The sequence below is a fragment of the Dipodomys spectabilis genome, unplaced genomic scaffold (assembly GCF_019054845.1).
Source record: "Dipodomys spectabilis isolate Male_0828 unplaced genomic scaffold, ASM1905484v1 ptg000391l, whole genome shotgun sequence".
Classification (NCBI taxonomy): domain Eukaryota; kingdom Metazoa; phylum Chordata; class Mammalia; order Rodentia; family Heteromyidae; genus Dipodomys; species Dipodomys spectabilis.
In genome coordinates, this window is record NW_024871068.1 from 369,407 (window position 1) to 441,495 (window position 72,089).

Below are 72,089 nucleotides of genomic sequence, written 5' to 3' on the forward strand. Positions count from 1 at the left end.
GCTGTCAGATGGTTCCCAGGTGTTGAGATTGAGCTCCAGGTTTGGCCAAAACAGCGATACATGGATAGGCAGAGGGTGGTATACAAATAAATATATATTGTTAAGGAGTTCCAGAGCCATCTATCTATGATTGAATGACATTTACTACGTTCCTACCAAATCTTAGTTATTTATTATATTGATTATTTAATATTCTTTTCATGCTTAATAAACTATTAATGAAGATCAGTCAGCATCCTAGGATTATTGCATCCAATTTTAGACTAGACAAATGCATGAACTACTCTTTCAATGGGTATTCTTATGCATAGGAATGAGTTTCTTGTGATCTCTTGCCATTGGTTGGTGTCAGGACCAGGATTTGAACCCAGGGCTTATGTTGATTTGTTGGCTTATGGCTTCCCTGATAGCCTGCCAGCCATCAGCACTGGCAGGCCAGGTCCACTTTGCAACCGTGTCATTCAGACCCAGGATGGACACTGTGCAAAGAAAAAATTGTAAAACCCCAAGCCCTCTACAGCTCCCCACTTTTTATTGTCCCACTTTTTTTGCTTCCTGCAAGCCCTCTGGGCCTAGGCCCAGGATCGGCTATGGGTCCCGAGACTGCACGCCAGCCTCGAGAGATCAAAGCTGAGGCAGAGTTGCCACGACCTGAGTTCAAGCCCCGTGGTTGCTTAATTAATTAATTAATGAACTAAATTTTTAAAAAGAAGATTCCCCTCCTCAAATAAAATAAAATAAAATTTAAAAAAAAAAAAAAGAAGATTCCCTGATTTGGAATTTCTGCCAGTTTTCTTTCCTAGCCTGGGATTAGAACTCAGGGTCTTGGTAAATCCTTAGCAATTGTGAGGGAAGGTACACAGTTGCCACTACTTGAGTTCAAACCCCATGCCAAACCAAAAACAAATAATCAAGTCACTGCTCGGCAGGGAAATGTAGTTGTGGAGATGGGAAGTAAGTTGTGGTAGGGGGAAAACAAAGGAGGAGGCAACAATGCTCCATAGCAAATGTACTCATTACTTTGCTAATGCAACTGTGAGCCCTCTGTACAACATTTTTACAATAAAAAACATACAAAAAATAATGTAGTGCTCAAGAAGCACTTTGGGGGTAAGGGAAGGATGTCTAATAGCTGCACAAAATTCTACATTGATATTTTTTTAATGTTCAATATGGAACTGAATAAACATAACTGCTTCCATTACAAATATTATTTCACTGTCTCAGAACTGGGACCAGTATTTCTGCCATTGATGGGATTTGAGTTCACCATCCTGGTAACTCTTTTACACCATTTGTGAAGTGGAAACTCACTGTCTTTGAGGAAAAGAAATTCAAGCTAGAGTTCCCAGGGCCTGAATTAAGGCCCTGCAATGGAAGAAAATATTTGTATACATGTGTAATATATGATATATAGGTACATATATATGCTTATTTCATATTATTATTATTATTGATTTTGTATTAATTTTATTTTTATTTTATTCATTTTATTGTTTATTGTATTTAGTACAATACACATACTATTTATTATGTTTTGTACATCTAATATAAAATTATACAAAATAATTTAGGACACTGACTCTTTTTTATTAATACTTATTAAGTGTTGAAACATGATACATAATTAAATGGAGGCATTTGTCATAGCCATCACATATTTGGAGTCTATCCCCAGTATGAACTTTATCTCATTTATCTTTGGACAACTTCCTATAGGGATTTCGTTAGATGATTTATACTCAGAAGCCTTTTTTTGAGGATAGGCAAGTGGAGGGATAAAATTGTAAGGTTGGGGCTGGGAATGTGTCTTAGTGGTAGTGAGCTTGCTCAGCATGCATGAAACCAGGTTTTGAATCCTCATTGCCACATACTCAGAAAAAGCCAGAAGCTGTGGAATGGCTCCAATGGTAGAGTACTAGGCTTGAGAAAAAAGAGCTCAGAGACAGTACCCAGCCCTAAGCCCCAGGTCTGGCAAAAGTAATAGGCCAGATTCCGGTGGCTCTCACCTAGAACCCTATCTTCTCAGGCTGAGATCTGAAGATCAGAGTTTGAAGCCAGCCTAGGGAAGGAAAGCCTGTTAGACTCTTAAATCCAATGAACCACCAAAAGATTCCATGTGGTGCTGAGGGTCAAGTGGTAGAATGTTCACCCTGAGCTGAAGGGCTCAGGCACTGAGCCCAGGCTTCAGTCTGAGACACGAAACTGGAAATAGAGTGAAGGATAATCAAAGTACTTTTCCTATTTGCTGATTATGAGAACATTTTCTGGAAAATGAAGGTTGATGTACACCAGAATTGGAGTCAGGGCTCAAGGTTCAAGTGTAGCAGATCCATATGCCCAGCCTCTCAGACTCTAGCATTATAAACTCGTGTCCTACAGGGTTCTGAAAGGTCCATTGTTGAAAGGCTTAATATGCTCCCCAAGCCCATTGTGATAAGCATTTGACTTGTATTGTCAATGTCATTACACTTCTGAAGCTAGCAGAGAACCAAGAGTTCATGCCCATCACCCTAGCTCAGGAGGCTGAGGTCTCAGGATCACAGGGTGAAATCAGCCAGGGTAGGAAAGTCTATGACACTCTGACTTTCACTTCTCAAAGTTCAGATGTTCAAGAGCTTCCTGTGTTTCCCTTGGTGATAAGAAGCTACTTTAACTGTAAATGTTGTTAGAGTTCTTGAGCTATAGAAGCAGGAAAGAAACATGTTTTTTCTTCCATGCATTTGTTTCTAACGCATTTATAAGATTATCTCTTTGTTGTTTTGTATGTCCCTCCCCCACAGTATAACCCCTGCTTTCACTGTATTTGATGTCAGTATAACTTGTGGAGGAGATGGGGAAAAACAAGTCGTTTAAGGATACAGGTGGACCTGTTGCAACAATGAGAAGTACAAGGTGTCATGTCGAAAATGAGCTTTACAAAGTTGGTGCGGGGGTGGGGGGGTGGGGGGAGGAGGATTGGGTGGGGGGGTTGGGGGAGGCTGGGAAGGGATGTGAAGGATAAACAAAGGAGGAGGCTGTGATGCTTGATAAGAAATTTACGCATCCTGCCCATGTTTTGTAACCCCTCTGTACAGTATGTTCACAAAAAAATAAAAATAAAAGAAACATTATTGACCCATCCGTGGTTCAAATTCAGTTCTCAGGATCCAAGCTCTAGCCCTGTTAGCAGAAAGAACTCCAGTGCAACACTGTATTTGAAGGAGAGAAAACAGTTGCAAAAGCCAGGCTAGGTTCAGAGACCTAGCACTGCAGGATTAGGAGGAAGAATGTACACACTGAACAGGGAAGTGAGCTGCAAAACCACTTCATTTATTCCAGGCATAGCCAGCAATGGGGGGCAAACCTGAAACATTTGTTAGAGGTACACCAGGGTCAGGCTTTTCTCAGACTCTTCAAACAATGACTAATTAACCTTCCTTCCTCAGGTAAAGGGAGCCTCAGGCTATCTTTGGTTACCAATAGAAAGCCAGTTTAATTGGGAGAGGAAAGGAACAGAGTAGAAAAACTCTGCTCTCTGGTCTTAGGGAGTGAGTTTTTGACTCTCCTCTGTCAGATTTGAAGGCCCTTCTATCTCTGCCAGTCCATTCTCCTGCTTTTATTTTCCACATCATTAATGCAAATTCCCAGTCCAAGAAAAGGCAGGGCCCTTTCTCTTCTGTCTCCAAGCACCTGAGTTAGAACCTGGCTCTGCCCTCTTGACTCCGAAGCTCTTGTCTGCCTGAGAAGTGGGACAGAGACACTCTTCCTGCTCTGTGTTTGGGTGAAGGTGATGTTGGTGTCCTGACACACTGCAGAAGGCCTCATGACTGGGAAGTGTTCCTTTCTTTCCTTCTGAGGTCAAAGACCAGATTCATCTATCAACTTTGTTTCTTTGTTTCTTTGTTTCTTGGCTTCTTTCTTTCTTCTTTCTTTCTTTCTTTCTTTCTTTCTTTCTTTCTTTCTTTCTTTCTTTCTTTCTTTCTTTCTTTCTTTCTTTCTTTCTTTCTTTCTTTCTTTCTTTCTTTCTCACTCTCTCTTCCTTCCTTCCTTCCTTCCTTCCTTCCTTCCTTCCTTCCGTCCTTCCTTCCTTCCTTCCTTCCTTCCCTCCTTCCTTCCTTCCGTCCTTCCTTCCTTTCTTTCTTTCCTTCTTCCCCCTCTCCCTCCCTCCCTCCCTCCCTCCCTCCCTTCTTTCTTACTTTCTTTTTTCTTTCTCTCTTTCTTTCTTTCTCTCTCTCTCTCTCTCTCTTTCTCTCTCTCTCTCTCTTTCTTTCTTTCTTTCTTTCTTTCTTTCTTTCTTTCTTTCTTTCTTTCTTTCTTTCTTTCTTTCTTTCTTTCTTTCTTTCTTGCCCTTTCGCTCTTTTGCTCTTTCTTTCCTTCTTTCTCTCTACCTACCTACCTACCTACCTACCTACCTAACTATCTCTTTGCCAGTTGTTGGGTTGAACTCAAGGCCTAGGCACTGCCTCTAGCACACTGCTTCTTGAGCCACAGCACCAATTCTGGCTTTGTCTGTGTACGTGTGCAATTCAAGAACCCAGGGTGTCTTGAATGCTAGGCAAGCACTCTCTCACTAATCCACATTCCCAGCCCCTTCATCTTTTTTAATGGTAGTTTTTACATGAGTATGCTACCATTTTATGTTCTCAAGTTTAATTTTCTGAATAGGAGTTACTTATACGAAACCTGATGTTCTATTCCCCTGCCTGATTATAGACTGTTCCTGCCTTAGCCTCATAATAAAATGTAAATAAAGGCTGCTGAGAGCTTCAGTGTGCATCATATAAGGACACAGGCCTGCAACCCTAGAAGAGAAAAGCTATGGGCCTGAAATGAAGAGAATGATTCAGTATGAGCAACTAGCGTATCTGAAAAATAAACCAGTAAATAAAAGCAGAAGCATTGCATAAGTCTGTTTGCACTCGGGGAGGTAATATAAATACACACATAAGTAGGTAGGGCACTGATACATAAACTTGGCCGTCTCTTTTTGAAATTTTTTGAAGCCATCCCAGGGATTAAACTCAGGGCCTGATGTGTTCCTGAGTTGTTTTGCACAAGGCTGAGGCTTTACCACCACCACAGCTCCACTTCCAGCTATCTGGTCATTAATTGGACATAAGCAACTCCCAGGATTTCCTGCCTGGTCTGGCTTGCATCTCCTGCTCTGCTTTCTCTCTCAAAGCTGGAGCTCTACCCTCTGGGCCACTGTTCCAATTCTGGTTCTCTGGTGGTTTATTGAAGATAAGAGTCTCACAGACTTTCTTGCTCGGCCAGCTTAAATGACGATCTCCTGAGGAGGCTTCAAGTGGCTTTCCTCAGGGATTCACCGAGGAGCCCTCTCCACACAAACCCCACGTATAAATCTCGAGAGGTACTAGAGAAAAAAGGAAACATGAAGATGCTACTAGTGTGTTCTAGATATTAAGGTTGGAGACTCAAAACACTCATAATTATTAGATCATTTTATAGGGAAAAGGAGCAATGCAGACAGTATGAGGATTGCTCCAGTTTTCAGTCCTCTCATCCTGAGACAGTAAATTCACAGCAGCTCAATGCTAAGTGACAGAACTGGCATGTCCTCTGGATATTTGCTCCCAAATCCTGTGACACTCATTTCTCAATTTTGGCCTCAAACCTGTGACCAGATGGTAAGATGAGGAAAGAAAATAAACATTGGGTACTTTACTTATAAATTCTAACCTTTGGAATGACCCTGTTAAGAAGTTAGATTGTCAAGAGTAAAAAATGAAGAAGAAAAGAAAGAAGGTACCAGTGGCTGCTGACTGTAATCCCAGCTCCTCAGGTGGCTAAGATGTAGAGAATCTTAGTTTGATTCCAGCCAATATAGGAAAGTCCATGGCACAGGTATTTCTAAGAGATCACAGAAAAACCCAAAAGTGAGGCTGTCAAGCTTAATGCACTACCCTTGAGCAAAAGGAGCTCAGGGACAACACCTAAGCTCATAGTTCAACATCAGGACCTGCCCCCTCAAAAAGAGCCTGTACTTCCATGTCTTTGTCTATGTATGGATATATTCCTATAGGTGAAGCTCCCGAGTAACTATGATGAATGGCACCAACCTAGGAAATTTGTATTCAATATAATGAGTTCATAACACAGAGACTTCCTTCAAGACAGTGCATGTTCTGGGGCTCATCTCACTGTTCCCATGTAGCCTGAGGGTTTCTCTGCATCCCAGGCCTGCTGGAAAAAGTCTCTCTCATTGTGTGGACAGGCAGACAAAAGGCTTCACTCTTGTACAGCTAGGTAACAAACAACTCCAACCGGACTAGTTAGTGAGAATGAGTGTAGGTGGGCTCTGAAGGCCAGGAGAAAAAGTCCTCTTTGTACCCCAAGCTATCCCTCTCACCAGTGCTCTGTTTTAACAAGAAGCCTTCATCTGTGCCACCTTCCATGGCAGGCCAAGTTCTGTGCACTTATCCTGCCTTTGTGGACTATATTCCGGTGTTCAGATACAGTGCTCAATATAATTCAGGAGTCCTTCAGGCAGAGAACTAGGGCACTGAACATAATGAAATGTTTCATTGCTGGCAATGATGGGCCTATGATGCCTCTCCTGGGTTTCTGGAAGCTTTGGAAATCCAAACACATGTCTGATATCACAAAGCTTCCTATCATCTAGGGCTGGTGAAGCTCAACAGGTTTTGCAACCTTTGACCTCTCCTAGTTGAAGGCTGGGTGGCTAGGTTTGGGGATTGAACCCAGGGCCTGGGTGCTGACCATGAGCTCAGTGCAGAAGCCCTGTGCTTTACCATTTTGTGTAACAACATCACTTCTGGTCTGTGAATGTGTGTGTATGTGTGTGCGCGCGCGTGTGAGTGCTGGTGTGTGTGTATTCATGCACACACATACATGAGTCCTGGAGCTTGGACTCAGGACCTGAGCACTGTACCTAATTTCTCTTGTAGAAAGATATCCCTTTCCCACTTGAGCCACAGAGCCACCTCAGACATTTTCTAGTGATGTGGTCCTAAGAAATCAAGGCCAGGATTTCATATATGTAAAGCACTCTACCCCTAAGGCACATTCCCAGCCCTCTAATTCAGTTTTGTTAGTTTATTTCTGTCTTTTTTATTGTTGTTGTTGTTGTCAGTTGTAAGAGTTGAAGTCTGGGCCTGGGTGTTGTCCCTGAGCTCTTCAGCTCAAGTCTTGCACTCTACCACTTGAGCAAGAGCGCCACTTCAGGTTTTCTGATGGTCCATTGGAGCTAAGTGTATCAAGGACTTTCCTGCCCAGGCTAGCTTTGAACCATTATCCTCAGATCTCATCCTCCTGAGTAGCTAGGATGACAGGCATGAGCAACAAGCACTCAGCTTCCACTTCAGGTGATTAGTGGTGAATTGGAGATAATAGTCTCATGGGACCTTTCATGTTTGGGATAGTTTAGAACCCAGATCCTCCGATCTCAGCTTCCTGAGAAGGCAGGATGATAGATTTCAGCTACCGACCCCTTGGCCACGACCTTTGCTGGAAGGGTGTCCATGGCTCCACGTTGTGGAGTGCTAGCCATGAGCCCAATAGGTAAAGGTCAGAGCCTAAACCCCACCTTCAAGGTTCATGACCAAGAAAAAACAAAATGAAACAATTGTCTGCAGGAGACAACTCATAGTCTTCAGTAATCCATAATTTTGTCCCTGCCATGGGGGCCTATTGGAGCCCTAATATTCTTGTCTGCATAATCATCGCAGTTGTGGAGCTCTTATAAGGACAAGATGTAAAAATGCACCCGGGGAAGGACACAACACATGGCACTCTTTGCACACAGCATCCTATGAAAGACTCAGCACCCAGCACCCAATGTCGGACTCAGCACACTGCATCTTCTGAAGGACTCAGCACATAGTACCCTGTGCAGGACTCAGAATGGAGTACCCTATGAAGGACTCAGCACATTGCTCTATTCCACAAGGTGTCATTAGAGTTAGGGTGCTTTCATCAGTATCACCATTCTTTCAGGAACATTTCACAAACCACACAATTTCATATCTAATGGTTTAGTAGGGTGTTTTTATTTGGGGAGGGAGGTTACCCCTGGGGGTTGAGCTCAAAGCATTGGGATACTGTTCTAATAACATTTGCTCAAGGCTAGAGCTCTACCACTTGGACCCACATTTTGCAGTGTCTCACAGACTTCTGTCAGGACTGGGTTTTAAAGCCCCCAAGTAGCTAGGATAATAGGCCTAAGCCACGATGCCATGGGTAACCCATGGAGCTGGATTACAGCAGTTTACATGTGGGTAAGTCATGTTAGGTGGCAGCTGTCAGCACCAGACTCCTAGCTTTCTCTATTATGAAATATTTGAAGTTCTGTCCTTCTATAATTACAGTTAGAACATCCTATTTTTTTTTGGCATCAGTCCTGGGGCTTGAGTTAGAGCTTAGACACACTCCCTAAGCGTTTGTGCTCAAAGCTAGCACTCAATTTATTCAAAGGCAACAGAACTCCTGGGTTTTCTGTTTATGTGGCACTGAGGAATCGAACCCAGGGCTTCATGCTTATTAGGTGAGCACTCAACCACTGAGCTCCAGGAGTGAACGAAGTATAAATATTGTTGTATATAAATAGTATATACACAAAAGAGATTGCTGCATATTATTATATTATAGATATTACTACCAATTATTAGGTATTAAATTATATCTCCATTTAATGATGTGTTCCAGTTAACAATTAATAAAGCATTAATTAATAATTACTCAATATCCTATTATTTTATCACATATGTACATATATCCATACATATTTCGTATTTCATAGAATGAGGATGATATATTATTAAATTCTGCATCATGTGCTACTACCAATTATTAGTTATTTAATTATGTCTCCATGTAATATTTGTTTTGTTAATGCTTAATAAAATATTAATTAAACTTAATGCACATCCTATACTTATTGTGTCTAATTTTTATTCTAGAATAATTCACTACTAATTCAATCTGTTTATCATTTATTGTAGAGACAATTCTTCCACCTATGACATTTTTTACCTTTATTACATCCTATTACATAGTATATAGATTTGCACCCAAATTATACATCCTACCTGACACCGAGCACTGTCACAGAAAAGGAAAATTTATGTGTCATGCTCGAGTCCTCCTTCCACGATTACATATTTGGCAATGCTGGGATCTAAACTCAGGGCCTAGAAGGCTCAATTTATGAATGGGTGACTGTCAGCGCTGCAGCCTCTAGCCAATTCAGCTGCCAGGCAGTGCCCAAGCCCTGAGATGGAGCCCCATATGTTGACTGCAAATTGTGCTTAGTGTAGTTAATCATTTTATTTTTTGTTTTATTCATTAACCATTTATTTTATTGACTGCTATAACACGTGGATTTTTTTTTACTATATTTATTACATAGATTATACATTTGTCTATGCATGAAACTTCACACCTGACACCCAGGACTTTCACAGAAAAGGAAACCATGTGTCACCATGGGCTTCTTACTGCATGATTCAATTTTTATAAGTGCTGGCATCGGAACTCACAGCCTACAAGGCCCAATTCATGAATGGGTGAGTGTCAGCATGCCAGCCTGGGGCATATGGAGCTGAAAAGCAATTCCCAGCACCTGAGATCCAGCCCCAAGGATAGACAAAATAACAGATTGACATGTAGGTGATAGTACACAAATACATGTAGATCTTTATAGAGTGTCAGATATTTCTATATATTACTCAGTTATATTGGCTACATTCCTACCAATTCTTGGGTATTTATTATGCCTCCATGTAATTAATATGATTGTTTTCATCCTTAATGAATTATTAATTAAATCAACCATTGTCCCGAAACTATTGTGTCCAGGTAATTAATAGAATTCTTTCAATGTGTCAAAAATGTTCATTAAATCCATTGGCCTCCTAAAATCACTCTCTAATTTTACCATTAGTATCATTCAGGAACAACTAAGTCAACCTTAACATTCATAACCTTCCATCGGTATTCCTATGAATATGAACTAGAATCTTAGGATCTCCCTCTATTGGTAGGGGTCAAGACCCAGCTTCAAACACAGGGCCTATGTTGCTGTGTTGGCCTATGGCTTCCCTGGAAGCCCATCAGTCTTCAGCACTACCAGGTTACTAACACTTTTCAGCCGTGTCATTCAGACCCAGTATGGTCACTTTGAAAAGAAAACAAATGTAAAATCAGCAGCCATCAGCAAGTTGCCGGATTTTTTTTCTGTGTCATTTTATTTATTTTTTCCTGTCAGCCTTTGAAGCCCAGATATCCAGGTTCAGCTGTGGGTCCAGTGGCTGCAACCCAGCCTAGAGTGATCAAAGCTGAGGCAGAGTTGCCATGCCCTGAATTCAAACCCTGTGCTTCACAAAATAAAATTACCTACCTACCTACCTACACATATATATATATATATATATATATATACATATATATATATATATACATACATACATACATACATACGTACATACATACATTAAAAATATTTAAAAAATTATGAGGCTCCTTGGCTTGGAATTCATGCCTTTTTTCTGCCGGGCCTGCGATTTGAACTCAGAGTATGGATAAATCTGCAGCACTGTGGGGGAAGGGAAAGCTCACAGTGCTGGAAAACAAAAAAGACAGGCCAGTTCCCAGGAGTTGAGTTCAAGCCCTAACACTCAACAAAATAATATTCGTATTCACTTTAAATACATGATTTCTATTTATATGCACATGTTTACTGCATTCATTTTATTTTGTGTTTTATTTAATTATTATATATTTTAGAGAGTATGATTACATGTATAAATTTTTTGATATCCTATTACATAGGACATAGATTTGCCTATGTATTATACATTATTCCTGAAACCCAGGGCTTTCACTTACAAGGAAAACAAGCGGGACAATTGGCTTCTTCCACCAGGATTAAGTTTTTGGCAGTTCTGTGATTTGAACTCCGGGCCTAGAAGGCCCACTTCATGAATGGGTTAATGTTAGTACACCAGTCTGATGCCAGTGGAGTTGTCGGGAAAATTTGAGGACCTGAGATCAAGCCCTAGGAGTGGCCAATATATAAACAGATAGATGTGTAGATTGCAGTGTGTGTGTATGTGTATTTACATATGTATATGCATCTATAAATAAATTTATAGATTATTCCTATAGATAGGAATGAGTAGGTGGCAGTCCCAGGATCGAACTCGGGGCCTAGGTTTCTGGTTTGGGCTCAGGCTTCACTGACAGCACACCATCCTTCTGCTCTGCAAGGTCACATACAATTTTCAAGCCGATTCATTGAGGCCCAGGATGGTCACAGTACAAAGGAAACAAAGTAAAACTGTTGTGTAAAACTTCCTGGTTTAGTTTTTCCTCCCCCGTCTTGGTTTTTTTTTTTTTTTTTTTTTTGCCAGAGCTGGAAGTTGAACTCAGGTCCTAGGATTCCCAGATAAAAGCTGCACCCCAGCCTAGGGTAACGAAGGCTGAGGCAGAGTTGTGACGACCTGAGTTCAAGCCCTGTGCCTACCCCCGCAAAATGTTAAAGTCCTTGCTAGGAATTTGGGCCATTTTATCAGCCATACCTGGGATTTTAACTCAGGGACTGGATAACTCTATTGTGCTCTGGGTGAAGTGGAAGCTAACCTCCTGGAAGAAAAAAAATTCAGGGTCAATTCCCAGGGCGTGAATTGCAGCCCCAGACCTGGCAAAAATAATATTCATATACATGTATATTATATATCATATATATGTATTTGTATAGATATTACACATTTTACCTAGGACACAATATTTCCACAGAAAGGAAAACAGGTCAACATTGGCTTCTTACTCTACCTATTGCTTTCGGCATTGCTGAGATTTGAACTCTGGGCCTGGAATGCCCAATTCATCAAGGGGTCAGTGTAAGCAAAGCAGCCTCAAACAAATTCACTGCCAGGCAGTTCCCAGGACCTTAATTCTAGCCCCAGGAGTGGCCAATATATAAATAGATAGGTGTGGAAATTGCTACAAATACATATACATCTATATATATATATGTATATTCCACTGTATATATAACTATTTACTTGCACTCTAAATGTTCTTAGAGTTCCTGAGCTATAGAAGAAGGAAAGAAACATCATTAACCCATCCTGGTTTCAAATGAAGTTCTCAGAATCCAAGCCCTAGCCCTGTTAGCAGGATGAACTCCAGTGTAACCCTGTATTTGAAGGACAGAAAACAGTTTCAAAAGCCAGGCTAGGTAAGGAGACCAAGGCCTGCAGGATTAGGAGGCAGAATGTACACACTCAACAGGGAAATGAGTTGCAAAACCACTTCATTCATTCCAGGCACAGTCAGCAATGAAGGGAAACCTGAAATATTTGTTAGAGTTACACCAGGGTCAGGCTTTTCTCAGCCTCTTCAAACAATGACTAATTAACCTTCCTTCCTCAGGTGAAGGGAACCTCAGGCTATCTTTAGGTTACCAATAGAGAGCCAGTATAGTGGGGGAGAGGGGAGGAACAGAATAGAAAATCCCTGATCTCTGGTCTTAGGGAGTAGTTTTTTGACTCTCCATCTGTCAGATATGAAGGCTCTTCTTTTAACTTTGCCAGTCCATTCTCCTTCCTTCATTCTCCACATCATTAATGCAAATCCCCAGTTCAAGGAGAGGCACGGTTATTTCTCTTCTGTCTCCAAGCAGCTGAATTAGAGCTTGGCTCTGCCCTCTTGTCTCTGGGGCCTTTGGCTACCTGAAAATTGAGAAAAAGACAGTTTTCCTCCTCTGTGGTTGTGTGAAGGCGATGCTGGTGGTCTGGCACATTGCAGAAGGCCTCGTTACTGGGAATTGGTCCCTTCTTTCCTGCTGATGTCCAAGACCAGATACATCTACCATTTTTCTATCTATCTATCTATCTATCTATCTATCTATCTATCTATCTATCTATCTATCTATCTATCTATCTATCTATCTATCTATCTATCTATCTATCTATCTATCTATCTATCTATCTATCTATCTATCTATCTATCTATCTGTCTATCTATCTGTCTATCTGTCTGTCTGTCTGTCTGTCTGTCTGTCTGTCTGTCTGTCTGTCTGTCTGTCTGTCTGTCTGTCTATCTATGTATCTATGTATCTATGTATGTATGTATCTATCTATCTATTTATCTATCTATCTATCTATCTATCTATCTATCTATCTATCTATCTATCTATCTATCTATCTATCTATCTATCTATCTATCTACCTATCTATCTATCTATCTATCTATCTATCTATCTATCTATCTATCTATCTATCTATCTATCTATCTATCTATCTGTATCTCTCTCTCTCTATCTATCTATGTATCTCTCTCTCTCTCTATCTATATATCTAAGCTATCTATGCATCTATGTATCTATGTATCTATGTATCTACATATCTATGTATCTAGGTATCTATGTATCTCTCTCTCTCTCTCTCTCTCTCTCTCTCTCTCTCTCTCTCTCTCTCTCTCTATCTATCTATCTATCTATCTATCTATCTATCTATCTATCTATCTATCTAATCTATCTATGTATCTATGTATCTATGTTTCTATGTATGTATGTATGTATGTATGTATGTATGTATGTATGTATGTATGTATGTATCTATCTATCTATCTATCTATCTATCTATCTATCTATCTATCTATCTATCTATCTATCTATCTATCTATCTATCTATCTACCTACCTACCTATCTATCTATCTGCCTATCTGCCTACCTACCTGCCTAAATAACTACCTACCTACCTACCTACCCACCTACCTACCAACCTACCTACCTACCACCTTAGCTATCTCTTTGACAATTCTTGGGCTGAACTCAAGGCCTGAGCACTGTCTCTAACACTCTACTACTTGAGCCACAGGACCAATTCTGGCTTTTATCTGTGTATGTGTTACTGAGGAATCGAACCCAGGGCTTCTTGCATGCTAGGCAAACACTCTCTCACTAATCCACATTCCCTGCCCCCTCATCTTTTTTCTTAAAGGTAGTTTTACATAAGTATGCTAGCATTTTGCATAACACAGGTTATTCCTATGAACCCTGATCTTCTCTTCCCCTGCCTGATTTGTGACGGTTCCTGCATTGGCCTCAATAAAATGTAAATAAAGGCTGCTGAGAGCTTTAGTATGCATCATATAAGGACACAGGCCTGGAATCTGGGAAGAGAAAAATGATGAGGTTGAAATGAACAGAATGATGCAGTACGCGCAATGAGTATATCTGAAAAATAAATCAGTAAATAAAAGCAGAAGCATTGCATACAGCCTGTTTGCACTCAGGGAGGTAGTATACACATGTAAGTAGGATATTAATACATAAACTTGGCCTTTGCTTTTTGAAATTTTTTTGGTGGTCATCCCATGGCTTAAACTCAGGGTGTGATACTTTCCTCAGCTATTTTGCTCAAGGCTGAGGCTCTACCACTGCCACAGCTCCATTGACAGCCATCAGGTCGTTCACTGAACAAAAGCGCCTCCCAGTCTTTCCTGACTGATCTGGCCTGTATCTCTTATTTGGCCTTCTCTTTCAAAGCTGGAGCTCTACCCTCTAGGCCACTGCTCCACTTCTGGTTTTCTGGTGGTTTATTGGAGACAAGAGTCTCACAGACTTTCCTGGTAGGGCTGGCTTTCAATCATGATCTCCTGAGGAGGCATCAAGTGGTTTTCCTCAGGGATTCACCTAGGAGCCACTCCACACAAATCTTTCATCTAAATCTCGAGAGGTACTAGAAAAAAACGGAAACAGGAAGATGCTTCTAGTGTGTTCTAGATACTTAAGTTTGGAGACACAAAACACTCATAATTATTAGATCACTTTCTAGGCAAAAGGAGCAATGCAGACAGTATGAGGATTGTTCCAGCTTTCGGTCCTCATACCCTGAGACAGTAAATTAAGTGCATCTCAATGCTAAGTGACAGAACTGGTATGTCTTGTGGACATTTTCTCATGAATCTTGTGACACTCAATTCTCACTTTTGGTTTCAAACCTGTGACCAGAGGGGATGATGAGTAGAGAAAATCCTTTTCAGAGAACGTAGCTATAAAGAACATTGGGTAGTTGACTTATAAGTCCAAACCATTGGAATGACCCTATTAAGAAGTCAGATTGTCCAGATTATAAAACAAAGAAGAAAAGAAAGAAGGTGCCAGTGTCTGCTGACTGTAATCCGTGCTCCTCAGGAGGCTAAGATGTAGAGATTCTGAGTTCGAATCCAGCCAGCATAAGAAAGTCCATGGCACTGTTATTTCAAAGAGATCACAGAAAAATCCAGAAGTGGGATTGTGACTCCACCTTAATGCACTACCCTTGAGCAAAAGGAGCTCAGAGACAAGGCCTAGGCTCATAGTTCAACCCTTGGACCTGTCCCCTCAAAAAGAACCTGCACACCTCCATGTCTTTGTGTATGTATAGATACATTCCTATAAGTGAAGCTCCCTGAGTAGCTATGATAAATGCCACCCAAGGTAGGAAATTTGTATTCAATACAATGAGTTCATAACACAGAGATTGCTTTTATGACATTACATGTTCCAGGTCTCCCCTCATTGCTCCCAGTGTAGCCTGAGGGTTTCTCTGCATCCCAGGCCAGCTGGGAGAAGTCTCTTTCATTGCCTGGACAGGCACACAAAAGGCCTCACTCCTGTAGAGCTGTGTATCAAACAACTCCATCTGGGCCAATTAGTGAGGAGGAGTGTGGGCGGGCTCTGAAGGTCAGGAGAAAAAGTCCTCTTTGTACAACAAGCTATCTCTCTACCCAGTGCTGTTTTTTGACAGGAAGCCTTCATTTGTGCCAACTCCCATGGCAGGCCAGGTTCTGTGCACTCATCTTGTCTTTGTGAGACTATATTCCAGGGCTCATATACAGTGCTCAATATAATTCAGGAGTATTTCTGGCAGACAACTAGGGCACTGAACCTAATGAAATGTTCCACGGAGGGCAATGATGGGTTTATGATGCCTTTTCTAGTTTTCTGGAAGCTTTGGAAATCCAAGCACATGTTGTATATCACAAAGCTTCCAGTCATCTATGGCTGGTGAAACTCATCTGATTTTGAAACCTTTGACCTCTCCTAGTTGGGCTCTGGATGACTAGGTTTTGGGGTTGAACACAGGGCCTGGGTGCTGGCAATGAGCTCAGAACAGAAGTCTAGTGCTTTACCATTTTGTGTCACAGCTTCACTTCTGCTTTCTCTGTGTGTGTGTGTGTGTGTGTGTGTGTGTGTGTGTGTGTGTGTTTGTGTGTGCATATTCTAGTCCTGGCGCTTGAACTCAGGACATGAGCACTGTACCTAGTTTCTCGTCTACAAGGATTGCCCTCTCCTACTTGAACCACAGAGGCACTTTAGGCTTTTTCCTAGTGATGTGGTCCTGAGAAATCATATATGCAAAGCACTCTACCCCTAAGGCACATTCCCAGCCCTCTACTTCAGTTTGTTAGTGTGTATATATATTTTTTTATTATTGTCGGTTGGAGGAGTGGAAAGCTGGGCCTGGGGGCTGTCTCTGAGCTCTTCAGCTCAAATCTTGTTGCTCTACCACTTGAGCCACAGAGCCACTCCTGGTTTTCTTGTGGTTCATTGGAGCTAAGTGTCTCAAGGGCTTTCCTACCCAGGCTAGCGTTGAGCCATGATCCTCAGATCTCATCCTCCTGAGTAGATAGGATGATCAGCATGAGCCATAAGCACCCAGCTATCACTTCATGTTTCTTAGTGGTGAATTGGATATAATAGTCTCATGGAACCTTTTGTGTCTGAGATAGTTTGGAACCCAGATCCTCAGATCTCAGCTTCCTGAGAAGGCAGGATGACAGACCTGTGCTATAGAACCCTAGGCCGTGACACTCTGTTGCAAGAGGTTCCTTGGCTCCACGTGAAGTGCTATCCATGAGCCCAAGAGGTAAGTGTCAGTGCTTAGGCCCTGAGTTCAAGGTTCATGACTGAGAAAAACAAAACAAAACAAAACAATTGTCTGCAGGAAACAACTCACTAGTCTTCAGTAATACATAATTTTGCCCCTCCCATGGGGACATATCTGAGTGTCAATATTCTTGTCTGCATAATCATCTCAGTTGTGGAGTTCTTACAAGGACAAGATGAAAGAATACACCCTTTGATGGACAAAACATATAACACTCTTTTTTATTCTGTCGTGAGGCTTGAATTTTTGGCCTGAGCTCTGTCCCTGAGCTCTTCAGCTCAAGGCTAGTGTTCTACCATTTGAGTTACAGCACCACTTCCGGTTTTCTTGTGGTTTATTGGAGATAAGGTTTTCACCGACTTTCCTGCCCGGGCTGGCTTTGAACTGCGATCCTCAGATCTCAGCCTCCTGAGTAGCTAGGATGACATGCATGAGCCACCGGTGCCTGCCTCCACATAACCCTCTTTACAGGGTTCAGCAAAGAGCATCTTGTGAAAGACTCATCATCCAGCACCCAATGCAGGACTCAACACACTGAACTCGGTGAAGGACTCAGCACATATCCTGTGCAGGATTCAGCACACAGCACCCTGTGAGGGACTCAGAACCCCAGGAAGGACTCATCACATAGCTGTATCCCACAAGCTGTCATTAGTATTAGAGTGCTTTCATCAGCATCACCATTCTTTCAGAAACACATCACAAACTGCACAAAGTTCACATCTAATCATTTAGAGGGGTATTTTTTTTGGGGGGGAGTCACCCACAGGGATTGCACTAAAATGTTGGGGGTAATATCCTAAGATCTTTTGCTCAAGGCTAGAGCTCTACCATTTTGAGCCACAGCTCAGATTTTCACAGACATCCTGCCAGGGCTGGGTTTTAAACACACCAGTGTCAGGTCTCAGCCCCCATGTATCTTGGATGACAGGGGTGAACAAGCCAGCAGAATCTGGTTCCATGGTGCTTGGTTGCAGTGGTATACATCTGGCTATTTAGATTAGATTGCAGTTGTCAGCATCAGACACCCAGCTTGCTCTGTGATGAGGTATTTGAAGTCCTATTCTTATAGAGTTGCAGTCACAACATTCAATCTTTTTTGGTGCCCGTCCTGGGTCTTGAGTAAGGCTCTAGACACAGTCCCTAAGATTTTATGCTCAAAGCTAGTGCTCGACTGCTTGAGCGACAGCACAACTTCCGGATTTTTATGTGCATGTGGTAGTGAGGAATCGAATCCAGGGCTTTGTATGTGCTAGCCATCACTATAGCACTGAGCCACAGGAGTGATGTGTATAAACAGATAAATGTGTAGATCGGCATATATATATGTCTACATATATATGTAGATGTATAAATATATATATATGTATAAAACAAGAGAAAGATAAGTGTATATTATTAAATTACATAAATTATATTATTGCCAATTATTGAAAAATTATTCCTTCCATTTTTAAGTATCATGGTTGAATACATAATAAAGTATTAATTGAAAATTAGTCAATGTAGTGTAGTTGTTGTGTATAATTTTATAGTATACTCATACACTAACTACTAATTTAATTGTTACTTTTATAACATTTGTATGGATGTATTTTGGAATGCGTTTCTTAGAATCTCCCGCCAATCATTAGTGGCAGTCCCAGGATTTGACCTCCAGGCTTAAGTTGAGGTTTCGGCTATGGCTATCATAATAGCCAGCCAAACATCAGCATGTAAGATCATGTACACATTCTGGGCCTTGTCATTTAGACCCAGGATGGTCACAATGCAAAGCAAAAAAATGTAAAACCACCTTCTTGAACTTCTCTGTTTTATCCTTCTCCTTTTTATTTTTTGCTAACGCTGAGATTTGAACTTGGGTCCTAGGATCCCAAGCTCAGCTGTGGCAGAGATGCCAAGACCTGAGTTCAAGCCCCATGTTTGGCCAAAAAACATAATAAAATAAAGCCCTGGATGGAATTTTTTTGGAATTTTTTGGAATTTTTCTGTCTGGCATGGGATTTGAACTCAGGGTCTGGATAACTCTGTGGCATTGTGGGTGAAGGGGAAGCTCTCGGTCCTTGAAGACAAGAAATTCAGACCAGTTCCCAGGCTCTGAATTGACGCCACAGCACTGGAAAAAATAATATTCATATATGATCACTATTTACATACATGGGTTTAGTAAGTATGACATATATTACCCTTATTTATTTATTATTATTACACATATAACATTTCATTTATTACATCCTATCACGAGTATATATTTGCATATGGATTATACATCATACTGAGACCCAGGATTTTTTTTTCAGGAAAAAAATGTGTCAAAAGAGGTTTCTTCCTACATGAATAAATTTTTGGCGATGTTGGGATTTCAACTCACGGCCTATAATGGCTAATCCATAAATGGGGTCACAGTCTCAGCACACCAGCCTCTGGCAATCTGAGCTGCCAGGAAGTTCTAAGGACCTATGATCAAGCCACAGTAGTGCACTATATATATATCGATAGATGTGTAGAAGGCTATGTATATATATATATATACATATACACACACATACACACACACATATATATATACAGAGAGAGAATGTGAGGATATCATTAAATTATATAAATATAGTCACCCATTATTAGTTATTAAATTATGTCTCCATTTAATGAAGTATCATGGTTGAATACTTATAAAAATTTTAATAAAAATTAGTCAATATCCTTCCATTAGGGGAATCATACCATGGTGCTAGAATGGAAGATATAAATCCAATAACTTTTGTGTGGCATTATAAAATAGAATCACGAATTAACTGCAAAATTAATTGTTATTACACATTCCATTAACATTCACATAAATAGGAACTAGTCTTTTAGGATCTCTCTCCATTTGTGGGTGGCAGTCTTGGCATTCGAACTCCAGGGTTAGGTAGTTTACTTCCAATGAAAACCATTGGAATAATACTGTGAAGGTTTCAGATGGTCACAATGAAAAAAAGAACAACAAGAAGAAAAGAAAGCCAGCTGTCAGTGGTTCCTGCCTGTAATACTAGCTCCTCAGGAGGCTGAGATGTATAGAATGCCAATTTGAATTCAGCAAAGGCAGGAAAGTCCACGACATTCTTATTTCTAAGAGATCACAGGAAAATATCCCCATGGGTTGGTTCTGTGGCTCAAGGGCAGAGGACTACTCTTGTGCAAGAGGAGATCAGACATAGGGCCTGGGCTCATATTTCAACCTCGGACCTGCCAAAGAAAAAAAAAGAAGGCAATAACTCCATGTCTCTGAGTATGGATGGATGATGTATGGATGTCACAAAGGATTTACAATATAATCATCAGTGTGATGTCACATTGTCATTATGACATCAGCTCATTGTGACATCACAAATATGTAATGATATCACACCACTATGATATCACATTGTCATTGTGACATCATATATACATTATGAATGCCAATTATTTGATTTCATTATATTTCAAATGTGGCATGTGGGTTCATATAAAAAACACATTTTGACTTCATAATCATGGTGACATCACAATCCCTTTGTGACATAACATTGCCACTGTGATATCTCTAAACATCTGTGCCAACTAAAACATGTCCTGTCCTCATGTTTTGTGACATGTTGCCACTGTGTTAGGCTCATTGAGAGCTCAATCTATTTTTGACATATTATTTCAGGTATGACATGAAATATTAGCAATATACTGTGACATCATGAACATTGTGACATCACACTACTAGATTTAATGACCATTGTGTCACATTGTCACATCACGAATCTGTTCTGACTTCATCACATTTGTGCCAAAAAATGCTTTGGAATCGTCACAAGCCCGTTCTAAATTTATATACTCATTGTGAGTTAATGACAATTGAGGTCTGGAATGCCATTGTCACATCACCAATCTACTGCGACATCACAAAACTAGTTTGAACTCATCTCTATTATGGCATCATCAAATAATTGTGACATAACAACACTATTATGACATTATAATTTGACATCATATTGCAATTGTGATATTACATACTTTCACAAACCTATTATGATCTCATCACATATAAGAAAATTCATGGCCTTTGGGATATCAAGCTCCTTCTGTGAATTGTATCATTGTGAACTTCTAGCAATTCAAATGTGAAATAAGATGTCACATTACAAACTAGTTTGGACATCATTAACTCATTTATTACAAACTAGTTTGGACATCATTAACTCATTTTTATATCAATAATTATATCATTTTTATATCATTAACACTTGAACAAACGAAACCTGTTAGCAACTTTAGCACTTGTAACAAAAAACATGGCCTTTGCATCATCATACTTCATTTGTGTATGTTGTGACTTCAATCTCATATCCTCACCATAAATTAGTGGCAATTAAGATCTGACATGCCATTGTGACATCACAAACCCTTTGTGACGTCATTACCAATGTGAAATCCGACTGTTGTTATGACACCATCAGCTCATTGTGACATCACCAAGCTACAGTGACATCATAGCATTATGACATCACATTGCCATTTTGCTGTCATAGACACATTGTGAATGTATATCCTGTGATTTCATTCTTTTTCAAATGTGGCATATCAGTTGATATCAGAAACACATTGTGACCTCATAACCATTGTAACATTACAAACTCTGTGTGACGTCATAACCAGCCATTTTGCTGTCATAGACACATTGTGAATGTATATCCTGTGATTTCATTCTTTTTCAAATGTGGCATATCAGTTGATATCAGAAACACATTGTGACCTCATAACCATTGTAACATTACAAACTCTGTGTGACGTCATAACCAGTGTGACATCAAAATGTTGTTATAACATCTTTAGCTTATGACATTATAGCATTTGCCATTATGACATTATGACATCATAGTCACATTATGAATGCCTAATCATTGTATTTGAAATGTGGGTTGATATCAGAAATTCATTGTGATATCATAACCATTGTCACATCAAAATCCCATTGTGACATCAATTTGGCAATGTGACATCACAATGTCAATGTAAAGCTACTAAGGCATCATGATATCACAATGGTCATGAACTCATAATGGGCTTCTGATATCAACTGACATGCCACATTAAAAATAGAATGAAAAACATAATAGGCAACCACAATGTGTGTATGACATCAGAATGACAATGTGATGTTTCAATGCTATGATGTCATTGTAGTTTTACACGTCAAAATGAGCTGATGGTGTCATAATGCCAACATGATGTCACAATTATGATGAAGTCAGAAAGGATTTGTTATGTATCAATGGTATGTCTGTCAGTTGTCATTAGTTCCCCATAAGAATATGGATACAAAAAAGGTTCTCTGATGTCACAGAGGCCATGTGTGTTTTCAAAGGTGGTAAAAGGTCCTAATCTGAATGGCACAATGTGATTCATCATGTCACAATGGAAATGAGATGTCCCATTGTGTTTTTGATGTCACCGTGGTGGGATGAGATCACAACGGTTTTGTGATATCACAATTTGTTTGTAATATCAGAATGATATATCCAATTTCAATTACTTAGAATTCAATATGAGGATACCAGGAGATAGAAGAAGCTTCATAGTATGAGGTCATATTATGAGAAAACCCAATGGGACAGTGATTTCACAAACACAATGTAATGTCTCAATATCTTGTTATAATAATGTTTTGATGTCACAATTGGTGACACCATACTGATGAGGTGGTCGTAATAGATTGGAGATGTCCCAAGGGGTTCATGATGTCACAATGGCATATGGGATCTCAATTGTCATTAACTCACCATGAGTATATGAGTTTGGGAAGGGATTCTGATGTCACTAATGTATATGTAGTCAAAAAGCTGAAGAACTAAAAGATCTGACATGTCACAAAGTGACACAATGGTTATGATGTCCAGCAGTGTGATATCATTATGTTACACTGGATTTTAGATATCTCATGTCGTATCTGAAATATGAGGTCGAACACAGACTTTCAACTCACAAAGGGCCTAAGACATCACAATAGCATGCCACAAAAGTTATGAGGAAAGGAGAGGTACTTGATGTCACAGTGAGCTAGTGATATAACAAAGGCAATGTGCTGTGACAAAGAGATTTTGATGTCACAAAAGTTATGAGTTCACAGTGGTTTCCTGATATCAACCCACATGGCACATTTGAAATAGAATGAAATCAAAGAATAGGCATTCACAATGGGTCGATGACATCAAAATGACAAAGTGATGTTAAGACAGCAATGTTTGATAGGATAGGAACTCATTACCTTGCTCATGTAAATGTAATCCCTCTGTACACTGTACTTATAATAAAAAAGACACAGAAGAAAAAAAGAGAAAAATGGTATGGTGTTATTGGGGTTTGGTGATGTCACAATGAGATGATGGTGTTATGATGACAATGTGATTTCACAGTCATAATTATTGCAGAAAGTATTTGTGATGATACAATACTATGTGTGATCACAATTTTCATTAGTTCACTATGAGGATATGGCTACACAAAGGTCTGTGAAGCCACAGAGGTTATGTGTTTCTTTAAAGGTGCTAAGAGCTCACAATAGCTTTGTGATGTCACAATGTGATTGTGAAGGCAAAACAACAATGTGATGTCACAATGGGGTTGTGATGTCACAGTGGTGATGAGGTCACAATGAGTTTGTGTTGTCAATATGAGTTTGTAATATCACCATGACATGTCCAATTTTAATTTCTACTAGTTCACAATGAGGATACAATTTCAAAGAAAGAATCTTAAGCTCCAAAGACCATGTGTTTTTAGTCATAACTTGTGTAATATGCAGCCATTAAGATATTTTAGTCCTTCAGTAGGCTTAGAATCTGTTTTCAAACTCATAATAATTCAGGTAGGACATATGATATCTATCAGAAATTGACTGACATCATGACCATTGTGACATCATATGGATAGATATTAAGACCATGGTGTCACATTGTGAACTCACAAATCTGTTAGGACTTCAACACATTTGTGCCAACACATGACATTGAAGATAACACGGTCCCTTTGTCAACTCATATCTTCATTGTGAATTAATGACATTTGAGATCCAGCATGCCATTGTGACATTTCCAACCAGTTGTGACACAAACAAGACCACACTAAAGCTACCAGCACGACTATATTTATTTCAGGATTATTTACCATATCTAAGATATGGAACCAACCCAGATGCCCCTCAGTAGATGAATGGATCAAGAAAATGTGGCATATATATATATACACACATACATACAATGGAATTCTATGCCTCCATCAGAAAGAATGATATTGCCCCATTTGTTAGGAATTAGAAAGACTTAGAAAAAATTATATTCAGTGAAGTAATCCAGCCCCAAAGAAACATAGGTTCCAGGTTTCCCTTATTTGCAATCACTAGTATATGTCTGAGTCAAGCAGAAAAGGTCAGATAAGTTGATGTTACTGGAATGAACCCTAAGATAAGTATTCCAATTTTTTTTGTTTATTTTCCTTTCATGCAATTTTTTCTATCATATTTATAAGATGATTTCTATGTTGCTTTGTATGTCCCTCCCCCACAGTATAACCCATACTTTCACTGTATTTGATGTTGGTATAGTTTGTGGAGGGGAAGGGAAAAAAATAACAAATCATTTAACTAGGGATACAGGAGGACCCATTGCAACAATGAGATGTACAAGTCGTTTTGTCGAAAAACGAACTTAAAAACTTTGGTGGGGGGTGGGAGGAGGATTGAGTGGGGAGAGAGGAGGAGTATGGGAAGAGTTTGGAAGGGGAAACGAGGAGGCATTAATGCTTGATAAGAAATGTACTCGTTATCTTGCCCATGTAATTGTAACTTTTCTGTACGGTATTCTCACAATAAAAAAAAAACACAAGACATTACAAACCCCCTCCCAAAAAAATTGTGACAGCACAAACCTATTATAGTAGAAACACATTATTATCTAATAGCCATTGTGGTAGCACAATACCTTTGTGATCCCACATTTCCATAGTGATATCACTAACCCACTGTGAAATTCCAATCCTCTCACACCCAATCCAGGTATGAAATGTGATACCCGAATCCAGTGTGACATTTAGATCATAATGACATCACACTGATAGATGTTAAGAGCATTTTGTCACATTCTGACAACACACACCTGTTAGGACTTCATCACTTTTGTGACAACGCATGCCTTTGGAGATACCACAGTCCCTTTATGAGCTCATATACTCATTGTGAGTTAATGACAATTGAGATCACATGTGTCATTTTGATATCACCAACCCATTTTGACATCACACACCTCTTGTAAACATCACTAGTGTGGCATCACCAATTGTGATATGAAAACCTTATTAAGTTATCATATTGCAACATCACATTGCCATTATTATATCACTGTTCCATTGTGTTTTCTAAAACCTAGTATGTCTTCATAGCATTTTAGAAAATTCATGGTCTTTTATACTTCATTCTTCTTCTGTGAACTCATATCCTCATTGTGAAACAGTAGCAACTGAAATTGGACATGTGATTTTGAGGTATGACTTCACAAAACTATTTGATTTCATTACCAATTTGACATCCAAACCCATTGAGAACTTTCATTACCATTTGACATCACTATCACATTTTGACATCCCAAACCGATTAAGACCTCTTAGCACATTTGATAAAAACATAGGACCTTTGTGACATCACAGTCGCTTTGTGTAACTATACCCTCATTATGAACTTCCAATTGGTATCAGACATGCCATTGTAATATCACGAACCCTTTGTGGCATCACCAGTGTGACATAACATTTTCATTATGACAGCGTCAACTACTTTTGATATCACAAAAGTACAATGACAAGATAGCATTATGAGATCACATTGTCATTGTGAAGTTACAGATAGATTGTGAATGTTTATTTTTAATTGTTTTTTTTTCCGGTTGTGGGGCTTGAACTCTGGGCTTGGTTGCTGTTCCTGCTCTTCTGCTCTAGGTGAGCACTCTATCGCTTGAGCCACAGCACCACTTCTGGTTTTCTAGTTGTTTTTATTGGAGATGAGTCTTATGAACTTTCCTGCCTGAGCTGGCTTTGAACTGCGATCCTCAGATCTCAGCCTCCTGAGTAGCTAGGATTACAGGTGTGAGCCACCAGTGCAAAGCTATTTCATTCTATTGCAAATTTGACATATGTGTTGATATCAGAAACATAATGTGACATCATAACCATTGTAACATCATAAATCAGCAGTGACATCAAATTGTCATTATGACACCATCAACTCATTGTGACATCACCAAACAACAATGGCATCATAGCAGTATAAATCACAGTGACATTGTTACATCATAGACGTAACATTGTAAAGGCTTATTGTATGAATTCATTCTATTTCAGAAACCCATTTTGACAATATATAACCATTCTGATATCACAATACATTGTGACATCACATTGCCATTGTGATATCATTAATCTGCTGTGCCATCACAAACCAGTCCTGTCCTTATAAGTTTTGTGCCATGCTGCCCTCGTTATATATTAGGTCCTTGTGAGCTCATAATCTGTTTTCAATCTCATATTTCTGGTATGACATGTGATATCAGAAATCCCCTGTGACATCATATTGCCAGATTTCATGAATATTGTGTCACATTGTGACATCACAAAACTGTTAGAACAGCATTACGTTTGTGACAACACATGCTTTTGGAGACATTACAGTCACTTTTTGAACTCATATATTCATTCCCAATTAATGACAATTGAGATCTGCCATGCCACTCTGACATCATGAACTCATTGTGACATCACAAATTTATTGTGCTCATCACGAGAATGGCATCAACAACTAATTGTGGTATGAAATCATTATTTTGACATTATATTGTGGTATTGCCGTCGTGACATCATTGTTCCATTGTGTTTTTACAAACCTACTATGGCGACATCACATCTTAGAAAATTCATGGTCTTTGAGATTTCAAGCTTTTTTCTGTGAACTCATGTACTTATGACCCCTAAAGCAAGGACACAAGCCATTGAGTCAAATTTAATATAATAAAACAATTTACAATAGAAAGAGGATTGTGATTACCTTATCCTGGACTGGATACCCAGGTCCAAGAGCATCCTTGACCAACAAACTTCAGAACTTCAATGGGCATCACCACCCTTTTTAATTGGTCTGCAAACCACCATCCAAAAAATTATGATCTCCAAAGCTCCAAACCTCAATGGGCAAGGCTTTTTACTTTTCCATTCCTCCCTCCTTCACTACAGAGCTGTCCTTCCTTCCTGGTCTTTCCTTTTATCCCTTCCACCACTTCCTTCTTCTCTTCCACTCTCCTCCACTCTCCACAGGCCTGCCCTACTCTGCCCCCGTGACCACTTGCCAACCTTCTGCTCTCCATCAACTTCCTCTCTTCTCAGATTTTTCTCTTTATTCCATCCTGGTAGCACCAATTTTTATTTCCCCTTCCAATGCTCTGAAAATGCAACCTATATATAGGTTTACCTCTCTTTACTCTAACGGGTCTTCTGCCTAACAGTTTTCAACAATCACTTCCCAAACTGCCCAATGCTCAATCACTCCTTGACAGCTCACCATGTGAGGCTTGACACTTCACCTTTGGCGGCATTCCCCACACTCTCCGGTGGGCCAGACCAAGAATTTACAATGATTATCAGCTCAGACAGATAATTCTGGCCCCACTGGTTATTACATTATCCTCATAGTGAATTAGAAGAAATTGAAATTGTATACGTCATTGTTATATTACAAACTTGATGAGACATCACTAAACCATTGTGACCTAATCACCGTGGTGACATCACAAACTCATTGGGATATCACACTGACATTGTGCTACCATGATCACATTGTGACATCCCAAACCTATTATGACCTCAGAAGTTTTGAAAGAAAGCATGGCCTTTGCGAAATCACAGGCCTTTTGGTATCCATACCCTTATTTTGAGCTAATGACAATTGAGATGAGACATGTCATTTTAACATCGCAAAACCTTTATTACATCATCACCAGTGTAATATCACATTGTCATTATGACAACATCAGCCCATCATGACATCATAAAACAATGACATCATAGCATTATGATATCACATGGTCATTGTGATGCCACAGACACATTGGAATGCCTATTCTGTGATTTCATTCTATTTCAAAAGTGCCAGGTTTGTTGATATCAGAAATACATTGTGACCACATAATGTTTATGACATCACAATACCTTGATGACACCATATTGCAATTATGATATCACTAACCCACTGTGACATCACCAACTTTCTTATTCTCATAAATTTTTGACATGCTTCCAGTGTCATCCCTTTGGCCTCTCTGAGTTCATAAATTGTTTAACTCATGATACTTCAGGTATGACATGTGATATCAGAAATCCACTGTGACATCATGACCACTGTGACACACTGCCAGATATCATGACCATTGAGTCACATTGTGACATCACAAACCTGTTAAGACTCATGACACTTGTGCCAACATATGCCTTTGGATACATCATTAACCCTCCTGAACTTACATATTCATTGTCAATTAGAGATCTGGCATAAGATTTTGACATCACCATCTCATTGGGAAATCACAAACCTATGTGACCTCATCACCTGTATGGCATCACCAACAATTTGTGACTTCAAAACAATACTATCCCATGTAATGGTAACATCACATTACCAATGGGATTTTCACCATTGCATTTTCACCAACCAATTATTTCCTCATAATATTTTACAAAATTTATGGCCTTTCTGACTTGTAGCTCCTTATGTGAACTAGTATCTTCATCGTGATCTAGTAGAATGAAATTGGACATGTAATGGTGATATTACAAATTCATTGTGACACCATTATCCAAGTGTGACCTTATCACCACTGTGACATCACAAACCCATTGTGACATCACATTGCCACAGTGATATCTCGGTCACCTTGTGACATCCCAAATCTGTTGTGACCTCTTAGCACTTTTGAAAAAGCACATGGTACTTGTGACATCACAGTCCCTTTGGGTAACCATATCCTCATTGTGAACAAAGGACAACTGACATCAGACATGCCATTGTAACATTACAAACACTTTGTCACATCATCTCCAGAGTGAGATCACATTGTTGTTATGATACCATCAAATCATTGTGACATCCCAAAATGACAATGACGTCATAGCATTATGACATCACATTTTCATTGTTAGGTCATAGAGACAATGTGATTGCCTATTCTGTGGTTTCATTATATCTCTAATGTGACATATAGGTTGATTTCAGAAACCCATTGTGACCACATCACCATTGTGATATTACAATCCCTTTGTGACCTCATATTGACATTGTGATATTATTAATGCAATGTAACATCACAAACCTCACGTCCTCATAAATTTTGTAACAAGTGTCTACCTTGACCTGGGCTAGATGCCCACAGCTAAATGCAGCTTCAACCATGAACCCTCAGACCTCCAAAGAGCAGCCCAACCATTTGTTATCTGGCCTGTAAATAAGCAACCCCAAAAATAATGATCTCCAAAGCTCCAAACTTCAAAGGACAAGGTTTTTTTCTTTCTATTCATCCTCCTTCTCTACAGACCTGTCCTACCTTTCAGGTCTTTTCATTTTTTTCCTTTCACCATTCCCTTCTTTTCTTCAGGCTTCTCTACTCTTGACAGGCCTGCCCTGCCCTGTCCAGGTGGCCAGTTGCCATCCTTCACCTCTTGGTCTCCCTCAATTTCCTCTCCCAGGTTTTTACCCTCCTGCAGTCTCTTTACTTCTTTCCTTCCAGGCCTTTCCCTCTTTTCTCTCCCCTTCTGTTGCTCTGAACATGCAGCCTATGTATAGGCTGTACCCTTCCCCCACTGCAGTATGTTTCCTGCATAACAGTTTTCAATCATCACTTCCCAAAAGTCCATGCCCAATCACTTCATGGCAGCTCACAATGTGGGGCTTGACAACCTATCTCCTTCAGCAGCATGTGCTGCTCCCTTCAGCTGCATGCACCCGCCTCTCCTGTGGTCCAGACCAGGAGGCCATGATGACTATCTGTTCCCATGGATGATAGGGTCACTGCTGGTTATTAAGTGTATCATGGTGATCTAGGAGAAATTGAAATTGGACAAATTTGTGATATGACAAACTCATGATATAACTAACCCATTGTGACCTCACCAACACTGTGACATCACAAACACATTGTAACATCACATTGCTGTTTTTGACACCAGGATCACATTGTGACATCCCAAACCTATTATGACCTCTTATAACCTTTGAAAAAAATACATAGTTTTGTGACATCACAGTCCCTTTGTGTACCCAAATCCCCACCATGAAATATTGACAATTGAGAATCAAACATGACATTTTAACATCAAAAAGTTTGTGAGATCATCACAATTGTGACATCACATTGTAGTTTTGACACCATCTGCTCATTCTGAAATCACAAAAGTAAAATAATATAATAGAATTATAACTTCACATTGTCATTGTGACATCATAGACACATTATGAATGCCTTTTCTGTGATTTCATTGCATTTCAAATGTGGCCTGTAGGTTGATATCATAAACAAATCTTGAAATCATAACCTTTGTGACATCACAACCCCTTTGTACATCACATTGTCATTGTGATATCACTAACCTACCATGACATCACAAACCTATCCTGTCATCATAAATGTTGTGACATGCTGCAATTTTTTTTTAAGCCTTTTTGTCCTCATGATCTGTTGTGGACCTCATTAGATTTCACATATGATGTTTGATATCACAAATTCCCAGTGACATCATGACCATGGTAACATCACACTGCCAGATGTCATAACCATTGCGTCAAATTCTGACATCACAAACCTTTTTGGATTTCAATATATTTGTGACAACACATACTTTTGGAAAAACTACAGTCCTTCTGTGAACTCAGATACTCATTGTAAGTTAAAGACAATTGAGAAACATTATGTCATTTTGACATGCCCCACACATTGTGACATCACCAATCTTTTGTGACCTCATCATCAATGTGGCATCATCAATTGTGACACCAAAATAATATTTTGACATGATGCAGTGAGTTGACATTGCCATGGTGATATTAATGTCCCGTTGTGTATTCACAAACCTAATATGGCCTCATAACATTTTTAAAAATTCATGTCCATTAGGACTTCAAGCTCCTTCTGTGAACTTGTATGCACATTGTGAAAAAGCAATTGAAATTGGACATGTGTTTAAGATATTACAAAATCATCATGACATCAAAAACCTATTGTGAACTCATCACAACTGTGTATCATGAAGCTATCATGGCCCCTAAGTACTTTTGAAAACACACATGACATTTGTGACATTTCAGTCCCTTTGTATACCCATATCCTCATTGTGAACACATGACAATTGTATTCATATATGCCATTGTAACATCACAAACCTTTGTTACCCCATCATCAGAGTGACACCATTATCTCCTTGCAACATCACCAATTTACAATGACCTCATAGCATTATGACATTATATTATCATTGTGATGTCATAGTTACCTTGTAAATGTCTAATCTATTTCATTCTCTTTCAAATGATGTGGCCTGTGGGTTGATATCAGAAAACCATTGTGATCTCATAAATGTATGGCATCACAATCACTTTGTGTTATCACAGTGCCATGGTGGTATCACTAACACACTGACATCACAAACTTGACCTGTCCTCATAAGTCTTGTGATGTTCTGCAATTGTGATGTCTTAGGCCCTTTATGAGTTCGTAATCTATTTTCAACCTTATAATATTTCAGTTACGATATGTGATATCAGAAATCCACTGTGACATCATGATCATTGTGACAACATACTGACAGATATCATAAATATTGTGTCACACTGTGACATCACAATCCTCCTAGGACTTCATCACATTTGTGACAACACATGCCTTTGGAGATAGCACAGTCTGTTTTGGAACTCATATTCTCTGTGATTTCATGATAAATGAGATCCTTTATGCCATTTGGATATCACCAACAAACTGTGACATCATAGACCTACTCTGACCCCTTACCTGTAGGTCATCATCAATTAATTGTGACATCAATACCTTTTGTGATGCCACAATATGACACTATGATCATTACATCTGTCAGTGTGATGTCACAATGGTCATGATGTCACAGTGGATTTCTGGTATCTAATGTCATACATGAAATATGAGGTTGAAAACAAATTATGAGGGCAAAAAGTCTGATATCACAATGTCAGCATGTCACAAATGTTAGGAGGAGAGGAGAAGTTTGTGCTGTCACATTGTGCTAGTGACATCACAATGGCACTGTGATGGCACAAAGTGATTATGATGTCAAAATGGTTATTTAGGCACAAAAATGCGTTTCTGATAGCAACTCTCATGCCACATATTAAATACAATAAAATCACAGAATAGGAATTCACAATGTGTCTATGATGTCAAAATGAGAATTGTTGTCATAATATGATTATGTCATTGAGTTTGATTATGTCACAATGAGGTGATGCGCTTATAATGAAAATGTGATGTCATACTGTTGAGGATGTCACAAACACTTTTTGATGTTATAATGGCATGTCTGCTTTCCATTGTCATTAGTTAACAACAAGGATATGGGTACACAAAGGGACTGATGTTGAAAAGGGCATGTGATTTTTCAAAGAAGGTAAGAGATCATAATAGGTTTGAGATGTCACAAGGGAATCATGTTGTCAAAATGACAATGTTGTCACCATGGGTTTGTGATGTCGTGGTGGTGATGATGTCAACATGTGTTTGTGATGTCACAACGAATTTGTAATATCACAATCAAATTTCCAATTTCAATTGCTACTAGTTCACAAGGAGGATACTGTAATAATCAGCAGGGCCCCGATAATCTACAGGCTTAGATAACCAGTGTGGCCCCATCTCCTGGCCAGCTGGAGAGGATGAAGTATGCCACCAAAGACGGTGGGGCATTCTGTGGGAGGGGCTGGGGCATTAATCATCACGTGCTGAGCTGTGGAGAAGTAATTTGACTGTGGGCAGTTTGGGATTTGACAGTTGAAAACTGTTAGGCAGTTGGAGTGAAGAAGGGGTACAGACGTTATATAGGCTTCTGGTTCAGAGCAATAGAAGGAGAGAGAAAAAGGGAAAAGTCCTGTAAGGAAGGAAGTGGTTTGATAGCAGAAGGAGAAAGACCTGGGAGGAGAAGAAGCTGAGGGAGGGCAGGAGGTAAAGGATGGCAACTGACGACCCATTCAAAGCAGTTCATGCCTGTGGAGAGTGAAGAGGCCTGAAGAGAAGAAGGAACTGGTAGAAGGGAGAAAGGGAAAGACCTCAAAGGAAGTATAGTTCTGTAGTGGAAAGACAAAAGAAAGGGTAAAAAAGGCTGGCCCTTTGATGTTTGGAGTTTTGGATTTCATAATTTTGGGGGTTGGTGGTTAGGAGAACATATATGATATTAAATGTGTCTCTATGGATTCTCTTGAACTATAGAGGTCTTAATTTTTGGAGACCCCCATCGAGATAATCCATTTGGATGGCATCAGGCCTTGGCCTCAGGGAAAAATCCCCATAGGTGAGAGTGTCAGCACTCAGGGTTGAGAGTCTACCTCAAGTGTTTGTCTCCGGAGGAGAATCATGGACAAAAAGTCATTTAAGGTCCTCTAGGGGTGTGTGGGCAAGCTTGCCAGCCTGATTGGGGCTCCCCTCTGGAGGTCATCTGTTGCTTCCTTGGGAAGCCATCTGGGAACTCCTTGAGAGGTCATTCAGGGCTTCTTTGGGAAGCCATCTGGAACTTCCTTGAGAGGTCATGTAGCCCTTCCTTGGGAAGACATCTGGAACCTCATCAAGAGTACATCTGCAACTTCCTTGAGAAGCCATCTGAGACCTACCCTGGAGGTCATCTGGAGCCTTCTCCTGGGGCCATCTTGCACTTTCTCCAGAGGTCATTTGGGGCTTCCTCAGGAGGTCACCTGAGACCTCTATAAAAGTAGTGATTGGGAAATAAGGGAAACCATGGACCTAAGTTTCTTTGGGCCTGGCTTATTTCACTTAATATAATTTTTTCCAAGTCTTTCCATTTCCTAACAAATGGGGCAAAGTCATTCTTTTTGGTGGAGGCATAGAATTCCATTGTGTATATATACTACATTTTCTTGATCCATTCATCTACTGAGGGGCATCTGGGTTGGGGCTTCCTTAAGAGGCAATCTAGGACCACCTCCTGAGGTCATCTGGAGCTTCTTTTGGAGGTCATCTCAGGTTACCTTGATAAGAAATATATGGCTGTCTTCGGACATCATCTGGAACTTCCTTGAGAAGTCATATAGGATGTCATCTGTGGCTTTCTCAAGAGGGTTATCTTGAACCTTCTCTGGAGTTCATATGTGGCCTCCTTGAGTGGCCATCTGGGAGCTACTGGTGAGGTAATCTCAGCCTCATTGAGAGGACATCTGGGACCTCCTTTGGAAGTCATCTGACACTTCCTTGGGAAGCCATTTGGAACATCCATGAGAGGTCATCTAGGGCTTCCTAAGGAGGACATATGTGACATCCTCCAGAGGTCATCCGCGACCTCCTCAAGAGGCAATCTGGAATGTCCTCTCTGTCATCTGAGACATCCTATAGAGGTCAACATTGAGAGGTTTGGGGCATGTGGGTTAAGTGTCTGTGGCTATTGTTCTGTGTGTGCATGCTGATAGTTCTGTGTCCTGTATGACCCTCTGTTTACTCCTTTTCTCAGGATGGGAGAACAAGGCCTAAATTTGTCATATCCAAAAAATATTCTCCCCCAGGGTTACAGAATCCCTCAGAGGAAGATGCACTGATGTACTCTTTCTCCTATTCTTTGCCATCAGCACCTCTAATGTTAAGTCCTCCCATGCGAAAATTGGTTACTTGTACCATCCTGAGGTGGTACAGTATGGTATGTTACCCTTATTACCCTTGAGACGGGAACATGGAGGAGATGGTGGGCAGGTCCCCTTTTTAATATATGGTCCCTTTACAACTAGTGACCTGTATTACTGGAAACAGCAAAATCCATCCTTTTCAGAAAAAAACAACAACCAGGGCTCATTACCTCATTAGAGACAGTAATTTTCACACACACGCACAACTGGGATGAGTGCCAGCAAACTTTACAGATGATTTTCACCTGGTAGAAAAGGGAGTGAATACTGCTCAGTAACTTGAATGTGGTCCCTGGACCGGACAGTAGCTCCACTATTGAACCAGACCATTTGGATCAAGTCTTTCCCCAGATTTATCCAAGTTGAGACTAACAGCAATTGAGGTATGGAGGTGCTTACCAATTATTGTCAGGTTTGGTTAGCAGTGATACCGCAGAGGCTGGAAAGCCAGAAAGGTGAGTGAGATGGGAGAGTTCCCCAGTGAGTACCCTAATGCTTTTCTGAAACTTCTCCCAGAAGCCTATAGGACCTATAGGCCTATAGATCTTGAAGCCTTGGAGAATCAAAGAGCCCTAAATATGGCTTTTGTTAGTCAGCCCCATATCTTAGAAGAAAGCTTCAAAAGTTATAAAGTTTTGAGGGAAAGGTGTATTTTGAGTTGGAAGTGGTTGCCCAGTGGGTGTTTGACAACAGAGGTACCCTGGAAAAAAAAAGAGTAAGAAGGGAGTTTGAGTTTTAGTAGGAGCACCAGAATAGGGATCAAGAAACCCTTGGCAAAGACAGTACAATTCATTTGCAAATGGCAGTAGGGAACCTCTAGGACTAGATCAGTGTGCTTATTGCAAGAAAAATGGACATTGGAAAAAGGAATGTCCAAGGGGGAGAAAGATTGAAAATGACAGGTTATGTAATCCCATTAACACCTGGAAAATGTGATTATATCTCTGGAGAAACATGCAAAGGAGCTTGAGGCTCTGAATTCCAACTGTGTTAAATTTAAAAACAGCCCTATAAAATTAAGAAGAAATGTGGCAAAGAAAAAATTCACACACTTCTATCTCAAAACACAGTTTATAAAATACTGAATCTCCAATATGTGCTAAACAAAACCCACTAAGAGGTTAAAAGCAAATAGAAGAGTACACTGGAGAAACCAGAGAATTATTGACGTGAAGAAAAGCTTTGAAGATATAAATTACGAACTTGTGAGAGTCAAAAATGAGAAGAAAATCCTCAAAAGGAACCTAGAAAACGGTCAGAATTAAATGAAATTCAAGTACATTAGCCTGGGTGAGCATGAGGCAAGTTAGGGGACCACAGGTCAGAGGCCAACAGAAGCACAAGACAGCAATGCTACCATCCTTGCTAACCACAAGTGAGGCCAAGAAGAGATCCTGATGCTTCATTAAGAAATAGTGGACATGTTCAACCACTTTGGAAAGCAGTATGGAGGTTCCTCAAAAGACTCCACATAGAGCTCCCCAATGACCCAGCAATCCCACTTTTGGGCATTTACCCAAATGATCACAAACAAGGCCACACTAAAGCTACCAGCACAACTATGTTTATTGCAGCATTATTTACCATAGCTAAGACATGGAACCAACCCAGATGCCCCTCAGTAGATGAATGGATCAAGAAGATGTGCTATATATACACAATGGAATTCTATGCCTCCATCAGAAAGAATGACATTGCCCCATTTGTTAGGAAATGGAAAGGCTTGGAAAAAATTATATTAAGTGAAGTAAGCCAGGCCCAAAGAAACATAGGTCCCATGGTTTCCCTTATTTGCAATATCTAGTATAGGTATGAGTCAAGTGGAAAAAGTCAGATAATGTGATGTTAGGAAAACGAAACCTCAAGTATGTATTTTAATGTTTTTGTTTCTTTCATGCATGTGTTTCTAATGCATTTATAAGATTATTTCTTTGTTGCTTTGTATGTCCCTCCCCCACAGTGTAACCCCCGCTTTCACTATATTTGATGTCAGTATAACATGTGGAGGAGATGGGGACAAACAAGTCTTTTAAGGATTCAGGTGGACCTGTTGCAACAATGAGAAGTACAAAATGTCATGTCAAAATCAGCATTACAATGTCGGTGGGGGGGGTGGGGGGGTATGATTGGGTGGGAGGGAGGGGGGAGGCTGGGAAGGGAGGTGAAGGGTAAACAAAGGAGGAGGCTGCAATGCTTGGTAAGAAATGTATGCATTATCCTGCCCATGTAATTGTAACCCCTCTGTACAGTATGTTCTCAAATAAAATAAAATAAAATTAAAAAAAAAAAAAAAGAAATAGTGGACATAATAAAAGAGCTGGACCTGATATAAGAATGTATTAGGCTGAAGTACATGTTGTTAATAAGCTTTGAAGAGTGTCACCAGATATTCAAAACAACAGAGAAAGAAGATAAGAATAGATATAGAGAAAGACGAGGAAGTGCTATGTCATAGAAGATGAGGCCAAGAAAAGTGAACAGGAAATATCAGGCTCAAGAAAGAGATTGTTACTCTTCAGTAAGAGTTAAAGGACCACATGGTCTGATAAAGAATGCCGGGGAAAGGAAAAGAGCATTGGGAAGAAAAACAGAAGCGCTAAACAAACAGTTGAAAGATCTGTCACAAAAATACGGTGAAGTGGAAAACTAGAAAGAGAAACTACTAGAGTAAAAAGCCAAAAAGACTGCTGAGATCTTCACCATAAATGTAATGCAGAAATATCATGTCCCAATGGAACAGGTGGAGGTGGGAAAATTTACCTCTCAATAGCACCTTTATGAACTTAAGGAAGGAGCTGAAGAGCAAGCAAAGGGGTTGTGAGAAGGAACAGCAGTTGGCCAGTCAAAGGAACTCTCATGTGACCCTGCCAAAACATTTGCAGGTTAAGGAGCACATTGAGAGGGAGAGTGGGATCATGAAAGCAAGTTTGAGAGAAAAGGAGGAGAATAAAATGGAAGAAGTATCCAAGGTTCAGAGTACTATACAGGAGTTAAAGAAACTAGAGACCCTAAGATACAGAGAAACATCTGAGCTGGTTAGGTAGCTTGGGAGACCACTCTAAAACCAACGGGGTCTCTAGAGCTACTAGTTGTTAACATTAAAGGAAGAAGCAAAAACAGTGGTAATAAGTGTGCAAATTTTGAAACTAAACTTGGGAAAAATGCATACAGGCTTAAGCTGTCAGTTTATATGTATATATTTGCACCAAGGTAAATTGCCCGAGGCTACTGCCTAAGACTGTTCTGAAAACCAGTAGGGCCTCAGCCTACCAATCCTTTGTAATGTGTGTAGGTAATTTCCAACAGGTAAAAGCTGAAAAGCTGGAACATATGGAAAGAATTCATATGTGAGGAACCTCAGATGGTGAATTGGGCAAGTGGACTTCATAGAGGTAAAGCCTGGAAAGTGTGGGTATTGGTATCTATTATAATAGTGGACACTTTTTCAGGCTGAGCTGAGGCATGTAATAATTCCTTGATTTGTCTTACCCTTAGGTGTGAGGTCTGAAGTTGGCACTGCATTCATGGCCTAAGTTCTCAATTATTAACTAATGCCCTAGGAATAAATTGGAAGTTACAATCCATATATAGACCTCAGAGTTCAAGGCACTAGAAAGAATGAGTATGACCTTAAAGAAACTTTAACTAAATTAAATACAGAGACTGGCCATGGCTACGTAAGTCTCCTTCACTTTGCTCTTCTTCAAGCAAGATGTAGCCATTATGTTAAAGAATTTAATCCCTTTGAAATACTTTAGGATAGACCACCCACTTTGTTCCCTAATCTTGTGAAGGCTATATTAACAGAAATGTCTAACTACAAATTGCTGGCTTTACAACATATTCTTTTATGTACCTATCCTTTGGTAACCAAGGCCCACTTGCCGCCTAAGAAAAATTCCACCTGACAAGGAGGGGCCAAGATGGCAATGGAACAGCAGGGAAACACCACAGCTCTCTCCAACCAAAAACAGTGTTTGGCTTTCAATGCTCTGTTTCACCAAGTGACACCCTCCCACCCCCCAAAAAAATGCAATTGCTCAGAGAGATATAGGAAGTGATAAAAGAAAAGGGAAAAACCTACACAGACAGTAAAGTGGGAAGACCCTTCCCCCACCCCTTGTTGGTGATGGGGCTCTGTGCTGAGCAGCTTAAGTTGTGGGGATTCGTGCCAGGCTGCTTAAGTATCCTGGCTCTGGACCCTCCAAAGACCACACACAGGCAAGCATCCCAAGGCTCCCAGAAGACTCCCAAGGTACAGTGCCAACCCAGAGAATACAAACAGAAATCTCAAATGCAGAGCCGGCATGAAGACTTCCCTCAGTGGCCCTGGCACGGCGCCTCTGCCTGGTTGGTGCAAGCAGCCCAATCCAGTCTGGAACAGCAGCAGCTTTCAGCAGTGGTGAATGACCCTAGACTCACACTGTGGTACTTCTGTCCTGCTGGTGTAAACAGCCTAGCCTAACCTGGAGCAGCAGCAGCAGCAACTGGCAGTGGCAGCAAACCACCAAGACTCCGGGCACGATGCCTCTTGGCACTAGCCCACAGGAACAGCCCAGACGAGCCCAGGGCGGCAGCGGTGGCTAAAGTGACTACAGCTGCAGTGAACAACTCCAGACCCCTGGTGGTTTGTGCCTCTCCATACTGACCCACATAAGCAGCCCAGCCAAGCCAGAGGCAGAGCAGTGTCTAACACCTGACTCGTGGTGGAGTGTCTGGCTTGCATATGTGGCCCAGCTGATCCTGGGGCAGTGGCAGCAGCTCAAGCAGTGCATCAGTTGTAGCAGCAGCAGTGGCATCGACAGCGGCTGTGAACAACTACAGACGTACAGTGGGGTGCAGCATCTCTCCATACTGGCTTGCATAAGCTGCTCAGCCCAGCCCATGCTGGCAAAGGTGGTGAACAGCCACAGAATTGAGGCAGGGTGTGGTTCTGAACTACCCAAGAAAATCCTCATGAACATTCTTGCCTGGGATGGCTTTAAAACTGAATACTCAGATGTGAGCCTCCTGAGTAGCTAGAATTACAGGCATTCCCACCAGCAGGGTCTTATTCTTGCAAACTCCCTAACTTTTTCTCAAATAGATCATTTGTTAGTTCATACAAGGAATTTAAGCAAATACAAGAGGATCGACATAGTACCCTGTATTCTATCTGACCATACTGGAATCAAACTGGTTCTCAATAACAAGGCATAAAGTAGATAAAACTTAAACATATGGAAATTAAACAACGTTCTTGGAACAATACATGGGTTACAGAAGAAATTAAAGAAAAAAATTAAAAAGTTCCTACAATTCAATGAAAATGAAAATACATCAGAAAGGGACCCAGTGAAAGGAGTCCTGAGGGGCAAATTTATTGCTCTCAGCATGCATATCAAGATCAATAGAAAGCCTACGGATTGGGAGAAGAACTTCACTAGCCATACAACGGACAAGGGTCTCACATTTAAAATATACTTGGAACTCAAAAAATTAAATCCCCCAATAACAAATCCTCAAAGAAACAACTGCCCAATAAATAAGTGAGCTAAAGACTTAAACAGAAACTTCTCTGAAGAAGAAAGATGAATGGCCAATAGACACATGAAGAAATGCTCAACCTCCCTAGCCATAAAAGAAATGCAAATCAAAACAACATTGAGATACCACCTCACCCCAGTTAGAATGGCTAAAATCAAGAACTATAATAATAACAGATGCTGGAGGGGATGTGGACAGAAGGAAACCTTACCTCATTGTTGGTGGGAGTGTAAACTTGTTCAACCAGTTTAGAAGGTAGTAGGGAGGTTCCTCAAAAGACTCCACATAGAGCTCCCCTATGCCCCAGCAATCCCAATTCTGGGTGTTTACCCAAATGATCACAAACAAGACCACACTAAAGCTACCAGCACGAGTATGATTATTGCAGCATTATTTACCATAGCTAAGATATGGAACCAACCCAGATGCCCCTCAGTAGATGAATGGATCAAGAAAATATGGTATATATACACAATGGAAGTCTATGCTCCATCAGAAAGAATGACATTGCTCCATTTGTTAGGAAATGGAAACACTTGGAAAAAATTATGTTACGTGAATTAAGCCAGGCCCAAAGAAACATAGGTCCCATGGTTTCCCTTATTTGCAATATCTAGTATATGTCTGAGTCAAGCAGAAAAGGTCAGATAAGGTGATGTTAGGGAAATGAACCCTAAGATATGTATTCAAATGTTTTTTTTTTCTTTCATGCGATTGTTTCTAACACATTTATAAGAATATTTCTTTGTTGCTTTGTATGTCCCTTCCCCACAGTATAACCCCTGCTTTTACTGTATTTGATGTCGGTATAATTTGTGGAGGGGAAGGGGAAAAACAAATTATTTAAGTAAGGATACAGGTGGACCCATTGCAACAATGAGATATACAAGTTGTTATGTCGAAAACTAACTTTACAACTTTGGTGGGGGAAGAGGGGGAGCAGGGGGGATTGGGTGAGGGTTCAGGGGGAGGATGGTAAGGGATGTGAAGGGGAAACAAAGGAGGAGGCTACAATGCTTGATAAGAAATGTACTCATCATCTTGCCCATGTAATTGTAACCCCTCAGTACAGTATTTTCACAATAAAAATAAATTAAAAAATTAAAAAAAAGAAAACATAGACAAAGTAAACAATGTTATGATGCAACTAAAACTGCTAGAGGAGCAAGAAAAATTGAACCTAAAGTTGCTAGACAGAAAAAGATAACTGAAATAAGAGCTGAAATTAATGAGATACAAAGAAAATTATTAATAAAATTAATAAAACAAAAAGCTGTTTAAAAAAATATCAATAAAGCTGACAGACCACTGGCAAGAGTAATGAACAAAAGAGAGGAGACCCAAATCAATAATATCAGAGATACCACAGGAAAAATTACAACAATCATCCACTCAAAGCACTAGCTTTGAGCATAAAAGCTTAGGGACTGTGTCTAGACTCTTACTCAAGACCCAGGAATGGCACCAAATAAAGATAGAATATTTTTACTGCAACTATATAATGATAGCACTGCAAATACCTCATCATAGAGCAAGCCAGGAGTCTGTTGCTGACAGCTGCCATCTAACCTGACTTAGCCAGAGGTAAATGGCTCCACAGAACCAGATGCCACTGGCTCATTAACCCCTGTCATCCAAGGTACGTGGGGACTGAGATCTGACCCTGATGGGTTTAAAATCCAGCCCTGGCAGGAAGTCAGCAAAACTCTGAGCTGTGGCTCAAAGTGGTAGAGCTCTAGCCTTGAGCAAAAGATCGTAGGACAGTACCCCCAAACTTTCAATACAGTCCCTGTGGCTGACTCCACCTCCTCCAAAAAAACCCCACCCCTCAAAATCATTAGATGTGAACTTCGTATGGTTTGTGATGTGATTCTGAAAGAATGGTGATACTGATGAAAGCACTCTAATTCTAATGACAGTATGTGGGATACAGCTATTTGATGAGTCCTTTATGATGTGTTGTGTGCTGAGTCCTTTACACTGTGAATTTTTTTCATCTGGTTCTTATAAGAGTTCCACAAGTAAGATGATTGTGCAGATGAGAAATTTGAGGCTCAGATATATCCCCATATCAAGGCCAAAATTATGTATTTCCTAACTCTAGTGAGTTGTCTCCTACAGACAATTGTTTGGGTTTATTTTTCTCAGTCATGAACTTTGAAATCAGGGCCTAGCCACTGACCCTTCCCTGTTGGGCTCATCGCTAGCTCCCTATCACGTGGAGCCAAGAACCCCCTTGCAACAGAGTGTTACAGTCTAGGATCTGCAGCTTAGGTCTGTCATCCTGCCTACTGAGGAAGCTGAGACCTGACGATCTGGGTTCCAAACTATCCCAGACACAAAAGGTCCTAAGAGACTACTATCTCCTATTCACCACTTAGAAACACGAAATGGAAGCTGGGCGCCAGTGATTTGCACCTGTCATCCTAGCTACTCAGGAGCCTGAGAGCTGATGATCACAGCCCAAAACCAGGCTGGGCAGGAAATTCCTTGAAAGGTTTCTCTCCACTGAACTACCAAAAACCTGCAGGGGTGCTGTAGCTCAAGTGATAGATCACTTGGCTTTAGCTGAAGAGCTCAAGGACAGCACCCAGGCCTAGACATCAATTCCTCCAACTTCCAAGAGAAGAAAGAAATAAACCTGAATTTGAGGGCTGGGAATGTGTCTTAAGGGTAGAGTGCTTTGCATGTATGAATCCCTGGGTTTGATTCCTTAGTTCCACATCACTAGAAAAAAGTCTGAAGTGCCTGTGTGGTTTAAGTGGTAGAGTGCTATCCTTGTACTGGAGAAACTCAGGTACAGTGTTCAGGTCTTGATTTCAAGCTCCAGGACAAGTGTATGCACACACACACACACACACACACACACACACACACACACAGATACCAGAAGTGAAGCTCTGAAACCAACTGTTAAAGCACTGAGCTCCAGTTCTGAGGTCATGCTCAGCACCCAGGCCCTGTGTTCAACCCTGAAACCTAGCCATCCAGAGCCTAACTAGGAGAGGTCAAAGGTTTCAAAACCTGATGAGCTTCACCAGCCCTAAATGACAGGAAGCATTGTGATATTAAACATGTGCTTAGATTTAGCAAGCTTCCAGAAACCTAGGAATACACCATTGCAAATAATGAAGCATTTTATTAGGTTAAGCTCCCTTGTTGTCTACCAGAAGGACGCTTGAATTAATTGTAGCAGGTTATTTCAGCACTGGAATATAGTCTAACAAAAAGACAGGATGAGTGCAGGGAACTTGGCCTGCCATGGGAGGTGGCACAAATGAAGGCTTCCTGTGAAAACAGCACTGGGGAGAAGAGATGGCTTGGGGTACAAAGAGGCCTTTTTCTCCTGGCCTTCAGAGCCCGACCACACTCCTCCTCACTAATCGGCCTTGATGCAGTTGCTTGTTACACAACTGTACAAGAGCGAGGCCTTTTGTCTGCCTGTTCCAACAATGAGGCAGAGTTCCTTCAGCAGTCCCTGGTGCCGAGAAAACCTCAGGATACAATGGGAACAGTGAGGGGAGCCCCGGAACATGCACTGTCTTGAAAGCACTGTCTCTGCTATGAAATCATTCTATTCAAAGCAAATTTCCTAGCTGGGTGCCTTTCATCTTAGGGACTCTGGACCTTCACCGATAAAAATACATCCATACATATATGGGGAGACATGGAGTCACTTGATTTTTTTGTTTGTTTCTTTTTAGGCAGGTCCGGGGGTTGTATTAGGAGCCTAGCCACTGTGCCTGAGCTCCTTTTGCTCAAGGGTAGAGCTCTGCCCTTGAGCCACAGCTCCATTCATGGAGATTTTTTATTCCTTTGATAACTTCGAATAAGAGTGCTGTGGACTTCCTGTCCAGGCTGAATTCAAACTGGCATTTTCTACCTCACAGATTCCTGAAGAGCTAGGATTAAAGGCAGGAGTAAATAACACCTGGCTTTCGTTTATTCTTGTTCTTTTTTTCATTGTGACAAACTGAAATCTTCACAGTGTCATGCTAATGGTTTGCATTTCGAAGTAAACTACCCAGGCCTGGAATTTGATTGCCAGGACTGCCACCTACAAATGGAGGGAGATCTTGAGAAAATCTTTCCTATTCATGTGAATGCTTAATGGATTGTTATAAAAGTAACAAATAAATTTGCAATTAGTTCATGATTCTCTTATAGAATGCCACATGAAAAATATTTTATTATGTCTTCCATTCTAGCTACTTTGTATGATTCTCCCAATTAAAAAATACTGACTACTTTTACATTAATGCTACTTCATTAAATGGAGGCATAATTTAATAATAATTCATAAAATGTATAATTTCATATCCTCACATTTTCTCTCTCATATATATTGCAAACTACACATCTATCTATCTATCTATCTATCTATTATCTATCTATCTATCTCTCACTCTCTCTCTCTGTCTGTCTATATATCTATATCCACATCTTTATCTATATCTATCAGCCATTACTATGGCTTGTTCCACAGAACTGGCTGGCAGCTCAGTTTGCCAAAGGCTTTTGTAGTACCACTGACCCTTTCATGAATTGGGCATCGTGAGCTGTGAATTAAAATCTCAGCATTGCCAGAAGTTTATATGTGGAGTCAGAAGACAATTTTGACACATGTTTTTCCTTCTCTGTGAAAGTCCTGGGTCTCAGTATGATCTATAATCCTTATGCAAATACATCCATGTGATAAAATGTAATAAATGAAATAAATATTATATATGTAATAATACTAAATAAAATAAAAAACAAGGGTAATAAATATCATATGGAATAAACCCATGTACGTAAATAGATCTCATATACGAATATTCTTTTTTCAGTGCTGGGGCTTGAATTCGGGCCCTGGAAACTGGGCTGAAATTCTTGTCTTCAACGACGGTAAGCTTACTCTCCCCAACAGTGACACAGAGTTACCCAGACCTTGAGTTCAAATCCCAGGCCTGCAAGAAAAATGGTGCAAATTCCAAGCCAGAGCCTTGATTTTTTTGGCCAGGACTGGGGCTTGAACTCAGCTTGTGACAACTCTGCGTCAGCTTCGATCATCCTAGGCTGGGGTGCAGCCTCTGGACACACAGCCCATCCTGAGATCCTACGACCAGAGTTCAAATCTTTGGACTGGCAAAAAAGGAGAAGTGCTGGGAAAGAAACTCAGTAATAGAGTGATTGCCTTGCATGCATAAAGCCCAGGGTTCGATTCCTCAACACCACATAAGCAGAAAAAAGCCAGAAGTAGCGCTATGGCTTAAGTGGTAGAGTGATAGCCTTGAGCTGAAGAGTTGAGGTACAACACCAGAGCCAGAGTTCTGGCCCCTAAACCGAAAAAAAAGAAAAAAAATGCAGAGGGGGAAAAAAAGAAGTACAAAACTGGGAAGTTCCAGAAGGTGGTATTACATTGTTTTATCCTTTGCATTGCAACCATCCTGGGTCTAAATGACATGGCCCAGATAGTGTACATGACCTTGCACTGCTGAAGTTTGGTGGGCTATCAGGGAAGCCATAGCCCAAACCAACAACCTAGGCCTGGGGTGCGAATCCCAGGACTGCCACCTATGAATGGAAGGAGATCCTAAGAAACACATTCCGATATACATCCATACGAATGGAATGTTGTAAAGTAATAATTACATTAGTAGTTAGGTTATGATTATATTATAAAATTATACACAATAATTATAGTACATTGACTAATTTTCAATTAATACTTTGTTATGTATTTAACCGTAATATTTAAATAAGTGAAGGAATAACTTATCAATAATTGGTAGTAATATAGTATATAAAATTAGATAATATACAGACATCTGTGTCTTGTTTTATACATATATATATGTGCTTACATACATATATATATATATATATATATATATGTAACAATCTACATATGTATTTCTACATTTGTCATTCCTGGGCTCAGTGGTAGAGGGTTTGCCCCATATATATGAAGCCTTGGGTTCAATTCTACACTATCACATGCACAGAAAAATCTGGAAGTCTCATGGCTGCTTGTTTTAAAACCAATACACATTAAAACTTTTAAAATCATATGGAATTTATTCTTAATGCAAGAATTACAATCACAATTCACCACACAACAGAGCACCCAAAATTATGCAAAAAACACTATTTTCCCCCAAATCCCAATATCTCCAAAGACTTGAATTGTTGGGGACGTTAACACACCACTTTCCCCACTAGATAGATAAACTCAGAAAAACTCAACAGAGAAAATGGAGATCTAAAAAACTGCATAGATCAACTAGATTTAACAGACATCTATGGAATATTCCACCCAGCAGCATCAGAATATACGTTTTTCTCAGCAGCACAAGGAATATTTTCCAAAATAGACCACACTTTAGGCCACAAAGCAAACTTGTCCAAATTCAGAAACATTGAAGTTATACCTTGCATTCTCTCACACCACAAGGGAATAAAATTAGAACTCAACACCAAAAGCCACCAAAGAAAATCCTGTAACACATGGAGGCTGAACAACACACTGCTGATTCACGAGTGGGTCATGGAAGAGATGAGAAAGGAAATTCAAATGTTCATGATATTCAACAACAATGAACATGCAAATTACCAGCTTCTCTGGGTCACAGCAAAGGCAATACTCAGGGGCAAGTTTATAGCTCTGAGTTCCTACATCAACAAATTGGAGAGATCTGAAACCAACAATTTAATGAGACATCTGAGCTTTCTTGAAAAAGAGGAGCAAGATAAACCCCAATCCAGTAGATGGAAAGAAATAATTAAAATTAAATCAGAATTAAATGAATTAGAATCCAAAAAATATAGAAAGAATCAACAAACCAAAGAGTTGATTCTTCAAAAAAAATTAATAAAATTGACAGACCCTTAGCAAACCTTATCAGAAAAAGAAGAGAACGCACCCAAATAAATAAACGCAGTGATAAGAATGGAAACATCACCAAGATACAGAACATTGTAAGGGAATACTTCTCAAAATTTTATGCTAATAAGTTTGAAAACTTGGCAGAAATGGGACTTTTCCTAGCAAATACTGACATGCCAAAAATGAACCAAGGTAAGTTAAACCATTTTAACAGGCCCATATCAAGGATTGACATAGAAACAGCAATAAGAGACTTCCCATCTAAGAAAAGCCCAGGACCAGATGGTTTTTTAGTGGAATTCTACAAGGCCCTCAAAACAGAGCCGACACCAATATTTCTCCAACTCTTAAATAAAATTGAAAGAGAAAGTTCATTACTGAACTCATTCTATGAAGCTATGATAACCCTCATCCAAAAACCAGACATGGATACATTAAAGAGAGAGGACTGTAGACCCATTACTTTGATGAACATTGATGCAAAACCTCTCAACAAAATTTTGGCCAGTCGTCTTAAACAATGCATCCAGAAAATCATACACCACGATCAAACAGGATTCATTTCAGGGATGCAAAGCTGGGTCAATATTCGCAAATCAATTAATATAATTCATCACATAAGCAAGAGCAAGGATAAGAACCACATGATTATCTAAATATATGCAAAAAAAAGGATTTGACAAGATCCAGCACCCCTTTATGATGAAGGTTCTGGAAAAATTAGGAATCCATGGAACATTCCTCAATACAATAATGGCTATATATGACAAACCTACAGCCAGCATTATACTTAATGGTGAAAAACTAAAGTCATTTCCTCTTAACTCAGGAACAAGACAAGGATGTCCACTATCACCACTTCTCTTCAATCTAGTATTAGAATTCTTATCTACAGCAATAAGACAAGATGCAAACATAAAGGTGATCCAAATAGGGAAAGAAGAAATAAAACTCTTCCTCTTTGCAGATGACATGATCTTGTATTTAACGAATCCCATAGACTCCACTCCCAATTTACTCAAGTTGATTTAAAACTTTGGCAAAGTAGCAGGGTATAAAATTAACCCCCAAAAATCAATGGTTTTTCTGTATGCCAACAATGAGTAAAGTGTTGCTGAAATTAGGAAAGCAACTCCATTTGTAATAGCCCCACAAAAAAATAAAATACCTAGGAATTAACTTAACCAAAGAAGTGAAGGACCTCAATGATGAAAACTTTAAAAACGAAAAAGGAAATCAAAACAGAACTTAGAAGTGGCAAAAACTCCCATGCTCCTGGATTGGAAAGATCAACATCGTGAAAATGGCAATACTTCCCAAGGCTATCTACAAATTCAATGCAACACCTATCGAAATTCCCAACTCATTCTTCAAAGAAATAGAAGAGGCAATCCAAAAAGTCATATGGAACAATAAAAGAACCCGAATAGCTAAAACTATCCTCAACAGAAAGAACAGTGCTGGAGGAATATCAATACCAAATTTCAAACTAGACTATAAAGCCATAGTAATCAAAACAGCTTGCTACTGGCACAAGAACAGACCTCAGAAGCAATGAAATAGAATTGAAAACCCAGAAATGAACCTACAGACCTATAGCCATTTAATCTTCAATAAAGGGGCTAAAAAAATAGAATGGAAGAAAGACAGCCTCTTCAGTAAATGGTGCTGGCTTGGTTAACTACTTGTAGAAAACTAAAGCTAGATGCTTATATATCACGCTGCATGAGAATCAAGTCCAAATAGATCAAAGACATCAGAGTCAAAGCAGACACTGAAAACATTACAGTATGGAATAGGAGAAACCCTTTGTCTCCTTGGCACAGGCTGAAATTTTCTTAATAGAGACCCAGAAAGACAACAAAGAAAGGTTGGACAAAATGGGATTGCATGAAATTGTAGAGCTTCTGCATGGCAAAGGACATAGCTTGCAAGATCAATAGAAAGCCCACGGATTGGGGAAAGATCTTCACTAGCCATACAACAACGGACAAGGGTCTCATATTTAAAACATACCTGGAACTCAAAAAATTAAATCCCCCAACAACAAATCTTCAAAGAAACAATTGCCCAATAAATAAGTGGGCTAAATACTTAAAGAGAAACTTCTCTGAAGAGGAATGAAAAAGGGCCAATACATACTTTAAGAAATGCTCAACCTCCCTAGCCATAAAAGAAATGCAAATCAAAACAACATTGAGATACCACCTCCTCCCAGGTAGAATGGCTATAATCAAGAACTCTAATAACAACAGATGCTGGAGGAGATGTGGACAGAAGTAAACCCTACTGCACTGTTGGTGGGAGTGTAAACTTGTTCAACCTCTTTGCAAAGGAGTATGGAAGTTCCTCAAAAGACTCCACATAGAGCTCACCTATGACCCAGCAATCCAACTTTTGGGCATTTACACAAATGTTCACAAACAAGACCACACTAAAGGTACCAGCACGATATGTTTATTGCAGCATTATTTACCATAGCTAAGATATGGAATCAACCCTGATGCCCCTCAGTAGATGAATGGATCAAGAAAATGCGACACACACACACACACACACACACACACACACACAATGGAATTCTATGCGTCCATCATAAAGAATGACATTGCCCCATTTGTTAGTACATGGAAAGACTTGGAAAAAATTATATTAAGTGAAGTAAGCCAGGCCCAAAGAAATATAGGTCCCATGGTTTTCCTTATTTCCAATAAATAGTATATGCCTGAATCAAGCAGAAAAGCTCAGATAAATTTATGTTAGGGAAATGAACCCTAAATATGTACTCAAATGCTGTTTTCTTTCATGCGATTGTTTCTAACACATTTATAAGATGATATCTTTGTTGCTTTGTATGTCCCTCCCCCATTGTATAACCCCTGCTTTCACTGTATTTGATGTTAGTATAATTTGTGGAGGGTAAGGGAAAAAACGAATCGTTTAAATAGGGATACAGGTGGAAATATTGCAACAATGAGATGTACAAGTCGTTATGTCGAAAACGAACTTTACAACTTTGGTTGTAAAGTTTGTGGGGGGTGATTGGAGGCTTGAATGGGGGGATAGGGGAAGGATGGGATGGGAAGGGGAAACAAAGGAGGATGTTACAATGCTTGATAAGAAATGTACTCATTATCTTGCCCATGTAATTGTAACTCCTTTGTACAGTATTTTCACAATAAAAACAAATAATAATCTAGAAAAAAAATAATTACAATCACCATTACTCTGCCAAGAAGCTAGGCTTAACACCTTTATAACTTTTAAAAACATCCTAATTGTAGAACATCATTGAAAGCAAGTTACATTATACAAATAAACTTTTTAACCCTCTTTTGAAGGCCATTTTAATTTTAATTTTAACACATACAAGGGACAGTTTTAGCAATACTAATCAGATCATCACATCACTCATTTTAACCATGTTTTCAGGGTCTATCTGCAGGGAAAAGGGACAGAACAAAGATGGGCAACTCAGCCCCTCCTATGGAATGTGCCTGCACCCAATCTGACTCTTTAAGGTTAGATGAACTGCGTTTGTGCCAGCTTGCCCTCTTTTACCATGTGTGGACTCCTCCCAGGGCCAGTCCCACCATCTATGAAGCACCCCCCCCCCTAGGTCGGTCCCACCACGCATGACCAGCTTAACTACACTTCTGCCTATTCAGCCTCACCCCTAAATATAGATCTTAGGTAGTCTTCTAAATTTTCCCTTTTTTGGGGGGTAGGGAGGTTTGAATAAAATACAGTTTTAGACAGACAGAACATGTCATGTTTTGTAACAGTGCTAAATTGACCTTTCCATTTAAATTTTTAATATTTATCCTGAAATTTTAGCCAAGGGAACTAAATCCCAAACTGCCAAAGCATTTAAAAATATTAAAATTTAAAATAACAGATTTTCTAATTTTTATGTTAAAGAATCCTTAAAAAGCCATTTAAAACAGTGTGAAAGTTTTTTAAATTTTTAGTAATGTCTAAACCTCTTAACCTTTTACATTTTAAACTTAAATTCACCCAATTTTTACAGCATGTTGACAATTTTTATCTTGAACATGTTTACAAACACATAGAAAACACACAGATCTTAAAGCGTGCATAAATCAAAATCAGTTTTACATAGATTTTTTCAAAGTTTTTTAACAAAAATTTAAGACAGTATTTTTTTAAACTAAGTACCTTTGTTAAGCTTCATTTTCCCAGGGCTCGCTTGTTTAGCAAGGCAATTCATCAACGGATCTTTTGAATCCCACCTGTTGGAGAAGGGCTGGTTGAAGGGGTCACCTAAAACTAAACTGGCCTGAATTTTATCCAATTTTAGACAAGAGCACTTTACAAATTGTTACATTGTCAGGACTAGCTGAAAAATCCAAACCAGGTACATAGCCTTCCACACTCTCTGCTCAGGCAGCCTCCACAAGGAAAAAATTCAGCCCAAGACCTGAAAGGAACCAGACTAGTCCAGCAACCTTACATATCTCACAGTGACGCGAGCCTAGCAGGTCTGTGGCTGAGCCCAGCCAGAGGCTAGAACTTTTATTTCCTCAGAGATGTTCAAATAAATAACAAAAATATAAATAAACACAAAAACCAAGAATCCACACTTAAAACAGGTACCAATTCTAAAACAGAACTAGACAATAGCCAAAAGCTGAGTTGGGGACTAGTGGGCCCTCAGTTCATTCCTACTAGAACTGCGCCATTCTCAATCAGCAAGCTGAATTCAGAATCTGTTGAGTGAGCTGGCCACCCTCACCCAGAATTTCCCCACCTCAAAAATAGAACAGAAACGACACCAAAGTAAACAAGACAGACAAGTGGCCACAAAGACAAAATCAGATCTCCATGAATTGGGCAACATCTTACCACCAGAGGATTTCTTTTTTTCTTTTTTTTTTTTTTAGATTCCTGCAAATGTTGATCCAGAGGCCTTCCAAGGTGGAGGAGAATTCTCAGTCATCTTGGGGCAAGGGAAAAAAGACCCTGGAAGCCATCCCCTCAGACTGACAGTCTCCTCCCCATACTCAGACCCTCTGGGCCAAGGCCCGAGGCTAAGATCTTGCTGGTGGCACTTGGTGGTCAGTGGCAGATTCATCTGGCTTAGAGTTTTCCCTGCAGGCCCTTTTCAAAGTTATTGCTAGATCCTGCAGGTTCTCCCTTCCCCCACTGCCTCCTCTTCTAGAGAATAAGTCAACCTTTGATGTCATCCTAAAATTCCAAAAGTATTAAAACGGGAGAGCGGCTGAGGTGAAAGGAGCGTCTGGCCACCCCATTCGGGGGGCTCCAGGATGCCCGCTGATCCGAAAATGAAAGTTAAATGAACAAGGAAAGGAATTAAAATGGCAACTACAAATGAGACAAAGAGAGCATGCATGTTGATCTCGAGCTCGAATCCACCTCTAAGCCACGGTTGTGGAGGCCAGACGAGTTCCTGTCCCATAGGATGGTGGAGGCCAATGAGTCCCTACCCGGGAGGTGGATAATCTACCCTTAACCCAGAGTAGCAGAGGCCGGACAAGTCATGGTCCAAAAGACGACAGAGTGAAGCGAGACTCCACTGGGGAAGGCTTCCCCAAGGGCCCAGGGAATTTCTTCAACTCGCCTGCTGGCTACCTTGTAGCACATCTACCAACGTTTCTTGCCAGCTCTAAAACCCTACTTGCAAATCAAACACATAACACGCAACATAAAGCAGCTGCACCCCCTCTTACCGGCTAGCTGGATGACTCGCTGATCAGGTATCTGTGTGGCTTATGGGGGGGCTATCCCGGACAAGCTCCCACATAAAGTGCTCAGATTTCGGACGCCCCCTCTCAGACCACCAGAGACCATGATCAATGCAAACAGCAAAGAGTCATTTATTGCAAGCTGGAGCTTGGTCCTATGTGTACTTGGTAACTGGTGATGCTAAGAGGCCCCAAGCATAAAATTGACACAGCTTTTATAGTATCAAACAAACAAGTTTAGGGGGTTTCCACACAAGCAAGTTCACAAGTTCAGGGGGTTTATGTCCACCCTGATCACACTTCCCTTTTTCAGCTGGAACACCTGGGCAACTGTTCTGTTCTTTAAAGGTGGGCAGGGTTGGTGGCAACCTGCGGTTTTTCTGAGAACTATTTTTCTCTTTGGCAGCACAGCTCTCTTTGGGGGTTACTTTGAGGGCAGCACAGCTCAGGGGGCTTGAACTTAAAATGGAATTACTTTAGCTCTTCAGTTAGGTCCTGAGTTCAAGCACCAGGAATGGTGGATGCACACACACACACACACACACACACACACACACACACACACACACACACACACACACACACACACACCACATGGAGGCACCTTTGCCAAAAATGTATCATTCCATTATGTTCAGCTCCCTAATTGTCTGCCAGAAGGACCCTTGAATTAATTGTAGCAGTTTGTTTCAACACTGAAACATAGTCTTACAAAGACAGCATGAGTGCAGGGAACTTGGCCTGCCACAAAAGGTGGCACAAATGAAGGCTTCCTATCAAAACAGACCACTGGGGAGAGAGAGAGCTTGGGGTACAAACAGGCCTTTTTCTCCTGACCTTCAGAACCTGCGCACATTCATCCTCATTAATTTGCCCGGATGAATTGTTTGTTATGCAGCTTTACAGAAGTGAAACTTTTTGTCTGCCTGTTCCAACAATGAAGCCGACTTCCTCCGGCAGCCTGGGGTATGGAGACCCCTCAGGCTACACTGGGAACACTGAGGGAGCCCCGAAACATGGATTGTCTTGAAAGCACTCTGTGCTATGAAATCATTCTATTCAAAGCAAATTTCCTAGCTGGGTGCCGTTCTTCATAGCAACTCTGGATCTTCACTGACACAAATGCATGCATACATACACAGACACATGGAGTTACTGGCTCTTTTTTTTTGTGGCAGGTCCTGGGCTTGAATTGTGAGCCTAGACATTTTCCCCTAGCTCCTTTTGCTCAAGGAAACATTTTATTGTGTCTTAAACCATGATTACCCTAGGCTGTGGTGCAACTTTTACACCCACAGATGATCCAGGGATCCTAGGACCAGAGTTCAACTCCCAGCACTGGCAAAAATACATTAAACCAACAAAAATGGAGGAGGAAAAACCAGGAAATGTTACACAACAGTTTTTACTTTTGTTTCCTTAGCACTGTGACCCTCCTGAGTCTCAATGACTTGGCTTGAAAATTGTATGTGACCTTGCATGGATGATGGCTGAGGGGCTGTCAGTGAAGCCTGAGCCAAACCAGACACCTAGGCCCTGAGATCGATCCTAGGACTGCCACCTACACACAGCTGAAGATCCTAGGAAACTCATTCCTATCTATAGGAACATTAATAGAATATTTGAAATTTATTAATTGAATTACTAACTAGCTAGTCATTCCAATATAAGATTGTATGCAATAAATATAGGTCATTGATTAACTAATACTTTGTTAATTCTTCTACCATGATAATTGGAAGCATAATTTTATACCAAATAATTGGTAGTAATAGAATATATAAAAATAAGGTACAGACAACACTCTTTATATTGGGTTATACACTAGATTCTACATAAATGTCTATCTGTCTCTCTCTGTATATATTTATAGATGCATATACATATGTAAATACACACACACATGCACGCACACACACAAACAAACACACACACACACTGCAATCTAAACATCTACCTGTTTATATATTGGCCATTCCTAGGGCTTGATCTCAGGTTCTCAAATTGGCCTGCCAACTTCACTTGCATCAGACTGGTGTGCTAACATTTAACCATTCATGAAGTGGGCCTGCTAGGCCCTGAGTTCAAGTCAGAGAATTGCCAAAAACTTAATCCTGTTCGAAAAGCCAATTGTTCCACTTGTTTTCTGTATCGATGAAAGTCCTGGGTCTCAGGAATGATGTAGAATACATAGGCAAAGCTATGTCTTATGTAATAGGATGCAAAATGTTATATGTGTAATCATGCTCACTCTCAAATACATAAGAAATAAAACACAAAATAAAATGAATACACTAACTGCAATATGCAATAAACATGTGTATGTAAGTATGAATCATGTATTTCAAATATATACGAATATTATTTTTTCAAGTGCTAGGATTTGAATTCAGGCCCTGGGAACAGGCCTGACTTTCTTGTCTTCCAGCCCGGTGATCTTTCCATCTCCCACAGTGCTACAGATTTACCCACATCCTGAGTTCAAATCCCAGGCCTGGCAAAAACAATGGCCTGAATTCCAGGCTAAGGAGCCTCATAATATTTTAAATATTAAAATATTTTAAATATGTATGTATGCATGTATTTTTATTTTCTCAAGCACAGGGCTTGATCTCAGGTAGTGGCAATTTTGCCTCAGCATTGATCACTCTAGGCTGGGTGCAACCACTGGACCCAAAGCCAAACCTGGGTTCCTGGGCCTCAAATGCTGACAGGAAAACAATAATAAATAATGCGACACAGAAAAATAAAAACTGGCAACTTACCAGATTTACATTTGTTTTCTTTGCAAAGTGACCATTCTGGGACTGAATGACACGGCTGCAAAATGTTGGTAACCTGGCATTGCTGAAGGCTGGTGGGCCACCAGGGAAGCCTTAGGCCAACACAGCAACATAGGCCATGTGTTTGAAGCACAGTCCTGACCCCTACCAATGGAGGGAGATACTAAGAGTCTCGTTCCTATTCATAGGATTACCGATGGAAGATTATGAATGGCAAAGTTGAATTAGTTGTTTCTGAATACTACTATACAATTACATGGAGTGATTTTAGGTGACCAATGGATTTTAATGAATATTTTTGACACATTCAAAGAATAGTATTAATTACATGGATGCAATAGTTTTGGGACAGTTGTTGCTTTATTAATAATTCATTAAGGATGAAAACAAGAATACTAATTACATGGAGGCATAATAAATACCCAAGAATTGGTAGGAATGCAGTCTATATACAGGAATAATGTATAGACATCACTGGCACTCTATAAAGATCTATATTTACTTGTGTACTACCATCTGCATGTCAATCTGTTCTTATTTTGTCAACCCCTGGGGCTCAATCTCAGGTGCTAGAAATGCTTGTTAGCTCAATATGCCCCAGGCTGGCGTGCTGACACTCACCCATTCATGAATTGGGACTTATAGGCTTTGAGTTCTAATGCCAGCACTCACAAAAATTGAATCGTGGAGTAAGAATCCCATGGTGACACATGTTTTCTGATTCTTTGAAAGTCCTGGGTGTAAGGTATGAAGTTTCATACATAGGCAAATCTATATCTTATGTAATATATGGAGTAAATATTTCATGTGTAATAACAGCCAATAAAATAAATAGTAAATAAATTAATAAAAAAAAATAAAACGAATAACTACACTAAGTGCAACATGTGGTCAACATATGGGGCTCGATCTCAGGGCCTGGGAACTGCCTGGCCGATGAATTGGCTAGAGGCTTCTGTGCTGACAGTCACCCATTCATGAATTGAGCCTTCTAGGCCCTGAATTTAGATCCCAGTACTGCCAAAAATGTAATCGAGGAGGAAGAAGCCGAGCGTGACACATGTTTTCTTTTCTTTTAAAGTGCTCAGTGACAGGATGTATAATTCAGATGCAAATATATATGCTAGTAATAGGATGCCATAAATGTAAAAAATGTCATTGGTGGAAGAATTGTCACTACAATAAATGAAAAACAGATTGAATTAGTAGTGAATCATTCTAGGATAAAATTAGACACACTAATTATAGGACATGGATTAAGTTTAATATTTTGTTAAGCATTAATAGAAAGAAAATTGCTTGGAAACATAAATACCTAATAATTGGTAGTAACACATGATGCATAATTTAATTATTTAGACATCTGTCGCATTCTATAAAATATGTAATTAATGTACAGATGTATGTACTTATAATTTTAATTAATGCTTTATTAATTGTTAACTGAGACAAATGATTAAATGGAGACATAACTTAATACCTAAAAATTGGTAGTAATATTATCTACAAATTAATAATGTACAGACATCTTTTGTGTATAGAAAATTATACACAGCAACCTCTATCTATTTATAACTCTTTCACTCCTGGGGCTTGTTGGTTAAGTGCTTGACTAGTAAGCACGAAACCCTGGGTTCGAACCCTCAGTGTCACATAAAAAGTAAATCTAGAAGTTCTGCTGTCTTTCAATCAACTGAGTGCTAGCCTTGAGCACAAACACTTAGGGACAGTGTCAAAGCCCTTACTCAAGTCCCAGGACTGCCAAAAGATAAAAAAAAAAAAAGGTAGAATATACTCACTGCAACTATAGAAGGATAGGACATCAAATACCTCATCACAGAGAAAGCTATGAGTCTGGTGCTGACAGCTGTCACCTAACCTGACTTAGCCAGATGTAAACTGTTGTAACCCAGCTCCATGGGTTACCCCCATCATTTTGGCTTACCCTGGCTTACCCCAGACATCTTGGCTGCTTGGGGGCTTTAAATCCTGGCAGGAAGTCTGCTAGAATCTTTGAAATATGGCTTGAAATGGTAGAGCACTAGCCTTGAGCAAATGTTATTAGAATAGTATCCCCGTGTTTTGAGCTCAAGCGGCATAACTAACCTCCCCCAAAATAAAAACACCCCACTAAACCAATAGATATGAAATGATCCTCGAAGAATGTGAAACCACCTTAATTCTAATTATAGCTTGTGGAACAGAGCTTTGTGCTAAGTCCTCCATAGGGTGATCTGTGCTGAGTCCTGCACATGCCATGGTGCTATATGCTGAGTCCTTCACAAGGTGAAGTGTGCTGAGTCCTGCATTGGGTGCTGGGTGCTGAGACTCTCACAAGATGCTGTGTGCTGAGTCATGCAAAGAATGCCATGTGCAGTGTCTTTCACAGGGTACATTCTTTCAACTTGTCCTTGTAAGAGCTCCATAACTGAGATGATTATGCAGACAAGAATATTGAGGCTCAGATAGGTCCCCATGGCAGGAACAAAATTATCTATTACTGAAGACTAGTGAGTTGTCTCCTGCGGACAATTGTTTTGTTTTGTATTTTCTCAGTCATGAACCTTGAACTAGGGGCCTAGGCACTGACTCTTACCTCTTCGGCTCATGGCTAGCACTCCACCATGTGGAGCCAAGGAGCCCCTTGCACCAGAAGCCATGGCCTAGGGGTCTATAGCTGAAGTCTGTCATCCTTCCTTCTCAGGATGCTGAGATCTGAGGATCTGGGTTCCAAACTATCCCAGGCAAAAAGGTACCATGAGACTATCTCCAATTCGCCACTAAGAAACCTGAAGTGGAAGCTGAGTGCTTGACGCTCATGTTTGTCATCCTAGCTACTCAGGAGGATGAGATCTGAGGTTCATGGTTCAAAGCTAGCCTGGGCAGGAAAGTCCTTGAGACACTTTGCTCCAATGGACCACCAGAAAAGCTGAAATGGCACTTTGGCTCAAGTAGTAGAGCACAAGACTTGAGCTGAATAGCTCAAGGACAGCACCCATGCCTAGATATCAACTACTACAACAATAAAAAATGATAGAAAGAAACTAACAAACCTGAACTATTTCAGCCCTCTATAGGGCTGGGAATGTGCCTTAGGGGTAGAGTGCTTTGCATATATGAAACTCTGGGTTTGATTTCTCAGGACCACATCAATAAAAAAAAAAAAAAGCCTGAAGTGGTTCTGTGGCTCAAGTAAGAGAGGACTATCTTTGTACAAGAGAATCTAGGTACAGTGCTCAGGTCCTGAGTTCAACTTCCAAGAATGGTGAATGGGCCCACATGCATGCGCACGCGTGTACACACACACACACACACACACACACACACACACACACACACACACAGATTATGAGTGATGCTGTTACACAAAATGGTAAGGTACCAGGCTTCTTCACTGAGATCATGGTCAACACCTTAGCCCAGTGTCCCAAGAGCTAGCCACCCAGGGCCCAACTAGGAGAGGTCAAAAGTTTCAAAACCTGATGAGATTCACCAGCCCTAGAAGACAGGAAGCTTTGTGATGTCAGATATGTGCTTGGATTTCCCAAGCTTGCAAAAACCTAGGAAATGCATTGTAGGCCCAACATTGCGGTCAATGAAACATTTCATGAGCTTCAGTGCCCTAGTTGTCTGCCAGAAGGACTTTTAAGTTACATTGAGAACTGTATTTGAACACTGGTATATAGTCTCACAAAGGCAGGATAAGTTCACAGTATTTGGCCTGCCATGGGAGGTGGCACAAATGAAAGCTTCCTGTCAAAACAGAGCACTGTGGAGAGAGATAGTTGCGAGTACATAGTGACCTTTCTCTCCTGACCTTCGGAGCCCGCCTGCACTCCTTCTCACTATCTGACCCGGATGCAGTTGTTTGTTACACAACAGTACAGGAATGAGGCCTTTTTTCTGCCTGTCCACGAAATGAGATTTCGTCCACAAGGCCTGGGATGCAGAGAAACCCACAGGTTTACTGGGACCAGAGAAGGGAGCCCTGGAACATGCAGTGTCATGAAAGCAGTCTCTGTTATGAAATCATTTTATTGAATACAAATTTCCTAGCTTGGTGCCGTTCATCATAGCTACTCTGGAGCTTCACCTATAGGAATACGTCCATACATACACAAAGATATGCAGGTACAGGCTCCTTGATGGGGCAGTTCCTGGGGTTGAACTATGAGTCTAGGCATTGTCCCTGAGCTCCTTTTGCTCAAGGATAGTGCATTAACCTTGAATCACAGCCCCACTTTGGTTTTTTCTGTGATCTCTTAGAAATAACAGTGTCATGGACTTTCCTATGCTGGCTGGATTCAAACTAAGATTCTCTACATCTCAGCCTCCTAAGGAGCTGGGATTACAGTCAGCAGCCATTGGTACCTTCTTTCTTCTTCATTTTTTAATCTGGACAATCTGACTTCTTAACAGGGTCATTCCAATGTCTTGAATTTATAAGTTAACTACCCAATGATCTTTATGGCTGTTTTCACTGAGAAGGATTTTCTCGCCTCATCTTCCCCTCTGGTCACAGGTTTGAATCCAAAAGTGAGAAATGAGTGTCACAGGAATTGGGAGAAAATATCCGCAGGACATGCCAGTTGTGTCACTTAGCATTGAGTTGCAGTGAATTTACTGTCTCAGGATGAGAGGACTGAAAGCTGCAATGATTCTCATAATGTCTGCATTGTTCCTTTTGCCAATAAAATGATCTAATAATTATGAGTGTTTTGTGTCTCCAATCTTAAGTATCTAGAACACCCTAGAAGCATCTTCATGTATCTCTTTTCCTCTAGTGCCTCTTGAGATTTACAATAAGGTTTTGTGTGGAGCAGCTCCTCTGTGTATCCTTGAGAAAAGCTGCTTGAAGCCTCTTCAGGAAATCGCCATTCAAAGTCAGCCTGAGCAGGAAGTCTGTGAGACTCTTATCTCAAATAAACCACCAGAAAACTAGAAGTGGAGCAGTGGTCCAGAGGGAAGAGTTCCAGCTTTGAGAGAGAAAGCCAAGCAGGAAACACAGGCTAGAACTGGCAGGAAAGCCTGGGAGGTGCTTATGTCCAATTAATCACCAGATGGCTGGAAGTGGAGCTGTGGTGGTGGTAAAACCTCAGCCTTGGGAAAAACTGCCAAGGAACACATCGGGCCCTGAGTTTCAGCCCTGGGATGACCACAAAAAATTTTCAAAAGAGAAGGCCAAGTTTATTTATCAATGCCCTACCTACTAATGTGTGTATATTACCTCCATGAGTACAAACAGACTGTATGCAATGCTTTTTCTTTTATTTACTCATTCATTTTTTCAAATATGCTCCTAGTGCATACTGCACCATTTTCTTCATTTCAGACCCATGGCTTTTCTCTTCCAGGTTTCCAGTCCTGTGTCATTATATGATGCACACAGCAGCTCTTAGCAGCCTTTATTTACATTAATTATGAGGCCAATGCAGGACCAGTCACAAATCAGGCAGGGGAAAAGAATATCAGGTTTTGTAGAAGTAACCAGTATTCAGAAAACTAACCTAGGGGACTTAAAATGGTAGCATACTTATGTTTAAAAACTACCATTAAGGAAAATATGAAGGGGCTGGGAATGTGGATTAGTGAGAGAGTGCTTGCCTAGCATGCAAGAAGTCCTGGATACGATTCCTCGGTATCACATACAGAGAAAAAGCCAGAATTAGTGCTGTGGCTTAAGCAGTAGAGTGCTACAGACAGTGCCCAGACCTTGAGTTCAAGCCAAAAACTGGCAAAGAGATACCTAAATAGGTAGGTAGGTAGATCAGATAGATAGATAGATGATAGATAGATAGATAGATAGATAGATAGATAGATAGATAGATAGATAGATAGATAGATAGATAGATAGATAGATCGATAGATAGATAGATAGAAAGTTGATAGATAAATCTGGTCTTGGATATCAGGAGGAAAGAAGGGAACACTTCCCATTCATGAGGCCTTCTGCAGTGTACTAGGCCACCAGCATCACCTTCACACAATTACAGAGCAGGAACACTGTCTCTTTCCCACTTCTAAGGTAGCCAAAGGTCCCAGAGCCACGAGGGCAGAGCTAGGTTCTAATTCAGGGGCTTGGAGACAGAAGAGAAACAGCCCTGCCTCTAGTTGGTCTGGGGATTTGCATTAAGTGGAGAATGAAGTAAGGAGAATAGACTGGCAGAGGTAGAAGAAGGGCTTCAAATCTGACAGATGGAGAGTCAAAAACCAACTCCCTTAGACGAGAGAGCAGGGTTTTTCTACTCTGTTCCTCCCCTCTCTCCCACTAAACTGGCTCTCTATTGGTAACCTAAAGATAGCCTGAGGCTCCCTTCATCTGAGGAAGGAAGGTTAATTAGTCATTGTTTGAAGAGGCTGAGAAAAGCCTGACCCTGGTGTAACTCTAACAAATATTTCAAGTTTCCCTTCATTGCTGGTTGTTCCTGGAATGAATGAAGTGGTTTTGCAGCTCACTTCCCTGTTTAGTGTGTACATTCTGCCTCCTAATCCTGCAGGCCTAGGTCTCTGCACCTAGCCTGGCTTTTGCAACTGTTTTCTGTCCTTCAGATACAGTGTTACACTGGAGTTCATCCTGCTAACAGGGCTAGAGCTTGGATCCTGAGAACTTCATTTGAACCCCAGATGGGCCATTGATATTTCTTTCCTTCTTCTAAAGCTCAAGAACTCTAAGAACATTTAGAGTGCAAGTAAATTCTCATCACCAAGGGAAACACAAGAAGCTCTTGAACATCTGACCTTTCAGAAGTGGAAGTCAGAGTGTCATAGACTTCCCTGCCCTGATTGGCTTCACCCTGTGTTCCTGAGACCTCAACCTCTGGAGCTAGGGTGATGGGCATGAGCTACTGGTGCTCTGGTAGGTTCAGAACTGTAATGACATTGACAATGGAAGTCAAATGCTTATCGCAAAGTGTTTGGCGAGCATATTATGCCTTTCAACAATGGACCGTTCAGAACCCTGTAGGACACAAGGTTACAATGCTGGAGTCTGAGAGGCTGGGTATATGGATCTGCTACACTTGAACCTGGAGCTCTAACTCCAATTCTGGTGTACATCAGTGTTCATTTTCCAGAGAATGTTCTCCTAATTAGTAATTAGGAAAAGTACTTTGATAAACCCTCATTTTTTTTTCCAGGTGTATTTCTTGAACTCAAGCCTGGGCACTATCCCTGATCCCTTCAGCTCAAGGCTAACACTCTATCACCTTAGCCACAGCACCACATGGGGTCTTTTGGTGGTTCACTGGAGATAAGAGTCTAACAGGCTTTTCCTTGCCTAGGTTGTCTTTGAACTTTGGTCTTCAGCTCTCAGTCTACTGAGAAACTAGGGTTCCAGGTGTGAGCCACTGTCATCTGGCCTATTGTTTTAGACACTTCTGGGGCTTTATCTTAGGGCCTGGGTACTGTCCCTGAGCTTCTTTTTCTCAAGTCTAGCCATTTGAGCCACTCCACAGCTTCTGGCTTTTTCTGAGTATGTGGCACTGAGGATTCAAACCCAGTCATTCATACATGTTGAGCAAGCTCTTTATCACTAAGCCACATTTCTAAGCCACCCTCCCAATTTTATCCCTCACCTGCCTATCCTCAAGAAAAGGTTTCTGACTATAAACGTTCTAAAGAAATCCCAATGGGAAGATGTCCAAAGATAAGACAAAGCTCATACTTGGGGCAGACTCTAAACATGTGAAGACTGTGACAAATGCTTCCATTTAATTATGTACTGTGTTTCAACACTTAATAAAATATTAATGAAAAATGAGTCAATATCCTAAATTATTGTTTAATATTATAATGTATGTGCAAAATGTAAAAAACAATATGTATATAATAATACTAAATACAATAATCAATAAATGAATCAAAGAAAAATAAAATACAAAATCAATAATAAAAATCATAATATGAAATTAACATATATATGTAAATATATATCATATATTACATATGTATAGAAATATTTTTTCTCTTGCAGGACGTTCATTCAGGACATGGCAATTCTAGCCTGAATTTCTTTTCCTCAAGGACAGTGAGCTCTGCCTTCACCCATGCTGCAAAAGAGTTACCTAGATGGTGAGCTCAAATCCTAGCAATGGCAGAAATACTGGCCCCAGTTCCAAGATAGTGACTTAATTTTTATTAATGGAAGCAGTTATGTTTTTTCAGTTCCATACTGAACATTTAAAAAAAAAGCAGTGTAGAATTTTGTACAGCTATTCAGACATCCTTCCCTGAGTGCTTCTTTGAGAATTACATTGTTTCCCTTTTTTAAATACGTTTTTTATTGTAAAAATGTTGTACAGATAGGTTACAGTTACAGGAGCAAGGTAATGAGTACATTTTCTATTGAGCATTGTTGACTCCTGCTTTGTTTTCCCCATACTATCCTTTCCTTCCCATCTCCATAACTACCTCCCCCTGCCAAGGTCAGTGACTTAGTTTTCCATTTTTGGTTGGCACAGGCTTTGAACTCATGTAGTGGCAACTCTTCCCTCACATTGCTAAAGATTTACCAAGACCCTGATTCTAAATCCCAGGCTAGGAAAGAAAACTGGCAGAAATTACAAACCAGGGAGCTTTATTTTTTAAAATTTAGTTAAATGATTAATTAATTAATTAATTTTTGGCCAAACATGGGGCTTGAAGTCAGGTCGTGGAAACTCTGCCTCAGCTTGGATCTCCCTAGGCTGGGGTGCAGTCTCCAGACCCATAGCCGATCCTGAGATCCTAGGCCCAGAGCGATTTTAGGAAGAAAAAAAAGCTGGAAAGCACAAAAAGTGGCGAGGTGCAGAGTGCTGGCGTTTTACTTGTTTTTTTCTTTGCATGTTGACCATCATAGGTCTGAATGATATGGCTGCAAAGTATACTTGACCTGTCATTGCTGATGGCTGGTGGGATATCAAGGAAGCCATAGGCCAACCTGTCAACATGGCCCTGGATTCAAATCCCAGTCCTGACACCAATGGCAGGAGATTACAAGAGAGTCATTCCTATTCATAGGAATACTGACTGAAAGTGTAGTTCATGCACCGGTCTAGTCTAAAATTGGATGCAATAATCGAAGAATACTGATTGATCTTAATTAATAGTTTATTAAGCATGAAAAGAATAATATTCCTTCAATGGCGGTATAATAAATACCTAAGATTTGGTAGGAAAGTTGTAGGTGCCATTTAATCATAGATAGACAGCCCTGACACTCTTTACCAATATATAATTATTTGTATACCACCATCTGCCTATCCATGTATCACTGTTTTGGCCAAACCTGGGGGTTGATCTGGGAACCACCTGACAGCCTTATTGGCTAGAGGCTGCCATGCTCAAACTCACTCATTCTTGAATTGAGTCTGCTAGGCACTGAGTTCAGATCCTAGCACTGCCAGGCTTGATGGAGAACACATCTAAAATCTAGATGCTTTGTGATGGGATGTAAACAATGTAATAAATGGTACATGTATCATCAGAGTCAATAAAATAAATGGTAAATAAATGAGTAAAACAAGAAATAAAATGAATAACCACAGCAAACACAATATGGACTGAACATCTGTACGGAATTACAAATCCTAACTTTAAAATGTATGTAAGATGAACTTTTCCAGGTCTGAGGCTTGAAGTCAGCCCTCCCCCTACAAGGAGGGATTTGTGGGAGACCCTGAGATACTATTTTGTGAACCTATGAGGAGTCATGGAAAGCAATCGATCTCATCCCTGAATGAGTAGTTCCTGCATGATGCGAGTAGGAAATGATAGGCAAGACTCATGGAGTATTGATTATTTGTAGAGAAGAGCTGATGAAGCATGATAATTATCATCACAGTCATGAAATGGAGGCATCCAGAAAGATCCAAGAAACGGTAGTCACACAGAATGGATTCCATTACAAGTCACCATCTCTCCTACTCTACACAAATATGTACTTATTTGCATACTACCTTCAGCTTATGAGTGGGTGACTATTATCCTCCCCAGTTTCCCCCTGCCGGGGGCCTCAATCTCAGGTCCTGGGAATGGCCTAGGTCCTTCGTGGCTCACAGGCTGGTGTGCTCATGTGGACCCATTCACCTAGCAGTTGGGCCTGCTAGGTCCCGAGTTCAGATCCCAGGCCTGCCGAAAGATTCATCTTGATGTCAAAAGCCAATCGTTGCACCTGTTTTTCTTTCCTGTGCAAGTCATGGGTCTCAGCTAGGATGGAGAATAAATGGGCCACCTTGTGGCTATGGGAATAAGTTGTTATCCATGTCAGTGAAGGTATACTTGTCATTATATACTCAAGAAAATACACAATATATCCACGAATAGCATGCAAAATAAAGAGAATAACTACACTCAATGCACGATGAAGTCCACACACAGATGTGAATATACGTCCCTTGTTTCAATGATGCATTGAGGACTATTGAGGCCTCCCTGGGGCTCGAACTCAGTTCCAGGGAATGACACAGCTCCTTAGTGGTTCACAGTCTGGTGTGATCATGTGAACCCATTGGGAAGTTGGGCCTCGTAGGCTCTGAGTTCGAATCCCAGCACTGCCAAAAGTTCACCCTGATGTGAGAGGCCAGTTGTTGCATCTGTTTTCCTAGGCTGTGCAAGTTCTGTGTCTCAGCTAGGATGGAGAATCTATAGGCAAGTCAATACTTATGGGAATAGGTTGTCATCCAGTTCACCAAAGTTATATCTGTCATCCTATACTCAAGAAAATACACAATACATCAATGAATAAGACACAAAATAAAGAGAATGACTACACCGAACACAAGATGCCGCCCACCAATGTTTAGAAACATAGATCGTCTGTTTACTTATGAATTTATGGCTATATTGGCCCCCACCAGGGCTGGATCTCAGATCCTGGGAATGGCCTAGCTCCTTAGTGGCTCACAGGCTGGTGTTCTCAACATGTCCCTTTCACTGATTGGGCCTGCTGGCCCTTGAGTTCAAATCCCAGCACTGACAAAATATTCAACCTGATGTGAGAATCCAATTGATCCACCTTTTTTTCTGTCCTGCGAAAGTCCTGGGTCTCAACACAGATGGAGAATGCTATAGAGGCAACTCTATAGCCATGGAAATAGGTTGTCATCCATGTCAGCACAGTTATATCTGTCACCATACTCAATAAAATACACAATACATCCATGAATAAGACACAAATTAAAAAGAATAACTACAATGAACTCAAGATGCATACCTCTCCTGTAGGTAAAGAGAGATCTTATGTTTAAAAAAGGTGGGCTTATTATTTTGTCCAGTGCTGAGCCTTCAAATCAGGCCCTGGACCATGACTGACATTCTAGTCTTCAAGGATGGCGAGCATCAATTCTCCCACAGTGCAAAAGAGCTACCCAGACCTGAGTTCAAATCCCAGCACTGACAAAAGATTCATTCTGATGTCAGAAGCCAGTTGTTGCACACGTTTTCCTCTCCTGTGAAAGAAGAGGATGGAGAATGCATAGGCAACCCTATAACCATGGGAACAGGTTGTCGTCCATGTCAGCACAGTTATACCTGTCACCATTCTTAGTAAAATAAACAATACCTCCATGAATTAGAGACAAAATAAGGAGAAGTGGACCAAACACAAGATGTTGTCCACACATGTATGTCAATGTTGATCCTATGCTTAAATTATGAACTTATGAAATTATGAACTTATACTGGACGACCCTGGGGATCAATGTCAGATCCTGGGAATGACCTAGCTCCTTGGTTGCTCACAGGTTGGTGTGTTCACCTTGATTTATTGGCCAATTGTTCCTTCTAGGAACTGAGTGCAGATCCCAGCAATATTAACAAGTGGATCGTCGAGTAAGAAGCTGAATGCGAAACTTGTTTTCCTTTTCTCTGAGAATTCTAGGTGTCAAGCATGATGGAGTACATTTCTACAAACCTAGTGCTCTGTGATAGGATGTCATCAATGTAATAAACAAAATGGGTTTCATATAGTAAAATCAATGGTAAATAAATGAATAAAACAAAAAATATAAGGAACAACCACACCAAACATGTATGGACTGAACATCTATAGGTAAGTATAAATCCTATCTTTACAATGTATATAAATAGTATGTTTTCCAGGGATGGGGCTTGAATTCAGGACTAGTGAACAGGCTTGACTTTCTTTTCTTCAAGTACGGTGATCTTCCCCTTCATCCACATTGTTGCAGATTTACCCTGATCCTTAGTTCAAATCCAACACCTGGCAGAATAAATAGCTGGAATTGCAAGCCAGGGAGCTAATTTTTTTAAAACTTTTTCTCAGCACGGGGTTTGAACTCAAGTCGTGGTAACTCTGCCTCAGCTTCGATCACCCTAGGCTGGGGTGCAGCCACTGGACTCACAGCTGTTCCTGGGATCCTCGACCCCCAGGCCTTGCAGGGAAAACAATGTACAGAAAAACTGTGGCCTTTTTAGGTTTTCTTCCTTTGCACGTGACCCTCCTGAGTCTGAATTACACTGTTGCAAAGAGTACTTCACCTTGCATTGCTGAAGGCTGGCAGACTATTGGGGAAGCTTTAGGCCCACGTGGCAATATAGGCCCTGACCATCCAATGGCAGGAGATATAAGAAATAGGTTTCCAACCATAGGAATAACAATGGAATGTTGTCAGTGTCACAGAATGAGTTGTTCATGAATAGTGCTCCTATAAAATTAGACAGCATGATTTCAGAAGGCTGATTGATTTTATTTAATATATATGAAGCATTAAAAGATTATTATTACTTACAGGAACACAATAATTTCAGGACACTGATTTCTTTTAAGAAAGAAAACAATTACATTACTTACATGGACACATAATAAATACCCAAGAATTGGTAGCAATGTAGTCTATATAACTAAATAATATATAGACATCTCTGGCACTCTATAAAGATATATATTTATTTGCTTACTGCCATCTGCATGTCAATCTGTTCCTATTTTGTTAACTCCTGGGCTCAATCTCAAGTCCTGTGAACAGTCTGTCAGCTCAATTTGCCCCAGGAGGGCATGCTGACACTCACCCATTCATGAATTTGGCCTTGTAGGCCATGAGTTCAGATGCCAGTAAGAAGCTGATGGTAACACATGTTTTCCTTTTCTGTGAATGTCCTGGGTGTCAGGTATGAAGTGGAATATATATGCAGACCTATATCCTTATGTAATCAATGTTCTATGTGCCATAATAGTCAATAAAATAAATGGTAAATACATGAACAAAACAAAAAAATAAAATAACTCCACTGAGTGCAATATAGTCAACATATGTATGTAAATATAAATCATATATGTAAATTGTACATGAATAGAATGTTTTCTAGTGCTGAGGATCGATATCAGGTCTAAGGAACAGACTTGAATTTCTTGACTTGAATTTCAAGGAGGCAAACTTCCACTTCCCACACAGTGCAACATAGTTACCAGACCATGAGTTCAAATCCCAGTCCTGGCAGAAAAATAATGGAACCTTTATAGTATGTGTGGCCCAATTCTTAGGTATTTCATTATGTCACCATTTTATGAATTTGATTGTTTAAATGCTTAATAAAGTATTAACTAAAATTGATTAGTGTCCTATAATATAATTGTGTATAATTTTATCATAGAAGCATTCAAGAACTGCCCATTCAATCATGACATACATAATATTCCATTGGGTATCATATAGATAGGAATAAGTTTCTTAGGATCTCCTGCCATTTGGAGGTGGCAGGATCAGGATTCAAACTGTGGGCCCCAGCTCCCACCACTTCACCACGAGAATTGGGTACTCACCAGTCTGTCCAAGAACATCAGCAAGACCAATGATTAGGCAGGCACCAGTGGCTCTCAGCAGTCCTCCTTGATACTTACAAGACTGTGAAAGGAGGATCATGGTCAAAGTCACCCAAGCCAAGAAAGTCCTTGAGACCCCTTTCCAACTTCAGTGCCAACATATCAAGTGTGGAGGGCCAGCCTTGAGCAAAAGCAGCTCACAGACTGTGTCCAGATCTTGAGTTCATGGTCCAGGACTGGCAACAAACAGGCATACACAACAATCTGTGCAGCCATCCAGCTAAAGCATGTTACCCTTTTGTCCCCAACTGCATTGGATAGAGTTCCCTGGGGAAAAGGCTAGGGGAGCCGCTGTCATCTTGCTCTGCCCATACTGCTTGCATCACTGGATTCCAGCCATACCCCCATCCTTTCATGTTCCTTTCTGACCAATGGGATACAAGAATGGTGACCACGCCCACATTCCATGATGCTGGGGAGCACCAGGATTCCCTCTGTTTGTTTACAACACTACCAGAAGTTGAGGAAGGTAGAGGTGGGTGAGTGATCAGCAAGAGACTCGAGGAGAGTTTGGAGTATAGTAGGAAATTGATGCTCCCACCAGCGCCCCAGCTCCCTCCCCGCTTCTTGCGGTGCTGGGATTCAAACCTCTCTGCCCCTGGTCTTCTGCTCTGTGCCCATGTGTCCACAATGCCACCTCCATCACTGCTCTTCCCACCTGGAACAGCTGCCAACAGCTTCTCTGAGCAGCACAGGTGAGTGGCTGACCCAACACTACCCCTGCCGCTGGTCAGACACTCTGCTGGGGTCCCCATGACCCCCTGCTTGTTTCCTCTCCCTGGCTCTGAGGAGCCACCTTTCTGTCTTGGACATTTCTGAGAAAGAGACTCAATACTCAGGCTGTGCTGGATCGGGATCCTCCTATCTGGGACAGGTATGCTCCACCAAGCATGGTCCTCTCTAGTTGGGATGGTAGACATGTAGTGCCATGCTCAGTTATTGGTTTAGATAGATTATCCCAAACTTTTAGTCCATGCCAGCAGATTCTTGACCACAGTTGAAGTTCTGGATAGTGCCGAAACCATCAGACCTCAGTCTCCTCAGAGGGCAGTTGTGAGGAAACAAGGGATTTATACAGAGGGTTCTGTGGAGCATGGCTAGGCACAGAGGGAGCATACCTCAGATAAGGTTATCAGCAATTCTGTGAGCATATGACAGGAAGATACCCGGAAAGGGCTCAGGTGGGGTCTGTTATTAATTGTGCAACAGGTGTGGGATTATGAAACAAAACATGGCTCTCATCATTACCCTATCCCCATGAGGAAGGGGATCCTTCACTCTGTTGACTTTTGCAGCTGAGAAACAGATGCATGGAGAAGCTGGGTGACCTACTTATGACCTCAAGGTCACAGGAAGCTCAGCCTAACTTCTCTACCATGCTCCTTGGGACAATGGGTGCTATTCAGTCCACTTCATGTGAGAATCCACTTCTTGTTAGTTGTGGGTCTTGAACTCTAGGCCTGGGCGCCGTTCCTGAGCTCTTCAGCTCAAGGCTAGTGCTCTACCACTTGAGCGCACTTCCGGTTTTCTGGTGGTTGTTTGAAGATAAGAGTCTCACAGACGTTTCTGCCCGGACTGGCTATGAACCGTGATCCTCATATCTCAGCCTCCTGTGTAGCTAGAATTAGAGTTCTGAGCCACTGGCACCCAACTTAAGCATAATTCTGATTTTCTTTCTTCGTCTCTCGCATAGTAACTGGTTGAATGTTTTCTGGATGAGGTGGCCCAGTGTCCCTATGTGCCTGGAACCCAAGGTAGCCTTCTCATTCAGGAGGTGGGCTGTGGGTCAGGAGCTGTCTAGCTCAGACTATTGAAACAGTTCCATGACGTAAGCCCCTCTGTGCCCTGGGTAGACCATGACAGTTATTCATTTTCCATCCAACCTTCCTGAACTTATTGTATTGTATTGTTTTTACATCATTTCTAGCACCTGTCCAAAATTATGATATAGTTATGGAATGAAAATATAATGCCATCTTAAGAAAGTCATTTAGGGCTTTGTGAATGTGGCTTCATGGTTAGGTGATTGCCTAGCATGCATGAAACCCTGGGTTCAATTCCCCATTACCTCATAAACAAAAAGACACTGGAAGTGGTGCTGTGCCTCAAGTTGTAGAATGCTAGCCTTGAGCAAAAAAAGAAAGACAGAAAGACAGAAAGAAAGAAAAAGAGAGAAAGAAAGAAAGAAAGAAAGAAAGAAAGAAAGAAAGAAAGAAAGAAAGAAAGAAAGAAAGAAAGAAAGAAAGAAAGAAAGCAAGCAAGCAAGCAAGAAAGAAAGAAAGAAAGAAAGAAAGAAAGAAAGAAAGAAAGAAAAAGGGAGAAAGAAAGAAAGAAAAAGAGAGAAAGAAAGAAAGAAAGGAAGGAAGGAAGGAAGGAAGGAAGAAAGCCCTGGGTTTCCCTTATTTGCAATAGTGTATGTCTGAGTCAAGCAGAAAAGATCAGATAAGTTGCTGTTAGGGAAATGAACCCTAAGATATGTATTTAAATGTTTTTTTTTCCTGTG

General features: G+C 40.5%; 1 long non-coding RNA gene across 3 annotated transcripts; it reads right to left on the minus strand.

The window, feature by feature from the left end:
• Positions 1 to 18,993: 18,993 nt before the first annotated feature.
• On the minus strand, positions 18,994 to 53,169 carry LOC122096806. 3 transcript variants are annotated; one of them, XR_006145402.1, is made up of 4 exons: positions 52,970 to 53,169; positions 51,438 to 51,511; positions 35,035 to 35,109; positions 18,994 to 19,018 (listed from the first exon to the last, which is right to left on the minus strand). It is a non-coding gene; the product is annotated as an uncharacterized LOC122096806 (long non-coding RNA). The 3 variants fall into 3 exon arrangements; XR_006145400.1 differs by lacking the exon at positions 18,994 to 19,018 and adding an exon at positions 19,996 to 20,130; XR_006145401.1 differs by lacking the exon at positions 18,994 to 19,018 and adding an exon at positions 29,888 to 30,039.
• Positions 53,170 to 72,089: the final 18,920 nt, after the last annotated feature.